General features: G+C 31.7%; 6 protein-coding genes and 1 pseudogene across 14 annotated transcripts in view; 6 read left to right on the forward strand and 1 right to left on the reverse strand.

The window, feature by feature from the left end:
- Positions 1,601 to 3,776, reverse strand: LOC102663069 (high mobility group B protein 9-like; annotated as a pseudogene).
- Positions 7,342 to 7,722, forward strand: LOC121172974 (secreted RxLR effector protein 161-like). Its single transcript, XM_041006211.1, has one exon. It carries the CDS (start codon positions 7,342 to 7,344, stop codon positions 7,720 to 7,722), a length of 381 nt encoding a protein of 126 aa, XP_040862145.1.
- A 3,382-nt stretch (positions 7,723 to 11,104) lies between these two features.
- LOC100800737 (putative pectinesterase 52) lies at positions 11,105 to 13,557 on the forward strand. The gene is made up of 6 exons (XM_014762751.2): positions 11,105 to 11,113; positions 11,905 to 12,065; positions 12,204 to 12,363; positions 12,605 to 12,820; positions 12,926 to 13,152; positions 13,392 to 13,557. The coding sequence occupies exons 1-6, from the start codon at positions 11,105 to 11,107 to the stop codon at positions 13,555 to 13,557; spliced, it is 939 nt and encodes a 312-aa protein (XP_014618237.2).
- A 5,000-nt stretch (positions 13,558 to 18,557) lies between these two features.
- LOC100783998 (solute carrier family 40 member 3, chloroplastic) lies at positions 18,558 to 24,138 on the forward strand. 2 transcript variants are annotated; one of them, XM_006589051.4, is made up of 13 exons: positions 18,558 to 19,025; positions 19,151 to 19,337; positions 19,443 to 19,506; positions 20,279 to 20,493; positions 20,581 to 20,757; positions 20,866 to 20,940; positions 21,109 to 21,210; positions 21,295 to 21,412; positions 21,497 to 21,643; positions 22,210 to 22,316; positions 22,478 to 22,591; positions 23,083 to 23,383; positions 23,849 to 24,138. In XM_006589051.4, exons 1-12 carry the CDS (start codon positions 18,889 to 18,891, stop codon positions 23,374 to 23,376), a joined length of 1,737 nt encoding a protein of 578 aa, XP_006589114.1. In that variant the 5' UTR covers positions 18,558 to 18,888; the 3' UTR covers positions 23,377 to 23,383; positions 23,849 to 24,138. The 2 variants fall into 2 exon arrangements, with proteins under 2 accessions (XP_006589114.1, XP_006589113.1); XM_006589050.4 differs by having other exon boundaries at positions 18,560 to 19,025; positions 19,151 to 19,364.
- A 4,172-nt stretch (positions 24,139 to 28,310) lies between these two features.
- On the forward strand, positions 28,311 to 33,448 carry LOC100801275 (acyl-CoA-binding domain-containing protein 4). Its single transcript, XM_014763167.3, has 9 exons — positions 28,311 to 28,949; positions 29,819 to 30,346; positions 30,483 to 30,548; positions 31,079 to 31,245; positions 31,511 to 31,667; positions 31,770 to 31,866; positions 32,134 to 32,489; positions 32,593 to 32,697; positions 32,957 to 33,448. Exons 1-9 carry the CDS (start codon positions 28,818 to 28,820, stop codon positions 33,242 to 33,244), a joined length of 1,896 nt encoding a protein of 631 aa, XP_014618653.1. The 5' UTR covers positions 28,311 to 28,817; the 3' UTR covers positions 33,245 to 33,448.
- A 24,288-nt stretch (positions 33,449 to 57,736) lies between these two features.
- On the forward strand, positions 57,737 to 62,926 carry LOC100784528 (RNA polymerase II-associated protein 3-like). 4 transcript variants are annotated; one of them, XM_006588371.3, is made up of 12 exons: positions 57,737 to 57,882; positions 57,978 to 58,055; positions 58,769 to 58,957; positions 59,095 to 59,219; positions 59,424 to 59,545; positions 59,635 to 59,717; positions 60,650 to 60,805; positions 60,944 to 61,087; positions 61,537 to 61,719; positions 61,880 to 61,974; positions 62,064 to 62,161; positions 62,451 to 62,834. In XM_006588371.3, the coding sequence occupies exons 1-12, from the start codon at positions 57,880 to 57,882 to the stop codon at positions 62,552 to 62,554; spliced, it is 1,380 nt and encodes a 459-aa protein (XP_006588434.1). In that variant the 5' UTR covers positions 57,737 to 57,879; the 3' UTR covers positions 62,555 to 62,834. The 4 variants fall into 4 exon arrangements, with proteins under 4 accessions (XP_006588434.1, NP_001242466.2, XP_006588435.1 ...); NM_001255537.2 differs by having other exon boundaries at positions 57,789 to 57,882; positions 58,784 to 58,957; positions 62,451 to 62,926; XM_006588372.4 differs by lacking the exon at positions 57,737 to 57,882 and having other exon boundaries at positions 57,977 to 58,059.
- Positions 62,927 to 66,098: 3,172 nt separating this feature from the next.
- The window catches only part of LOC100785587 (protein SEMI-ROLLED LEAF 2), a 9,509-nt gene continuing 4,163 nt past the window's right edge, over positions 66,099 to 71,444 (forward strand). For 2 of the 5 annotated variants that reach the window (XM_041005730.1, XM_041005731.1), the window contains exons 1-11: positions 66,099 to 66,224; positions 67,226 to 67,363; positions 68,036 to 68,110; positions 68,237 to 68,352; positions 68,536 to 68,650; positions 69,262 to 69,390; positions 69,577 to 69,624; positions 70,053 to 70,255; positions 70,386 to 70,582; positions 70,808 to 71,091; positions 71,192 to 71,338. In XM_041005730.1, the coding sequence (XP_040861664.1) occupies positions 66,222 to 66,224; positions 67,226 to 67,363; positions 68,036 to 68,110; positions 68,237 to 68,352; positions 68,536 to 68,650; positions 69,262 to 69,390; positions 69,577 to 69,624; positions 70,053 to 70,255; positions 70,386 to 70,582; positions 70,808 to 71,091; positions 71,192 to 71,338 (1,455 nt within the window). In that variant the 5' untranslated portion in view covers positions 66,099 to 66,221. Of the gene's footprint in view, positions 66,225 to 66,402; positions 66,424 to 66,458; positions 66,717 to 67,225; positions 67,364 to 68,035; positions 68,111 to 68,236; positions 68,353 to 68,535; positions 68,651 to 69,261; positions 69,391 to 69,576; positions 69,625 to 70,052; positions 70,256 to 70,385; positions 70,583 to 70,807; positions 71,092 to 71,191; positions 71,339 to 71,444 lie in introns of those variants that run through there. The other 3 variants (XM_041005732.1, XM_006589054.4, XM_003535995.5) reach the window with 3 other exon arrangements.

Raw genomic sequence — 71,444 nt, forward strand, 5'->3', positions numbered from 1 at the left:
AGTGCTCTATCACAATAAACAAGCAAGGAGCAGTTCTTAACAATATTAATTATCTTAAGGTGACATACTCAATACAAGTACACCTTGTCCAAGTGTACTGTGCTTGTGCTAATAAATAAATAACAAGCATGGCTACTTTTACTTGTTTGTATCAGTTTTCATCGTTTTGATCAGAGATTGATGATTAATTTACATTATGGTTTGAACGTCTAAGGATTACTAGAATTTTATTATTAAATGCCTAATGAGAAAAATTAAATATTTGCAAAAACTTCTCTGCTGTTTTTCTTTCCTACCTCTGCCTTCTTGATGGGAATAGGTCCATAGGCGGACCTATATTACTTTGAGGGTGTGCATTTGCATTTCCTCATTTTTTAAAATTTATCAAATTTGTAAATAAAATCTTATATTTTTATATTTTATTTTATTTATATTTATATAATTGAACCCATTGAATTTATTTTTTATAATTTACACCCACTGATATAGGGTTTTGAATCCGCCACTGAATAGGTCTATGGTCATATTATACTGTAGTTAGAAGAATGTATAGGGGACTTTTTGGACAACTTTGAATAAAAGAATTAAGTAACTTTCCAGGACTCTTATGCAAAAAATTTATCTAGTACTGTTTCCAAACAGATATGACGAAAGTACATGGTAAAAATACTTAATTAATTGTTGAACCAACTTATAACTGAAGCAAGAATTACTATTAGTATAAAAAAAGTACCATTTTTGTTTCTCATGTATACCATTGTCATATTCCTTATTATCATAATTTCGTTGGACATTTGCTATCTAATGGAAAACCTCTCCTGAAATGACTCGTATGCACAATTCTCTTTAGTTAATATTTCTACACTTGCACTAGTTTGTTCCACCAACTCAAAATTCCCTTCACACTAACCATGATTCATGATTAAGGAGGGATATCAATTCTGCAATCTCTTCCATCTGAAATCAATGAAAACCAGTCCTCGAACAGCATAAAAGACGACGAACCAGATTGTTTTCAGTTTTTGAAATTAAATTTGTATTAAAATATATCTTATTCGGCTTGGTAAATTGCTAATTCAGATATTGAGATTATATAAATTGTGGTTACTGCAGCTTAATCATAAAGAATAGTTTTTTTTTTTTTTTGCATGCATTGCCTTCAGCAATATTTTGCTTTTTAAGATGCCAAAAGGTTCATCTTGGAAGTTAGTACCAGCAATATTTATTGGCCACGAAATGTAAAAAGTATGAGTATTTCTGTAAGTTTTATTGCTGGAATTTCTGTCCATAACTATAACCATATCCCCATGTGTTAGTTATCCGGAATGGCCTGAAATAAATGAGTCCCATTAGTTGTCTTTGTATCCCAACAAAAAGTTAGTTTGCAATAGGAACTACACCAACATAACTACATAAGTTTGTGTTACCATACAAGCCTTTGAAGCATATATGTACATACTTTTCTAATGTCAAGAGAAGATGCTATGATCCAACTATTCCAAGCCCGTTTCAGCTGTTTCAAAACCATATATACATATATACATATATACATAGCAGCTTGGACTGAGTTACTAAAAGGAGAGAACTTATGGATGCATAGTCATGGCCTCTGAGCAAAAAATAACTTACCTATAACTAGACTAGTGGAGTTACTCGGATTCCCTAATTGGGAAAATCCAGTGAACAAAAAAGCATTCCAGTCCATTAGATATGAAGGATCTGTTGGTGCTTTTTCGGTCATTTTAAGAGCTAACCCAACAGTGGCTTTGTTGAAAAGGGAGTTATCTGTCTCAGGTTGTGAAGTTACAAGATAATCACCACTCAGACTATGCCACTTCTCCTCCCTGATGGTATCTTGGGTGATTTGCTGTTTATTGTGGTCATTCATTGCTTCCTTAATTTCTTCCTTTTTCTTCTTGCTTTCCTCCACATATGGCTGCATGAAAATAATTAGAAGTGGCAAACTGCAGGCAAACCCCATAGTGGCAAAAGAAAAAGAACAAGGATATATCTTTCAAGAATAGATCATTGATGTTATGTCAACTTCTATATACCTGTTTCTCAATTTCAGACATATTCCTCCATGTATCAATAGCCAAACGTAGGATTTTCTGGCCATCTAAGGCCTGACTACAAGTTTTCAATCTAGCACATTCATGCTTGAGGAATATCTGATATGCAGTCTTTCGTCCCGGCGGAGAACCTCAGCGTTTCTTCATTTCTTTGACATTTGAGGGTGGAGGTAAAAGCACAGGCTGTTCCACATACCCAGTCCCTGCTAGTGCTAAGTTAGAATCCAAAATATTGCAAAAGCACCTCTAAAGTCTCAAAAGACCACTACTAAATTACTGAAGAAAACTGATGAATATTGTCTCAGGACTTGGAAAGTTTTTTGCCAAGTAACAAACTTGTCATGTGGCAAGAGTAGTCCTTGGAGATCTCTGTGACCTTCATACCATCTTTAATATCCATTATATAAGGTAAACTAGCTGTTGAATTCCGCTTCTTCTGAAGTGGACCTTTAAAAACAGTGGACCTTTAAAAAAAACCCTTTTTAAGATTAAATAGAACATTTTCTAAGACCAAAATATAGCAAAAACATCATATAATGAAGCTGCTGAATTGTCTTGTGTTATGTCCAAGAAGTAAATGTAAACTATATAAGTAGAAACTGCCAAGAAACACTCCCATATATCGAACTTGTGTGCGTGAAGTGCCAGACTGAATCTATATCTGCTTAAAATAACCAAAAAATAATAGATCTCTTGGGCTATCCTTTGGTGCTGTTAGATCCAGCTTGCTTTGCAGGACGCCTGTAGAAGTACAATTTCTCAAACTGGTAGAGAATATGTGCATACAGCTTTTCAACTTGAGCACATAACTTCATACTATTCCCTTCCAATTTCAGGGCAAAGACTACTTCACCCCATTTCTTTTCTCGACCAACCTGAAAATTGGAAACATTAAATAGAAAATTCATAACACTATATTAAAATTCAATATCTGAGACAAATTCTTGCAATGATACATAAAACTATTTTAGCCTCTCTTGATTATAGAACCATAACTGATTTGGATGAATATTGAATAAAGTTGACAAGCACATTAAAGCTGCAATACATGCAAAAAAACAGCTAAAATCGTGTGAGGTCAATGTACCGGGTGATATCCTCCTCTTCTGGTCACCTCCAAGTAAAACAGGTACAAGTCCAGCAATGTTTCTCTGACATTGAAACTGCCAAGCAGAATTGGAAAATAGAGCATTATTCATAACTTTCATGTTCACAACATCACCTTTACTGGAAGTTATCTATTATATAATATAACACAAGAATTTTGGATTGAATTAACCAACGCAAACGACCCATGTACTTAAAAATAAGAGAAAGGACAACTGTAAGACAAAACATTTAATAACGTATTATGTATACTTTGTTTGAGACTAATTATAAAATAATGTGGTGATTGTTTGTTCGTGTGAACAATCATGAAAAGTCAGAAGTCAAAACTGGTCAAACAGGAAGCTCGAAGACAAAAAAGACTCGACTTTTCCTTGCATGCAAATTATGAGCAACCAAACAGAACAACTAGAAAGTAATTAGAGAGTATTTCAGCACCCCATCATCACGTTAAGGATAAAAAAAAACAAGAGCTAGCTAGCTAGCAAGCATGTTGTTGCGTGATAAAGAAAACTCACATGAGACTCAGTCCAGAAGACTCCAACAACTCGGCGAGTTTCAAGTAGAAACTCTCAGGAGTCATCATCACCGAGAGAACTGTTGATGTGTAAACAGAAGTTAGTGGTAGTATTTAATAAATAGAAGTTATGTGGAGTGGTTATGTGGAGTAGTTTTACATATATTGTAACTGCAGTAGTTTAATTTGAAGATTAAGAAAAAGAGCATTCTCTCTGAAAACTTGTATTCCATTGTTTTCTTTTAACAATTGGTATCAGAGCTCCATTGTAGAGGCTTGATATTGAGTGCATGTGAGGAAAACAGTAAGCGTGTGAGGAAAACAGTGAGTGTGAGTCAAGAAAAAAATTGCAGTTTTTTTTTCTTTCAAGTAGAAGTTAAGAAGAATGACACAAGGTGGGAGTAGCAGTTTTGTGCAGCCTGCAATTCCAAGGTTTGATGGTCAGTATGATCATTGGGCAATGTTGATGGAGAATTTTCTGTGCTCCAAAGAATATTGGGATCTCATTGAGAATGAGATATTGATGGTGGCACATGGAATAGAGCCTACGGAGGCACAATTCAAATTGATCAAGGAGCAAAAGTTGAAAGACTTAAAGGTAAAGAATTATCTTTTCTAGACAATAGATCGTGAAGTCCTTGAAACAATCCTCAAGAGGGACACGACAAAAAATATATGGGATTCAATGAAGCAAAAATTTCAAGGTTCAACCAGGGTCAAAAGGGCTCAACTACAAAGCTTTACGCAAAGATTTTGAGATTCTTCAAATGAAGGAAGGAGAGACAATGAATGCATATTTTTCTCGTACTCTAACCATAGCCAACAAAATGAAGGCTCATGGTGAAAGTATGAGTGAAACAATCATTACTGCAAAGATTTTGAGATCAATGGTCTCTAAATTTGATTATGTGGTATGCTTAATTCAAGAATCCAACAAGTTAGACATGATGAGTATTGATGAGTTGCAAAGTAGTCTTCTTGTTCATGAGCAGAGGATGAGAAGTCGTGGAGAAGAAGAGCAAGTTCTGAAGATCTCCCACGAAGACAAAGCAGGTAAAGGTAGAGCTAATGGTTCATCCAGAGAAGGTCGAGGCAGAAGAAGGGGAAGACAATCATTCAATAAAGCTGCTATTGAATGTTTCAAATGTCACAAGTTAGGACACTATCAATATGAATGTCCTGATTGGGAGAAAAATGCCAATTATGTTGAATTAGAAAAGGAAAAAAATGAAGAATTGTTATTAATGTCTTATGTTGAACTGGAGCAAGACAAAATGGAAGAAGTGTGGTTCCTTGACTCTGGTTACAGTAATCATATGACTGGAAACAAGGAGTGGTTCTCAGAACTGGATGAAAGCTTTAGCCAAACTGTAAAACTTGGCAATAACACCAGAATGGTTGTTGTGGGAAAATGTATCATTCGTATGCAAGTGAATGGATTTACTCAGGCAATTTCTGGTGTCTATTATGTTCCTGAACTTAAGAGTAATCTATTGAGCATAGGGCAACTTCAAGAAAAAGGCTTGACTATTTTGATTCAACATGGGAAGTGTAGGGTATATCATTCTGCGAAAGGATTAATTATGCAGACAGATATTAGTGGAAATAAAATGTTTTCTTTGTTGGCTACCATGATACCAAAAGCTTCTTCATGTTTCCAAATTGTATCAGAAAATGAATCTCATCTTTGGCATTGTCGGTTTGGTCACTTAGACTATAGCGGATTGAGGACACTTTTTGATAAGAAGATGGTAAATGGGTTGCCTTCGGTCAAGATTCCAAAAAAGATATGCATAGAATGTTTAACTGGAAAGCAACACAAAGACTTTATGCCTAAGAAGAGTTTATGGAGAGCATCAAACAAGCTATAACTTGTGCATGCAGACATATGCGGGCCTATTAAACCAAAATCAAACAGCAACAAGAGGTACATCCTAAGTTTTATTGATGATTTCACTCGTAAAACTTGGATTTATTTCTTACATGAAAAATCAAAAGTTTTTTCCATGTTTAGAAATTTTAAAGCTTGTGTTAAAAGGAGATTGGTGCATATATTGCTTCTTTGAGAATAGATAGAGGTGGTGAATTTACCTCAAATAAGTTTGTAGAATTTTGCACAAATCAAGGCATTAGTAGACAATTGATTGCCGCCTATACTCCTCAACAAAACAGAGTTGCAGAGAGGAAAAATAGAACAATAATGAACATGGTGCGTTCTATGTTAATTGAGAAGTTGGTTCCTAAAATGTTTTGGCCCGAAGCTGTAAAATGGAGTGTGCATATCCTCAATAGATGTCCTACTGTGGCTGTGTAGAACAAAACCCCAAAAGAAGCATGGAGCGATGTGAAGCCAATGGTTGATTACTTTCGAGTTTTTGGGTGTGTAGCTCATGCACATGTCCCAGACCAAAAAAGAAGCAAATTAGATTAAAAAAGCAAGAAGTGTGTTTTCTTGGGAGTAAGTGATGAATCAAAGGCATACAGATTATATGATCCAGTTTGCAAAAAAATCATCATTAGCAAGGATGTGATTTTTCAAGAAGATGAATGCTGGAATTGGAGCAAAAGCAATGAAGAATGCAAATCAGATGCTTTAAAGTGGAACGATGATGATGATGAGAATAACATGGAAGAGGGAATATAAAATAATAAAGAAGAAAGTAACATTGAAAGAGAAGGTAGTGATGTTGATACAAGAAACTCAAGTGAAATTGGTGTTTCTTCTAGTGAATCAACTGAAACTGATTCACCAATTCTGAATGAAGGGAGGGTAAGAGGACCACCATCTTGAGCAATAGATTATGTAACAGGTGAAGGTTTGCCAGATGAAGATGGTCTAAATGCTATGATAATGCTCACTGAAGATGACCCACTTACATTTGAACAAGTTGTCAAGAGTAAGAAGTGGAGGGATGCAATGATGGCAGAGATTGAGTCAATAGAAAAGAACAAGACTTGGGAGCTAACTATTCTACCAAAAGGGGTGAAGCCAATTGGAGTTAAGTGGGTTTTCAAGACCAAACTTAATGAGAAAGGAGAGGTAGACAAGTACAAAGCAAGGCTAGTGGCGAAGGGGTATGCACAACAGTATGGAGTTGTTATACTGAAGTTTTTGCTCCAGTTTCCAGACTTGACACCATTCGATTAATACTTGCTTTGGCAGCACAAAACAAATGGGATGTTTTTCAGCTAGATGTAAAGAGTGCATTTCTTCACGGTGAACTCAATGAAGAAATCTTTGTGCAACAACCATTGGGATATGAGAAGAAAGGTGAAGAAGGAAAAGTTTACAAGCTAAGAAAGGCATTATACGACTTGAAGCAAGCACCAAGGGCATGGTATAGCAAGATAGAGGCTTACTTTGTTCGAGAAGGCTTTGAAAGGTGTTTATGTGAACACACACTGTTCACAAAGTCGAAGGAAGTAGGTAAAATTTTAATAATAAGTCTTTATGTTGATGATTTAATATATACTGGAAATGATAAAAGTATGTATGATGATTTTAAGGATTCCATGATGTTGGAATTTGACATGACTGATTTGGGGAGGATGAGATACTTTCTCGGAACTGAAGTAGTATAAAGTTTAGATGGGATTTTTGTGTGTCAAAGAAAGTATGCTCATGAAATTTTAGGAAGGTTTGGAATGGATAAAAGCAATTCAGTGAAGAATCCTATTGTTCCAGGCACGAAATTGTCAAAGGATGAAGTTGGAACCAAAGTTGATGAAACTTTGTTCAAACAGGTAGTTGGCAATCTGATGTACTTGACTGCAACTCGACCTGATTTGATGTATGGAGTGAGTCTTATTAGTAGATTCATGTCTTGCCCAACTGAATCTCATTGGCTTGCAGCAAAAAGAATATTAAGGTATTTGAAAGGTACAACTGAGCTTGGAATTTTCTACAAAAAAGGTGGTTGCACAAATTTGGTGGCTTACACCAACAATGATTTTGTTGGTGATTTGGATGATCGCAGGAGCACTTCTGGCTTTGCATTCTTACTTGGTTCTGGAGCAGTTTCATAGTCTTCTAAAAAACAGCCTGTAGTGGCATTGTCTACTACTGAGGCTGAGTACATAGCTGCTGCGTTTTGTGCCTGTGAGTGTGTTTGGCTGAGAAGAGTTTTAGAGAAACTTGGTCATAAGGAGGAAAATAGTACTTTGATTCAATGTGGCAATAATTCTACTATACAACTATCAAAGAATTCTGTTTTTCATGGCAAAAGCAAACATATTGATATAAGGTTTGATTTTCTTAGAGATTTGACCAGAGACAAAATTGTGGAGTTGAGTTACTGTAATTCTCAAGAACATGTTGCAGACATGATGACAAAGCCTCTCAAGTTAGAACAATTCTTGAAATTACGGAATATGCTGGAAATGGTTGATGCGTCGGTGATAAACTAAATGTTTGTTTTTCTTTTTCATATAGTTCAAGGGAGGAAGTTAGTGGTAATTTCTTGTAAATAGAAGTTAGTGGTAATTTCTTGTAAATAGAAGTTAGTGGTAGTTTCTTGTAAATAGAAGTTATGTGGAGTAGTTATATGGAGTAGTTATGTAGAGTAGTTTTACATATATTGTAACTGCAGTAGTATACATATTGTAACTGTAGTATTTTAATGTGAAGATTAAGAAAAAGAACATTCTCTCTGAAAACTTGTATGTCATTGTTCTCTTTTAACTAGAACATTGTTCTACATGGGACTCGCCAGCACTTGCATTGGTGATGGAGACATTAACAAGGTTCATGAGTTGGGTCTCCGATGGCGATGGAAGTATCATCTTCCTCTCCTCTTTGGTCTCCATGTTTGAGGAAAGGACATAGAGACCTTATGCCTTTAATGTGCGAACATTTGCGATAGCTGCACAGTGCACACAAGTACGTGACGTTCCTTGTCTTGTTTGGTCGATAATTTTTTTAAAATAAAATTAGTGTCTCGTTTTAAGTAGGGGTGTGAAAAAGACTATTTAGAATAAAATCAGGTTTCTACGTCGGTTTTAATTTAATTGATTTTTTACTTGAATTAGTTTTAAAAAAGTATATTATTTAATAAAATTAATTTGGTTAACTAAGTTGTTTTTACAAAATGATGAACTTATTTTCAACGAGATAAAAATATATTTTTAAAATAATCTAAAAATCAGTTTAAAATTGGTTTCAATTCTTAGAATCTATTTAAAATTAGTTCAAAATCAATTTTCTAAAATTAGTCTGATTGTGAATCAATTTTCTAAACCAATTCGATAATTTAGATGTAAAACTGAAATCAGTTTAGTTTAGAAGGAATCAAATGGATGTAGTTAACGACACATACACGGAATATATGGAAGAATAAACTTAGATCTCGCATAATATACTCTTGGATAAAAACAATAAACTTTAAATGGAATCTATTAAACTTTAGACTAAGAATTAATCTCTTAACAAAATATGAAAGATGCCATTGAAGAGCAAAAACTCTAACTGAGAGTGATATTCCTCCAAATCCAATGAAAGATACTTGCAGTAGTCTGTAGTATAGACAAAAAGTTTAGAAACAAACTTGTTTAAAAAAAATAATATAGAACATATGAAAAACTAAACATTAAAACAGTACACAAGAAATCTACTTATATTTATAAACATTATTAATATTAATGTACTTATTATACGATGTAGAAGACTTTTTTATTTATATTTAAAATATAAAAGAATAATGTGATACTAAATGAAACTAATATTTAAAGTAAACTATTTTAAATCACAGCAAAACTACACATGTTAAAAATTATCTTAGTTTTAAATTTAGATAATAATATATAAATTTATTTCATTAAGGATTTATCTAGTAAATTATTTTCTTTAAGAATTTCTATTTTTAAATTAATTCAAAATATTTAAAATAATTACATGCATCTACAGATAACAAAAATATAAAAATTAATTATAAAAAAATAATTTATTGAAATTAAAAAAAAATCATTGAGAGTGAAACCAATCAAATAAAAAAAACATAGTAATTTTATAACATTTTAACGTAACATTTTCCTATGTATTGAATACATTTTTTTTTTACCAAAACAATTAAGTATATTACCCTGCAATGCAAAGGCTTAACATGATAAAAAAAAATCAAATTTTAAAATAAAATATTTTAAATTAAATTTATATATTTTAAAATACCTAAAAATATAGAACTATACTTCACTTGCATTTATAAACTTATTTCACATTTTCTCGTGTCTTTTTATAAATTTTATACAAAATACTAGAACTAATACAATTTGTCATCTAACTGTTTACTTAAAAAAGAATGATGTTAGTGTTTATTATGTACAATTTTTTGTTTAAAATTACATTTACTTTCATTGCTTTATTTTTTTAGTGAATTACATGCTATCTATATATAAAATAAATAAGTAAATATAATTTATAAGTATATTGGAATAGAAGTGTAAAGATAAAATCTCACATTTAAAAAAATAAACAAATTAAATAATATATAAATAAGAAAGATCCACAAATGTATTAAGCTTTTTTGGATTGAAGGTAATATCATATTCACTTTATATGATATACTTATAACCCATTATAAATATCTTTATGATGTTTTATCCGCTCAAATGCACAACAATAAGCTATATGGTGTAACTTTAAATAAATAGGTTACAATGGCTTCACCACCATTTACATTGTCTATTTTATCGCCTAAAATCTTGAATATGTATATCATCATAATGATAGTGATTAAGAAAAGTTTTTTAACTACTGCATTATGTTACTTCCTTTAGATCCTCGGCTACAATTTTGCTCTATTCCATTTATTCTAAATTTACAATTTTTCTATTTTAAATCTTTATGCTTCAAAGGACTCATTTTAGTCCTCTGCATTTAAAAAAAAAATTGATTATGATCTTGTTGTCAAATTTCCGTTAATATCGTCAGTGTTTTAATTTTTTAAATAATTAATTTAACATATTAACAACTACAAAAAAACGTCACTATGTGTAAATTAAATTTTATAATTATAATTAATTGTACAAGAAAGGGACTACATTGTGATTAGGGGTTGGAATAGGTTAGGTTAGACTTTAAAAGGTCTGAGTCTAGTCTACGATTAATTTTTGAGCCTGATTTATAGTCTATCAAAAACTTTTATTTTGACTTGACCTAGCCTTTTTAACCGCGCTTGTCCTGATAGCCTATTTAAAAGCTTTTTTCATATTAAATCTTTAATATTCTTAATTGTTTTTACCAAAAAGAAATAAACAACACAACTTCTATAATAGGCTAAACATAAAATGTTAATTACTTCTATCAAACAACTTGAAGGGACTACATTGTGATGGAGCTTATGGCGGACATACACAATAGAAACAAAGCTTTTTTTTTTTTTTCGACCAATTTAGCCCGGCTGACCAACTGGGCATGGACCAGGTTGGCCCGGTGAATCATAAAAAAAAATCAAAGATATAGTTGTCGCAACTCTCACCCTCTCAGGTATCTTTTTCTTCACCTTCGTTAGTTATATATATAGTATGCAAAAAATACTACTTTGTCAGCATACTAGTAAGACTTTATACGAGGAAACCATGGAACCAATTCAATAGAAAACGTGTAGAAATTGATCTGGGCATTAAAATGTTTTTCTTTTAAAGCATTAAGATGTTTCTAGTCAATAGTTAATTAGAAAATTCTATTACAAAAGTTTGTAAATATAACACTACGTCTATAATAGTTTTTTGAAAGAATTTATAGTTAATATTGATTAATTATTTCATTATATGATCGATGCTAACTGTTTATTTCGATTATTATACCATTAATGATAAAAATGTATGTGGAATAAATATAATTTGTTTTGACACATGTCGACAATTGTCTATTCAAAATTTGCAGTTTCCCTATTTTATATTTCTCTCAATCATAAAAAAAAAATTGTTGGTGGATTTATTTCCTTTTTTATTATGGAAATTCAAGATTTTTTCATCTCAAGATAATCATGCCTAAGTTGAATAGATAGTATAAATTCATACCAAAACCATTAAGTTAAGATGTTTAGGTAATGAGCTCTAATACTTCCATTTGCCTATATAATTATAACACGCATTAATCGATTGAGCCTATCAATCTTTATTTCGGCCAACAATTAATCATCTTTGAACATGAAGCTACTTCCTCGAGAAATAATTTTCTCTCTTATTTTGTTCATTATCTGTTCTTCTAAGGTTTGTAAAGCAATGGATTGTGGTGGCACACAAGTTTCACGTACCATCGTAGTCGATCAATCTGGCAAATCAGATTTTCATACCATTCAAGCTGCCATTGATTCAATAAAGACAAGCAACAATAAATGGGTGAAAATTCACATAAAGGCTGGCACATATACGTATGTTATATACTCCATTTTATTAAATTTATACCCAAATAAATTATTGTCTCTTTCTTAGCTTTTTTTTTTTTTTTTTGCGTGGTTACATTATATATATTGAAATATCTAGAGTGAAACTAATCATATTGTGTGCAGAGAGCAGATTCAAATTCCATATAACATGCCGTGCATCTTTTTGGAAGGCCAAGGAAAAGAAGTCACCACTGTTACATACAATGACCACCAAAAAACAGATATTAGTGCCACGTTCTCTTCATTTCCAGACAATGTTGTTGCATCGGGCATTACTTTTAAGGTATAGCAAGATATACATATGTTAAAAAACAATCTCATTATTTTTTTCACTAAAAAATGGAAATACTATTTAGTATGAAACCGATCTCTTTATATCTTTTTATTTCAAGAAATATATTACTTCATGTTTCAAATTTGTGAATAGATTAAAACACAACAGAAAAAAAATACTAGAACAACGACTCTAACAATCTAATAGTCACATCCATGTTGTCTTTTTTTTTTTCTTTTTTTCTTTTTAGAACTCGTTTGATACTGCGGCAATATTAAGTTATGATGGGAAACGAATCCCAGCATTGGCTGCAAGGATATATGGAGACAAATCTGCATTTTACAATTGTAGTTTCATCGGTTTTCAAGATACATTGTGGGATGTGGAAGGTCGTCACTACTACAAAAATTGTCTCATTGAAGGTGCTGTCGACTTCATATGGGGCAGTGGACAATCTTATTTTGTGGTATTTAACATGTACTAATAAATTAACATGGCCATGTCAAATTGTTTTGTTCTTTCTCATCAAATTAACTAACTAATTTCGAGCATTTACTTTAATTTAATGTAGGATTGTGTGCTCAATGTGACTTCTTCGGGTTCCATAACAGCACAAGGACGCAGTTCAAATAGCGACCCAAGTGGTTTTGTGTTCCAACGAGGTTCTGTGGTTGGTAGCGGGAGCGCGATATTAGGGAGAGCCTATGATCGTTGTTCTAGAGTTATATTTTATGACACAAACTTGGGATCTGTGGTTGACCCTCAAGGATGGAATGCTTGGCATTATACAAAACATGAGTACGATTGATTCCTTTAGCATAACTAGCAATTTTATGTCTTCAACTTTAAAATATATCATGATAATTAATGCATTTTGTGGCAACACAGGAGAATGTTTATTAACTATAAGAACTTAAAAAGATAAATTTTAAAATTATAAGGACTCAATAGTTAATTAAATATTTTTTATGTAACCATTTCATTTCATGTTAGTTTGTAACATTCTCAAGATTAACTAGTAAAACAAATTTATGCAGGGATTGCATTTACTACGCTGAGGTTGGATGTACGGGTGTAGGTGCTAATACTTCCAAACGCGTTCCTTGGAGAAAGAAATTGACAATCTCAGAATTCAGACAACAATTTTCGACGTCAGTGTTCATCGACCACGAAGGCTGGCTCTCAAAAATACCATTGAACTGAAGACATCTTTTTATTACTGTTTAGCCAACTTGTTTTGTGGATAAATATAAATATCGTGAAAAAGCTAGGATGGTGTTAATTTCAACATTATTTCGACTAAGCATGTAAATAATGTTTTATGTTAAAGTGTTTGAAAATTAAAGATTTAGAGCATAAGACTGTACAAGTTATTAATGATGTAAATTGTAGATAAGTCGTGAAAATTATTATAAATTATTAAGAAGAGTTACTAGTAGTTAGGAATCTTTATAAATACTTGTTTATTCATAGAGTACCTTCATAGTTTTCTTTTAAATTTGTTGTCATTTTCTCTAAACTTTCATCATCTTCTTTGGATCTCAATATTTTTTTCTTTTCTCTTTCCCAAAATTAATTACTTTTTTTTTAATTTTCTGTACCTTTCTATTCTCTCACTTTATTTTCTTCTACATTCTCTATTCTTAATTTGCTCTAATGATCAATTTGCACATTACTTTCTATTATATTCTTTATCGACAAAATTTTAACATATTAACCCATGATAAAAGACTCATTGAGATGGATAAAAGATTTTCAAAAGAAATATATATGTTTTCTACCTCAAATATCTATCTATGAGATTATATTTGTTTACAAAAACAAATACAAAATTTTCGTTTGGAGAATTAAGTTTTAGCTATGTAATTCTGTGTGGGTCTTCAAGGGAAAACTTGTATTATTTTTCAATTCTTTTTATTTTACATTATTTATGGGATTTTGAATCGAAATTGTTGGTTCGCCATATGTACATGTCAATGAAATTAAGAAATCATTTTCTTTCAAATTTTTTGTTACTTTAATTTTCTCCTCATGCTAGTATTTAAACAAATGTAGTAGTAGTTTTGTCAATTAAAGAAAATTTATTTGGAATATAGGTCATGCAGAAGATATGGGAAAGTTGTTGTTTATTTATTTAAAGAAGACAAAATAGATAACTTCATTCCTCTAAATGAAAAAAAAAAACAAAAAAAAACTCAACTTAAACTTATTATACAAAAGAGAAAAATCCATAACTATCAAAGGTGCCTGCACCATCGTCATAATTAAATACTACTAAAAAATGGGTTAGTGAACGGATAAACAATACAAAGTTTCAAGATTGTCTTATGGATTCTGGTGAAAATTATGTGTCCAAGATCCGTTATGCATAATCGTAGTTATAATGGGTTCACAGGTTGACCCAAAAGCAAAATTGAAAAGGATAAAAAGAAATATAGCCAACTTTACACTTTATCTGCAAAGAATGATACAAAAACATAGTACTTATATAAGTCAACTAGCTAAAGTCACATACTCTCCTGTTATAAATAAAAAATAAAATACATAATTTGGAGAGTGAGTTTCTGACTATTCCTCCTCTCAATTACACATTTTCAATATTTTTTTTCTTATTCTTAATCAGATGTTTATTTTAATTTTTACACACTACTTCCAACACTACTAGCTAAAAAATGTGACTTTTTTACTATTTAGGGATATTTTTTTCAATTTTTTAAATTGGGAATCATTTTTAAATAATTACCCAAAAAGGGATAAGTCGTAAAAGATATCACAATTTATGGGTTAGAAATTGTGAAACATGTTACGATCTCGTATTTTTTTTCAACTAAGTTGTAAAATTATCTACAACTTTAGTTAATTTTTTTTGCTTTTACGATATCAAAGTTGTAAAATAAAATTTTCATTTTGTGACTTTAAAGTTGTAAAACCTTTTTTTAAATGTTAAAGTTATTTGTTTTTTTTAAATAATAGTTTTTTATATTTTTTTACGGTTTTTAAAAAAAATCAATTATGAAAAATTTATTTATTTAATTGTCAAATAAATAATTTTAATTTTACTTATTACTATTTTTATTTAATATGGTTTTATTTTATATGTTGTTAATCTATTTTAATGTTTTTTTATTTAAAATTTAGATAATCTATTAATAAAAAATAGATACTAAAATTAAAAATAACATAATACATTAATATAAAATTAACAACACAAATTAGAGAAAAACATAAAAAATAGAAATTATATTAGACATGTACTTGTTTATATGAACAATTAGTACGATTATGTTTTTCACTTATACACAATTAACATTTCATAAGTCTATTTGAAATTGGTTCGTCCATTTCATTATATATTGAAGTTCATACTAAAATTAAAAATAACATAATATATTAATTTTAGTATGTATTTTTATTGATAGATTATCTGAATTTTAAATAAACAAAATATTTAAATAAAACAATATTAAAAATATTTAATATATTTTAAATAATAAAGCATTAAAATAAATTAATAACATATAAAATAAAATCATAAAAAAATATACATCATATTAAATAAAAACTATTAATAAATAAAATTAAAATTATTTATTTGACAATTAAATAAATATTTTTTTTATAATTTGGAAAAATTAGAAAAAAAACCATAAAAGATAAAAACTATTATTTTTTAAAAACGAAAAATAACTTTAACATTAAAAAAAATATTTTACAGCTTCAAAGTTGTAAAACCAAAAACAAAATAAAAAAAAAGTTTTTACAACTTTGAAGTCATAAAAGTAAAAAAAAAATTACTTATAACTTTAAAATCGTAAAAAAGAATTAACTAAAATCATAAATAATTTGACGACTTAAGCTAAAAAAAATACAAAATTTTTTAGATAATTATTTTAAAACGGTCCCAATTAAAAAAAAAAATACCCGTAAACAGTAAAAAAGCCAAAAAAAATGTCCCGATCAACCATCTCAAACTATGATTCTTTTTATTTTTGTTTGAATATGTGATTTTCTTATTTGTCTATCCCTTTTAATTCTTCATCTTTTATCTCTATCTTTAAATTTAATTTCAATAATATTTAAAATAAATTATTAATAATTAAAAATAACTCTATATTACAATTTAGGTTAGCTGTTATAAATCTAAAATAAAATTTATATATTTAAAAATATTTATTTATTATAAATTTTAATTATAATATTTATACTATATACATATAAAAATGTCTCCCAAAAGAAATGTTTACAAGTGACATCTTCAAGAGTTCTAATCCATAATTTTTTTTGAATTTCTTAAAAGAAAATTCATTTGATATTAAAATGTCTAAATTTATATATATAATAATTGTAATGTAATTATAAATATTATAGTTATAATAATGAAAGTGATTAGCAATTATTTATAATAATTGTACATGTATTATAATTTTTTGTACTACGTATTATACTTATTGTTAATATTATTAATAAATCAATTATTCATTAACATATGGAATTAAAAAAAAACTCATTGCATACATAATAATTTATGCATTATTATTTGCATGTAAAATAATTTTACGACATGGAAAAGAAATATTTATATTCTGATTAAGCATAATTTTACAATCAATTTTATAGGTAATCATGAGAATTATTACATCCATTTTTAATTCAAATAAAGTTAGAAAATAAAAAGGCAACCAAGGAAAGATAAATGTTAAAAGTAAATAATTCTATTTTTTTTAATTGAAAAATACATAATTGTATGATAAAATATGCTATTATAAATTGTCATATGAACTGAAGGTAGCCATAATTAATTTATATTTATTTTTTCCTGGATAAAAAACTATGTGTATCTACCAACTCATTGTAATTCAATAAATTAAAAAATATTTTAAATATTCAACATGAAGTACTCAATTCTTCTTTTTTAAAACATTTAATTAGTTTAAAGTAATTAGGAGTAATATATATTTTAATTAGGATTAATTACTAACGTTAGTATATTTTTTATTCAAAATTACAATGTATTCAAATTAAGATAAAATATAAATATTTCATTGACTAAACATAAATTTAAGTCTTATTCGTTCAAAAATAAATTTAATTCTTAATTTTATTACGCAATAATAATTAATAACTCAAAAATCATTATGTTTATGATACATTATTGATATTTAGAACAAAAATATTAATTTTAGTTTATAATTCCTAATTCAAAATTTTAAAAATTCTCATATGTTAAAAGTTTAAAATATTTTATATCATTTTTCAGAAAAATTAACATATATATTGTGAACGACAGACTCGCTTGAATTAAAGTTTAAATTTAAAAATGTCACTTTAAAAATATATATTTTTTAATTTTTTATTATAGCTAACAACTTTCAGTTTAGATTGTCTGGAGTGTTTTTTTTTCCAATAATCATTTAATAGAGAAGTTAAACATATATATATATATATATATATATATATATATATATATATATATATATATATATATATATATATATATATATATATATTTATCTAAAATATATGATATAAAAATATTTAGAAACAAACTTTACCCGTGCATGACAGGGTCACCACACTCTAGTAATTTATATATATTAAAATTCTTTATTGTAAATTTTAATATATCCCAAAATACTAATAGAATAAAGCCTATCTACAGATTCAATTCACTCATAGTCAACAAGAAATATCAAGTCAATACGTCACTCATAGTCAACAAGAAATATCAAGGGGTACTAGAAGATTTAGATGAATTGATTGAATAAATTATATGAGTTATTATAAATCTGTACCTATTTTATTTTCTATTAGAGAGATAAAAAAAAATAAAAATCAAGGGCTTATCAAGGAGGGTCCAAATCACTTGAACCAAAAAACAGAGTTTGCTTCACTGTCACCACTTTTCCCAATTGGCCCGATTGAGGCCCATGAAAACGATGGGCTTCAAGGTCTATCCGTTGTTTGTCTGGGCTCATCCAAAACGTTAGAAAGTGACTGGGCCGCCTCGAAGCACCAGTGTTAGTTTGTGGAATCCTACATCGCTACATGGCACATTTAACAGCGGAAGTCAAATCATCATTGTCATGAATCAAAATCAAAGTCCAAACCAAACACGAAAAAGGACGTGCTACGCGATAAAACGACACTGCCACGTGGCTGCACAAAAATTCTCTTACGTAATGGTTTCACAAAACACAAGTAGTAGAGAAAAAAAATGGCCACACAAACAACACTAGTTGCGCACTCCGCCGAAGCACACACGACGAAATTTCAGGCTAAGGCTGCACGCTTCTTTCCACATTACAGATAAGGCGCTTGCGAAATATCCCCAACGAAATTTTAATCTCATCGCGATTCCGCAAAAGAAAAGAAAAGAGTGTGTGGTGTCGGGGATGAACATACATTGAGGCAAAAGTGTTTCTTTTCTTTTCTTTTCTTTTCTGCGCAGTTATTATTATTTTAGGACTGCAACTGCATGAGTTGGACAAAACCGAGCAAGATTGGTAGCTTGAAGTTCTACAAGCTTCAGCAACTATGGCTATTGCTACGGCCACCCTCTCTCTCCATTTCGCCAAAATTCCCATTCGTCAAACGCATTCATCTTCTCCAATACGCCATCGCATCCCTTCTGGTCGACGGTTGAATCTCTATTACCCTCGCACTTCCCACAGGTTAGTTTTTTTTTTTTTTTTTGTTCCTCGTTAAATGAAATTAAAATTTCGAACTTGGATTCTGGGTTAAACGTTAATTGTTAACGGTTTTTGTTTGTTATCTCTTTCTGCTTTTTTGGTTACAGATTTGCGTGTTTTGGTTCCAAGTGTTCACTGACAGACACTGATGTGCATTTGGTTCATGTTACCACGGATGAGGATGAGGCTCAGGGAAGAGGGGTGGTTGAGCCTCACTGCCCGGTGCCATTTGTTAAACTCAATACTGATATTCTCGAGACTGAGTCTTTGAACTTGCTCGCAGAAGCCACATTTGTAGATACTCTCTTGACTGCATTGCCTGTAGGTTTTTTATACCAAGTTTTGGGGGTTGTTAAGTATTGCTCACAGTTTCTCATCTTCCTATGGTGTGTTCTGCAGGTTTTGTCCGAGGAGGAGCAGCACGCCCTATCTGCTACTCCGGCTCACCCGGCTGGTTTACACGGTGGGATGTTTTCTAACATTTTTATTTGAGTTATGACAATGTTGTCCTAGTTCTATTATTACTAAGTCTTGTATTGACTTTAATTTCTTAGAATTTAGACTTAGGGTCTAACTCAATTCCACAAAACCAGCTTGTACAATGAGGATTGCCCAAGCTTTATAAGCTCTAGTTCGGTCTTATCTATAGTTGATGTGTGTTGCAACCCCTAAGAGCTGACATCCTGACGGCTGCACACTAAGACACTTTACTCAGCCTTTCAGCCCCTTTGTAGGTAGTCCTTTTCGATGCATTGGCAACCGACTATGCAATTAAAGTGGGCTAGGGGTAATGGTAATTAAGGTGGCTTTCCTACACTTAAGAGTTTTCTTTTATTAGGGTGGGTGGGAGTTAAAATGAATATGTAAAAGATTGAATACAGGCCTGAGTCAAAATTCCCTTGTTTACTATTGGAATGGAAAGCATTAAAAACTGTCTTTTGCATGGTTGGTATCAATTGATATTGATATGGCTTTTCTTTTATTTAATATGGCTTCATCGATCACTTTCTTTAACCTCAAAAGTGCTCTTACAAGCCTGGCATTGCAATCCAGTAAATACAGTTTATTATAGCTGTTATCTTCTTTGAGTTGATCAAAATCAAGCTTGTCTAAAAATTGTTTGATGCTTATCTTGTCCAATTATTTTATTCTGTGTCTTTTGCCATCTACATTATTGATGACTGTGATGTTGAATCATCTAAGCTTCTCTTAACTTGAAGATTATATATTTTCAGCTTTTTATGCTAGTTGCTTAACTGCAAATGTAGTGGAGCAGCTTTGGAATTTTGCTTGGCCTTCTGCCATTGCCTTGATTCATCCAAGCCTTTTGCCAGTTGCTGTAATGAGTTTCTTCACCAAAGTGGCTATAATTGTTGGCGGTCCCTTGGTTGGCAAACTTATGGACCATTTTCCAAGAGTGTCTGCATATAATTGCTTAACCATTGTTCAGGCAAGTTGTTTGATAATCTATACAAACTATAAATTCAAGCAAGATATAGCTCTTTTCCTAAAAGTGATCATTCTTTCTAATTTCCAGGCAGCAGCTCAGTTGCTATCTGCAGCGATGATTATTCGTGCCCATTCTGTCCAACCTACTTCATTTTCTACACTGCTTCTGCGTCCCTGGTTTGTCATATTGGTTTCAGCTGGGGCTATTGAGAGGCTTTGTGGAGTAGCTTTGGGGGTTGCAAATGAGCGTGATTGGGTTGTGCTGGTATTGTCATTCAGAGCTTCGTCTGTTCCCTTGACATGTGATTTGTAAATTGAAAAACTTGTGTTAAAATTAAATCTTGTTCTGATCCCTAGTGGCTTCTTTCCGCAGCTGGCAGGAGTGAATAGGCCTATTGCATTAGCACAGGCAAATGCTGTTCTAAATCGAATTGATCTCCTGTGTGAGGTAATTTTATTTTTTTAATATTTGCTATATGTTGATTAGCTAGCTTATACATTTTCATGTTTACTGAGCTTGCAACCATTCCAGTTGAGTGAAATATTCAGGAATTGTCTTATGAAATATCAATTATGTTAACTCTATCTTGGAAACTTATGAAATGTTTGTCTGCAGATAGCCGGGGCGATGCTGTTTGGATTCCTTCTTTCTAAATTTCATCCTGTAATCTGCTTAAAAGTTGCTTCTGGGTTAATGATGGGGCTTCTGCCTGTTACAGTAATTTCTCTGCCTTTCTTCTTGATCTATTACTTCCATAATTTGGAAGCTGAATTCATTTTTAATCTCCGTTGTTATTTGCAGATTGTTTTCAATTATTTAACCAACAAGCTTTCCACCGGTGTTCTTGACCGACCTAAACCTTCACAAACCTGTTGCAGAACATTTAATGAAGATTCTGCATTAGATGCCAGCAGTATAGGTATATTATTCTTTCTTTTGAGAATTATCTTTGTCTGGATATCTTAAGTATACTTACTTCCAGTTGCATCTACTGGCAAACCAGTGTTTAAAGGTCTGGAAGCCATCAAGCTCGGCTGGAAGGAGTATCTGGGTCAGCCTGTTCTCCCTGCTAGTCTTGCATGGGTGCTCCTCTGCTTTAACATTGTTCTCACGCCAGGCAGTTTGCTGACAGCATTTTTAACACAGCGTGGTATGTGAATATTTCCTCCGTAGTAGTGTAGTACCTTTTTATCTTGGGAAATTTCTTTCACTTATAACGCGTATTTTGTTGCATAAAGAATATAGTGAAGCACCTGATTTCAAGTTTTTGAAAAACTTCCATCAATCATAAACTCATAATTGGTAGGGTTATCTATTTTCTTAATCGACAACCCTTTCATACTTTATTAGCTTGGACTAACATGTTCTCTTTGGTTACTCTTTTCAGTTATTACATTTGGCATCTATCATAAATGTTTAATTGATGTCTTTTAATACTGTTAATGTTTAACTGAGTGCTGTAATAAATGGTCAGAATTCAGAAAGACAGAAAGGAAAATGTACTAATGCAGCAGGTTTTGATGTAGGTTCATCGTGGTAGTCTCCAAAACTGTTTTGCCCATTAATCATTCTATTCCATATTTAGACCAATAATCATTGACATTCTGTAATTTCTTTTATCTTTACTTTTCCTTGGTTTTTACGGGGTGGGGATTAATTTTTTTTGGTATTTGTGCTAGGTCAAAAATTTATTTATTTTTTTCAATTTTTCTGCAGGCTTACATCCGTCAATCATAGGAGGATTCAGTGGAATGTGTGCTTTAATGGGTGTTGCTGCAACATTTGTGTCTTCAACTCTGGTCAAGCAATTTGGCATTTTAAAGGTTTCTTCTCTATCCTTTAATGTTTTATAATAATAATAATTATTATTATTATTATTTTGATGAGCAAAAAAAAATGTTTTGTTATTTTTAAATTTTGCACACTGGAAACTTTGAGCCCTTATTTTTTATCAATTTGTTGAGAAGTTTTCTCTCTTTACCAGGCTGGGGCAGTTGGGTTGGTATTTCAAGCGTTACTTCTCAGCATGGCTGTTGCTGTATATTGGAGTGGAACAATTTCTCATCAGAGCCCTCTTCTTACTTTCCTATTTCTGATTGTAAGTCGCTAAAGTACTGTCACTTATAACATTGATGTTGAAGTTTATAAGTTAGAGTGGCCCAAAGCCCGTGTCCGAGTCCGTGCTTCATAGGGTTGATCCGACACTGATTCAAGTTCAGCTTACACTGAATTAGTGAGCTAAACTGTGACATGGAATGTTCAAGGTGGTTGGTTCTAAGGATGCTTTTTTAAACACTGATTATATCTTTTAAATTCTTATTTTCAGTACAATGTGCATTTCTTAGCAAACAAGACATAGCTTGAATTGTGTTGAAAAAAGTTGCAACAGGTCATTGAATATTTGTTGTTAAAATAGAAAAAGTTGGTACGAGTCCACAAGAGAGGAAAGGCTCTTAAGATGTCCCAAATTGCAACGTTTTATTCATTTTATGAAAATTTCAAACTTTGGATTTTTGACGTGAAACTAACTTTTGTCAAATTTGTTCACACTGAATTTTTGCACATAAACTGCTCTGCTTTTGTGTGCAGATTCTGTCACGGTTAGGACACATGTCATATGATGTTGTAGGGGCTCAGATTCTCCAGACAGGAATCCCATCATCCAAAGCAAATCTCATTGGGACGACAGAGATTGCTGTTGCTAGTTTGGCGGAGTCTATAATGCTGGGTGTTGCAATAATTGCAAACGATCCTTCTCATTTTGGATGTTTAGCACTGTTGTCTCTTCTATCAGTAGTTGGTGCTGCCTGGATGTTCTGTAGATGGCTGTTGAATCCAACAGATGAACAAAAAAACCTTTTTTCTTATGATCCTCAGTTTTGATATTTATGTAAGTATCCCTGGACATAAACTACTGGCACTTGTCTAATTGTTTTCTTATGTTATATAGAAGAAAAAGTTTGGTGGGGGGCGGGGTGATATTTTGCCCTTAGGGTGTATTCGTTTGCAGAGAATGAGTGAAAAGGGGAGAAATGAACAGAAAATAACGTGGGACTCATACTTTTACATTCTACTTGAATTCAAAACTTTCATCTTTATTTTTTTTTTTCAATTTCTTTTCACCCTAACGAATGGATCCTTAGTCCGAGATTTACTCATGTAAAAGTGGGATATAACTGATTCTGTCTGCTGTTAACCATTGTGGCTAAATTTGAGGTTTTGATAGTGTTCTTTAGGCGTATAACTAAGTCTTCAATAAATTGGTTGATGTAGACAGCAAGGGATCCAGTTTATGGAATCTCTTAGCAGTGGTTTGACAATATTTTTATCTAACCATTAACTTCTGTCAATGCAGTTGTTCATTAATTGCCTTAGTGCAAACTGCAAAGGCAGTTCGATGTAAACAAGAATCAAAATATAGCATGGTGGGTGATTATCCACTTAATACAGGAGCTTGGGGCGTTTTCTTCTCACCTGGCCAATGATATTCATTGTGTGGACAAAATAGATGGCTTTACCTGTAATTCTGTAAATGTGTAGCATGCCATCATATTTATATTATTAGTGTACATGACAAATAATTAGCTAGTTGCCTACGTCCAACACGTACAAACGTTTTGTAAAGCATTTTATTCATTGTTAAAATTCTTTCCCGGGATTTAAAATATCAGCAGATTTGTTCCGGTGATTGTGATAGGAGGATCAATGATTCTTAGTAAAATATTAATTTGAAATATTTTAATTGGAAGTCGTTAACTTCATATTTTGATCTCTTAAAAAATAGCATATTCTTTTTTTGTTAGAATTTATTTTGATTATATTTGAAAATAAAATTGCATTGTAAGGTAATTACAATTAGAGGAAACTAGACTGAGAAAAACTATCACTAAATTTATAAGAATGGTTTTTCTACGGTCATGATTTACAATAAAATATTGTGATGTTTAATTTATTAATTCACTTAATGAGAAAAGGATTGGTTGTGATTTAAATATTAAAATATTTTTTAATTTATTTTTTCTTTTTTTTTGTTTGAAATATTTCTTCAATTCATGTTTAAAAGACATTAATTTAGAAAATTTATGCATTCTGCATACATATATAGAAAATGTTATATATATTGATGGTGTAAACTATCTAATGATAAATTATCATATATGAAAATTTCTTAATTTTTATAATAATTATCTTAAAAATGATATCAATGATAATTTTGTATGAGTCGATATAAATTTTTTTACACAGACAAATAGTTATTAAATTTTATTTTAAAAGATAATAAATTTATCGTTACTTTAATTAAATTAAATGGTAATGTAAATGTTTTTTTTATATTTTTAATCCTTTTTATTATAGTTAATGTATGATTTTGGTATTTAATGGTTTGTTTGAGTGATATTTTCTTGGGTAGGTTCTTAAGTAAATTCAATCGCTCATTTTTTTATTAATAAAGTCTCATATGATACTACCCTCATGTATAAATTCAAATAGATGAAGGATATATGTAAACTATCATTAATAGAAAATAAATAGGAAAGAGATATATAACGTGTAGTCAAAATATTGCACTATCCTCATGTCTAAATATCAATAAAATAGATGAAGGGTATCATATAAAGTAATCCATTTCTCCTCTCTCTGTCCTCGTTTTCACTCACTTTTCCTTCTTAGCTAACAAACAAAATGTTAATTTGTTTAAAAACTTGAAAATTTGAAATTACATATTGTTAAAATTGAAAGGGAAAAATATAATAGTTAAAATAAAATGGAGCGTAAATAGACATACCCTTAGTGGAAGGTGAATAACCAAGTAATCCAACGTTGCAGACTTTGATATACTTTTCACCATCACCTACAGTCTGAATTTTTTTCCTTCCAAGCAAACCCATTAGTGTTTTCCTAATGGCCTAGATTCTCCAGGGAAGAAGATATCTGTTCATAAAGTGTGACCTGCATAGCAAGTCCATTTAGTTACATTTTCGCTTTTGCAATAGTTATCTCAATCAGATTTCTTTTACTATATTTTTCTGTGTCTTTCTTTTGCTTTTCTTGGAAAGTTGATAGTCCATGTTTACAATTATTGAGAACGAAAAAGGTGCATTCCAGTGTTCACTATTCACTTGTAGTATTAAATAAATAAAAACTATATAAATGAATGCAATATTTCAAACTCTTTTCCCTGGAAATGATTGACATACATACACGCGTCTGTGAACTATTCTAGGGTGCATAAAGACTAATGACTTGATGGGTGCATAATTATCAAAAATAAAATTAAGTAGTTCCTTTATAACAAATAAAAACTATTAAAAATAGCTGTTTTTTTTTGTATAAAATGATATATATATAAAAAAAATGTGAAGCTTAAATGGGCTTTGTACGTTAATGACCATATGGCCCAAAGTTGTGTAGGCATGAGAGGTTTTCAATTTGTTATTTTGAGATGAAAAGAAAAAGAAAGGAAATAGGGTTATGATGTGTTGTGCCGTGTTGACGCCGTTACGTATGTTGTATGTATGTGGTACGATTATTATTGATGATTGGTGAGTTGCCGTCAGAAACAAGAATATGGCATCAGTGAACGGCACGTATCCGTCACGCTGGGCCCCTTCTTCCAAGAATGGAATCATGTTCACGTACTACACCAATAGTACTACGGTCAACTCATGGCATTTTTTTTTTCGCTGGAAATCGTGCAAATTAAGTTTTATCTATAAAATATCACTACTAAGTAAGTAATGCTTTGTTCAGTGTTTTTTTTTTTTACAGGAATGCTTTGTTCATTTAGATTAAGTAACATTGTTTATACAAAATGTTCTATGTTTACTCCAATGAAAAATGTCTAAAATCCACTGGTTTTAAGTATTATATGCATTCTGAGTTAGAAAAATGTATTATATGCATTCAAACTCTCAAGTTACTATGAATATAATAAAATTTTCAAGTATTAATATGCATTCTGAGTAATTAAATAAATAAATAAGTGCATAAATAAATAAATACTAAAACAGTCTGGGAGTTTGCTGAGCTCAAGTTACTATGTGTATATGACATTGACTCCCGTGTGGAATGGCAAGCAAAGACAGGGCACTCGTAAATTTGAATCTTATTGGTAATGCTCTCGTGTTTGTAGCATCGCGTGTATTCTACGTTTTTTATTCTCTCACTGCTATTACTCTTTCTTTCTTTCTTTTTTTCTCTCAAAAATTGGTAGACATCTTAAACCTAGTTCATAAGAGAAAGAAATTGATCTTTCAAAAAAAGAGAGAGAAATAAAAAAAAATGTTAATGAGGTGATGAGAGTAGAAAAATATTCACAACAACACATTACACTTTATTAAATTACTTAAAAGTAGAAAATTCTTATTAAAAATATTATTAATATATTTCTTAATTAATATACTTTTAGATGACTTGTTGATAGAGGTCTTTTTTTTTTCCTTTTCATCAATCATGTCGAGTGAAATAATAACTAATTTGCTTATTTCCGGTTAATTATATGCATACATATAGTCTTTATTTTAATGAAACATATATATAGTATATTCATGCCTCCTAATTAATCAATTACCATATTTGATTACTTTAACCAAACCCTTTTGCCAACACACTACCATCTTATTTCAGTATGTTAATTGTATAGTTTCTTGTTGGTGATTGAACAACGATAAGGTAACATCAAAGAGATTAAAACACTGTATTTACACACACACACATATATATATAATATGGTTCTAAATTTTTTTATAACATTATTTGTTTTACTCTGCCTCTTTCAGTCTCATGTGTTTTTCTATCTTCTCTTTTTAGATGTATCTTTTTGTACAAAATTTATGTTCAAATAAAATTTCTCATAAGTTAGGGTTCCAATATAATAAAATGATCGATGACATGGAAGAACCAAATATTGATTTGAGTGAGAATTTTTTGTCTTATAAAATCAGATTAAAAAGTTAAAAACCCTGGACCTTTTAGTGGTAAACAACACCATTCCATTTCCCAAAACTAAAGAATTTCCACAAAACAAAGCACCTCACTTTCCCAAAGAACCTTGAAAATGGACATTTCTAGATCTACATCCCACATGGGACTTGGATGAACGAGAGAGATCATGAAACAGAAAAAAAATGCCCAAACCTTCCATCAATCCCTATATATCACATTATTTATGAAAAATAACGTGATGTTTGTTTAGGAAACCGAGTGAAGAGTGCTTTCCCAATTCCCTGTCTGTGTCTAACCTTGCTATATTATCATGTGTCAAAGGACCTCAAACCCAAAACAGCTTCCTCATCATTCCCAACAACTCAATAATGCCCCCACACTCCATCACTTTCAAGTTGATAAAGTATGAAAAGCAAGAAACCTACATTAAAAACAAAAAAATATTGAAGTTATTATATAGTACACTTAATTTAAATAAATAAGCTACCACTACTCCATTATAGTAGTAGTATTTATTTATCTGATCTCGATTCTAAGAAGAAGAAAAAAATATTTCATGTACTTATTAAAAAAATTAATTAATTTTATTAAACTGTGTTATTTTTAATTAAAAAATAAATATTTTTTAGATTATTTTTTATTAAAATTTGATATTAAACATAAAAAATATTAAGTTTTATTATATAAAAGATATTTTAAAAATAATTTCATTACATGATTTAATGAATAATTGAGATTTATTTATATTTAAAAAAAATATTATTTATGTTCGAGACCCAGAAAGAAGAAGTATTTGAAATAGTCTCTCTTTCCCTTCAACAGTCACATTCCATGATATTACACCACTAGTTAATAATAATGTTCATCAAGCTTATACAACCAATTAAGCACAGCGCATGTATGTTTCTAGTGTCTGAGTATATGTTTATATCATGCATGCTGGTTCCATTACGTCAATGTGAAACAATCAGCTTTCTTCATTTATTTATTTCACTGTTGTAGGTTACCAGACTACATGTATGCGAGTGATGTAACCCTTTACAAGTAGTAGTAGCAGTATTGTTTTAATGTGAAGAAGGGTGAGAGAAAGAAAAAAAAATAATGTTTCTTTTCACAACAACCATCTGTTGCTGTTGGTTGCCAGTGATTTGGACTTGAAAGCGCCCATCTTTTCATGTCCATTTGACATTGATAGTTGATACATCACTTGGCTAGTTGATGTCTTCTTCTTTTGACTCTCTCTTTCTCTCTGCTACCTCCTCCTCTCCCTCCTGTTTCTTCATCGTTGTCAAGCACTGTGTTTAAGTCTTACTTAAAAGTTTAAACTTATTACTCATTCACCACTCACACAGAAAGAGAGCAACTCATAGATACAAGAAATGGGGTCTCTGGTTGCTGAAACAGCCATGAAGAAACCAATGTGGTTGTATCCAAAGGTTTTGGGTTTTAATCCTTCTGAAAGATGGGGACACTCTGCTTGCTTCTCTGGGGGGCTTATGTATGTCTTTGGGGTAAGAATGATGAAATTAATTTCTTTTTTTTTATTGAAAATTAAAATGATATTTTTTTTCTTTTTTATATTGTAGTTCCTAGTAATAACTTTTGAGTAGTTTATGGTGCTTGTTAATGGGTTGGCCTCATTTATGGTGTCTGAATTTCTCATTAGTCTTTACTTTTTTGGTGCTCTGGCTTGTGTTGTAATGTCTTCTTCATTACTGGGAGTTTACATTTTTGTGATGTGCCCATTAATTTCACAAGCTCCTCCTTGTACTTCTTTCTTGCCTTCCCTGATTTATTATGGCTATCTTTGGTTAATAACAAAAACACTTTCTTCTCTGAATTTTAGTTTTTTCCTCATTTCTCTTGCTGCATATATTTCTTGGTGACAATTTGACTGAATTCATTTTTCTTTCTCTAATTAGTGAGACAATATATACCCGCTTGGGAGACGATCAACTTTCTGCTTTCTTGATATAGCTACATACACATTTCGTTTTTCCTCCTCCTTACGTTATGTTTCTCAATTTATAATATAAAACATGCACTAAAAAAAAGTGCTTCCATGTCTTTTTAATCTTAGAAGTGAGAACCTCTTAATTAATTAATGATATGATTAGACTTATCTTCACTCTCTTGTCTTTTAGATGAATAACTTAGTCATTTACAAAACTTACATTTTATCTTGTTAAGCACAATTAAACCTTGGAGATTATTAGTGATGGAGGTCTAGCGCAATTGATTGAGTAGGGTTTGTGAGTTATCGTAAATCTACTCATATTGTTTTCTATTTCTATGGATTAAAAAAAACTTGAAGATTATCATTTATCAATCTAGCTAGTTTGCTTTAAATTTGTTTTCAATTAACATAATGTTTCTTCAGGGCTGTTGTGGGGGGCTACATTTCGGAGATGTTCTGTGTTTGGACCTTGAAAAAATGGATTGGAGCAAGCTTGCCACCACAGGTGAAAAGCCAGGCCCTAGAGATAGCCACAGTGCTGTTCTTGTAGGGCACAAAATGATAGTTTTTGGTGGCACAAATGGGTTGAAGAAGGTGAATGACACTCATATATTGGACCTTGTTACCAAGGAGTGGTTTCGTCCAAAATGTGAAGGGACTCCTCCTTCTCCAAGGGAAAGTCACACTGCAACCCTAGTTGGGGATGAAAGACTAGTGATTTTTGGTGGCAGTGGAGAAGGTGAGGCAAACTATTTGAATGATTTGCATGTTCTAGACCTTCGAACCATGAGGTGGACTTCTCCTACGGTCAAAGGTGATTTTCCTGTGCCTAGGGACAGTCACAGCACTCTTGCAATTGGGAACAAGCTTATTATGTATGGTGGAGACTGTGGTGATCAGTATCAGGGTGATGTTAATGTTCTTGACATGGATACGATGAGTTGGTCAAGGGTATGGTTTTTTTTTCTCTTGTTGTTTCTATAGTTTGTTTGTTTGTATGCAACTGAAACACCAAGGATCATGTTTTCAAGTTTTCGCCTGCATGGGACTTAAACAATCAATGGCTTTCCTTGCAATTTGATGACAGTTGAGAATTCAAGGTTCTTCCCCAGGAGTCAGGGCAGGCCATGCGGCTGTGAATATTGGAACCAAGGCAAGTTCTTTTCAGATGCAACATTTTTTTTCTTTTTCTGTTATGACGATCTTCAATTTCTTTGCAACTTGGTTTTTACTTAATATATGGTACTATTTGAAACTTAACCTCGAATGCAAGTTCTTGGAGGTTCTAATTTCTAAGGTTTAAGAATTGGTTCTTACTTAGAGGAGTTTGACATGGCTTCTAATTGTAACAAGTTCTTATTAAAATAAAATAAAATTATGAAATAAATGTTTATTTTAATAAAATAAACATTAAAATAATTAATTTTTTATTTTTTTAATATGTTTGTCATTAAAAAAACAATTTTCTGTTTATTTTAAAAAATAAATCTATCTACTTATTTTTTTTAAAAAATTAAGATTAAACAAACTAATCCAATACATGAGACTAGTTTTAAGTTCTTAAATGATTGCAATATAGGAGTAGGAAATATTAAATTTTTTAAATAGTGACATAGTAAAGTCCAAAACCTGCACTATTTAAGATTCTCTAAGAAGATGAAAATTTTCATGATTAATTTACAGATCTACATCATTGGAGGGGTAGGAGATAAACGTTATTATAATGACATATGGGTCTTTGATATCTGCACTTGTTCGTGGACTCAGCTTGATATTCGTGGTCAACAACCACAGGGTCGGTTTTCTCACACAGCTGTTGTTGCAGACATGGATATTGCCATATATGGCGGGTTGGTTGGTTCCCATTTACTACAATTTATTAGTTAATAAATGTGACTATGACAATTCCTATTTTGTTTTCTACAGTATTTCCTTCTGCATATCAGATTTTCTTTTCGATATCTTTATTTATTTATTTATTGGTAATTTATTTATCAGTAAATGTTAATAGAAAAGATCGAACTCATGACTTTTGTTTCTTTTCTTCTTTTTTAAGTATCCAACCAACTTCATATCTCCTTTCTTTTTGATATCTTTGTTTTTGACTTGTAGCAGGTGTGGGGAAGATGAGCGTCCTTTGAACGAATTGTTAGTGTTGCAGCTTGGAGCAGAGCATCCAAATGGGCGTTACAACATTTCCATGTGCAAAGTTTTTGGAACTTGTTGGAACCATGAAAAGAGGACCATACCTGGAGGAGCAGATACCAACTCGGTACAAAAGCTCGTGTAGCAATGTTGTTATAAGTTCTTGTTGATGTGATAATTTATTTCTTTTTCAAAAGAAGAACTAATTAACAATGTTGTTTTAAAGCAGACAACTCCACGCAATGGGAATAATAATATGGAAGTCTTGGGTAAATGGGCTTATGAAGTTGTATCGGATAAAGTGAACCCTTGTCACTTTGATTCTGGTGGGTTAAGACTTTTTTAACCTCACTTCACTTCTAGGAGAAATTGTTATATAGTCATGGACCATCACGTATTCATGGTCTCAATCAATCTCTACTGACATGTAATGTTTTTCAACTTATGAGAAAGAATTAATAGCATTTCACTGTGTCATTGTGGAGAATGATTGAAATCATGATGGTCTCGGACCATGTAATAATCTCTTCACGTTTACGTGCAACCTGAGAGAATCATGGATTTATTGACCAAAAAATTGTGATTCTATGCAGGCACATCACAACAGAAGAGGAGGAGAATTGCTATTGCAAAGGTGTGGGATGTTGAATCAGAACAAGAAGAACATTCTCTTTCACTGTCCCAGCATTCATCTCCATCTCAATCTGATCAAGAACAGACCCCAGGTCAAAAATCAAATGTTTCTGTCATGGATGCTCAGAGTTATCATTGGTTCAAACAGATCAATAAAAGTCCAAGCTATTGCCAGCTTGACAATATCCCAAGTAATAACACAGCTTTGAAGAATATCACACAACGAAGTGTTCATCTCATAGAAAATCAACCAAAACAAGAACATTATCTTCATGTTGATGAGGATCGAAAAGGAGCTCGACATACTCAACACCTGGTGGATCCTTTGCTTTCAAATTTTGGAATTTCACTCTGCTGAAATATTTTTTCTCTTATTATTGTTAGTTAATCGTTTTTTCATTTTGGATTTTGCATCCTAGATTGGTGCTGAAGTTCGGGGGAAAGTTGATGGAGCCTTTGATTCAGGTTTACTCATGACTGCAGCTGTGAATGGAAGAGTTTTCAGAGGAGTATTATTTGCACCAGTAAGCTTTTGAACCGTAGTTCCCTAAAATACTTTGGACAAATTACTATAGGGTGCAAGACTACCATGATCCTAACCAATTTTTTTTAGGTGACACATAACTGAGTCTTATTAACTCTTTTAAATTGAAAATCTTAATTACATGTTACGTGAAAATTGGACGAGATCATGAACATTTGATAGTGTCAGACTATATAATAATTTCTCGACGATTTGATTATAGTGCGAGCGATGTAACAGAAAAATGTATGTATGATCAGGGAGCAGGAGTATTCTCCACAAGTGTTGAGCCAAAGTGTTCTGTATCATGTTCATTTCCCTCCACTCAACCATTTATGAACTCAAATCATCATGTGAGGGATTCTCAGCAAGTAGCAAATTGTTCGCGTGCAGAGCCCTGCCACGGCATAAGCCAACCTGTGCTAGCTCAGCCAACACCAATCATGAGAGGCACTACTGTGTCTTTAGCCAAAGAGCATAAAGTGAGGAGTGACCTTCAAGGGTTGGTTTTGACACTTGGAGGGCCTGCAAGTGGAAACCATGCTTGATCCTTAGGTGACTTGTTGGAAATTAAGGTTAATAAGGTTCATGTAAATTTTGGAAATAATCCTTTGTACTGCAATGGTTATGCATTTGAGGGATTAACCATGGGTTGTGTAATACTAGTATTTGGTAACTTAGATCTATATTTGATTATGTATTAGCGGGAAGAGTAATGTTATATTTTTCTATAAAATCTTCCTGATACTTTAACGTGTTTAATGTTTTTAAAATTTTAAACAGTATTTATTATTCACTTTATCTAAAAGTATATATGTATGAAGATTGAGGATTGATAAAAGATTTTATAAAATTCAGAGCTATTCTTTTTATATTCAAAATGGCCAAGAAACTATTAGGTAGTTTAGGATTATTATATTTTTTACTAATTTTTATGTTATATTTAATTGAATGTTATTATTTTTTCTTGCATGTTGAAAAAATTAAGTACATGTTACATTGAAGTCGGTTGAAAATTTGAAATCATAGACGATGATGATCAAGAATTACGTAATAATTTATACTTGAAAAGAGCTAATAACATATTTGGGTGATTATCATAAAAAAAAAATCACTTGAAATCAGAATGCTGACAAACTTTGAGTCAAACAATAATAAGGGAAAAAATAATTCTTTTCTCTAAACAGCTTTTTTTTTTTTAGAATTCTCTAAACTTAGCTACTAGTGAAATAATTCACTCTTTTATAATTATAAACATCCAGGGACGGATCCACTTATGGTTTAGTGGGGTAATGGTCCCCACTAAATTTATTTATTTTATTTATAGTAATAAAAAATTATTCCTATCTGAAAAAAATAGATATTATTCTTATAAGATAATTTTTTTAAAATATGTATCAAAAATATAAGAAATAACAAAGACAGAATAAATTGATATTAATTTTATTATTTTATCCTTTTAACTTTTAGATTTAATTATTATTTTATTCCTCTAATTTTTTTTTAGGTTCAGTTTGATCTCTTTAATTTTAAAATATTCAATTAGATCCTGTAGTTTTTAGAATGAATTCAATTTGATCTCCTTTTTCTTTCACCATGTCTGAATGTTTTCAAAAAAAGAGACCAAATTAAATTCAATTTAAAAAAAAAGAACCTAATTGGAAATTTTAAAAATAAAAGAATTAAAATGAATCTAATATATATAAATTAAGTGATCAAATTAAACCTAAAAAATAGAGGATCAAAATAATAACTTAGTTTAAAATGTTCCAACTCCTCTTATAGACCTCAACACAGCACAATAAATCATTTACTAATTTATGCTATATGTTTTCATTTGAGTGATTTTATCATAATTCTTAAATAAAGCAAGAAATGGATTAAAAAAGTTTGTCATTTAAGATATTTTTATGTAATTAATTTTGAGAAGAATAAAATGTATAATCCCATGAGAAAAAATAATAGTTGATTATTATTTAGTTACATACATAGATATATATTTATTTACAATATTTACAATGAAATAATCACATAGTATTTTCAATGAAAAATTAATAAAAGATTATTGTAATTTTAAGAAATTCAAATATTTTGAATTATTCTTTTTAATGACATCATATATTTTGTATAATCTTACAATATTTTTATTTTATAAAAATATTATAAATTATTTGTTGTTGTGAGTAAGAAAAATTTCTGGATGCATGAGTGTAAGCATCTCATGATAAGTTAAAATAGGTACGCATAATTCAAATATCAAGAATCAAGATCATTACTTTACCGAATTCTGATTAGTATGTTGGTGTCTCTGCAAGTATGTCTCCCCTCATCTCCAATGCACGAAAAAGACAACATTGACTAAACCCAAAGGAAGCATCTTGCAAACCCATTGAACCAATCCTTCATATCTTTATATGTATTTTTATTCTTACATAATTAAGTGTACATCTCACTGTGTCTCTTTTAATTTTAAAAATAAATAAAATTATTTATACTTTCTTGTCTTTAGAATTTCATGCAATGGATTGGGTAATTATTTTATAGTTACTGGGGGGAAATCACTATAAACGACAAAATAGTGAAATACCATGAGTCAATAGGCTAAAATTGACACAGGCACAGTTTGAATATTTGAGTATTCATTAATTAGCCATATACTATGGTACGAACTCGCCTTTATTTGCTGCAACATAAAACTCATGTTTACAAGGACATTTACAGTAACATTCACTCGCTTCTACACGTACAAACTCGACAGAGTTGGTATAAAAATTTTAAATTAATTTTTTCGACATAATTATTGTTAAAAAAAATATCATTTAGATTTATAAAAATTACTTTTTTCAATGAATTATTGATCTAAACATATCAATATTTTTCAGTATAAATTTAATCATTTGATTGTTGTTTATCTTTTATATAATCTTATTTGCATTGTTCAATCATGGACCTACGATCATGAATTGACAATTCTATAAAAAGCTTAATAAAATGATAAGATAAAGATATACGAATGATTGCTATATCATGTCTCTAGCAGGATTCTTTATGTAAAGGCTAGTTTGGAGTGTGGATAATGCATAGACATTCCTTGTGCTCGAATTCAACTTGTTTTGGTTGTGTATCTATCTCTTCATTTGTGAGAAGTGAAGTGAACCTCCTTTACATCCTGTCTCTAGGGGGCCTTGAGTTTGCTTTGGTATCCTTGGAAGTAGCTTTACTTCTTTGATCTTTGTTTCTCAAAGTTTGAGGCAAAAAAATATCATGGTACTACTAGCTTGAATCAAAATAAGTGCTCTCCTTCACTTCAACTATTTTTTCATGTGATCTTGCCTATCGGTGGGGCCGGCCCTAACCTAAAGCAAGTGATGATATTTTACAAAATAGTAAAGAAGTTATATTAATTAGTTAGTAATATTTAAAGTAATTATGTGGGGGGGGGGGGGGGGGGAAGTTAGGTTATCTTTTGAATAAATTTGAAAAAAGAAAAACATGTGGGGGCTTAACAGTTGATAATTGGCACATGCTTCTACTTGCTTGGTAAAGAAAAATAAAGTGTGTCAACTTAAACAGTGAGCAGCACGTAGTGGTGCAAAGGAGGAAATTAGGTAAAAAAAACATACATGATACATGCACACCACATATAAACATATCACATTCACATATATATTGCACATGCTCTGGTTGATTGATTCTGTGTTCTAAATTTCATTTGTTACCGAAGATGAAGATAGTATAAAAAAATAGTGAGAGTATGAGACGTAAGAGAGGACAAAAAAAAACAGTAGTTACGAAATGATATTAGTGGTAAATGGTAACGCATTGATTTGATTCTGAGTTGTATGGAAACAGTGCAGACAGAGTCGTGGTACGAAGGGTGGGGATTAGTGGGCCTCGCAGTTACAGTTTCACACAACAGAAATTTCCCCCGTGCATTCCGCGCGATGCTGCCTTTGTGTCTTCTAACGAGGCTCCAAACCCAATCTAATATAAATTCAATTCTAATTTTGTTTCTTATAGTAAAATATGCTATTTTGATTATCTAATTTCATTTTTTTTCTCAGTGTTAAGGGAGCTAGAGAGTCTAATCTCCTAATACGAAAATTAATCCAACTTCTAACTATATGTTTAATAGTCATAATTATTTTTCAACCATATAATATATACCGTGTTAATTGATATCATTTTATATATCACTACAAAATAATGTATTTTGTTTTAAAAATATTATACTTCATTTTTTAAATACTATATAATATAAAGGTAACCATGCATATATTTTGATAATAAAATCTTATCAACAAAATCGATAGATATATGATGACCCAACAAATACTAAATGTCATCTAATTAAAAATATCACTCAAAATTATTATTTTTAATGTGATACACTTTCAAGTAAAATAATTATAATTATAATTAATTTAGACATACATATTAACTATCAATATATAAAAAAGATATTGAGATAATTAATGTATTTATATAAAATATAGTGTAGTTGCATCATAAATTTGTAATAATAATTGAAAATGTGTTGATAAAGGACGTGATTAAGAAGAAACTTAAAAAATAAGTACTTAAACTTAATAAAAAAAATACTAAAATATAACTTTTCATTGGTAAACAATGATCAAACCGAAATTCAAATTTACGATGTCATATGTACTCTTTCAATCTCATTATTAGGTCAATCCTATAGTATAGTGGACTAAAATACAACTGCACCTATGACTATTTGTAAACTTGCAATGTTAATCGAAATAATAACTGAAATAATACCTCAAAAAAAGAAATTGAAATAAATAAATGACTATTTTGATCAATAAATATGTAATTCAATGATGATTAATTTAGTCTATGAGAGAATAAAAATTAATAATAGTCCTATAAATTTAACGACATAAACTGTCAAACTTTTTATGCATTCATATACTAAATTATCAATTTATATATTCGTGGACTAAAATAATCCTTTCCTCCAATTGAAATAGAAACATATTACATGAATAATCATTTCCTCCAATTGAAATAGAAACGTATTACATGAGTCACGCTGGGTCGTCGTTGTTTCCAGTCAGATATGCTAGACTCGTTCTCGTGGAAAGATTTCTAAATATAGTGTAAAATAAAGTTTTACACGGCAGTTTTACGTAATTTAAAAATCAGTTTTCTAGAAATCGATTTCTAAAGTACGGTTTTGTTAGGAATTGATTTTTAAATTAGATTTTAAAAAATAAACAGTTTCAAAATTGAAACTGATTTTTTTAAAAAAAGATTAACCATTTTTTGTTTTAATTTTACTTATATATATATATATATATATTAATTTATAAAAATATATAATTTATCTAGAATAGTATTTTTTTTTAAAAAAACCAATTAATTCTTAAATGAAGCTCAACCTAGCTAAAAAATATTGTATTTAAATTTAATTAAATATTTATCTTCTTATGAGTACTTAAATATAATTTATCTATTTAAAAAAAAAACTCCTTAAATGAAATTAAGTTTATCTAAATTGAAGAAGATCAAGAAAGAAGAAGAAGACTTAGATAAATAAAGTCCAGGTAAACATTATAATCCTTTGGAATTAACACGATTAAAATAGAAAATCTTAACAAAAAAAAGTAACAACAGAATCTCAATGATGAATTACAAGTTTATTCAAAAAAAAGTAACAACAAATAGTTTGTGCAATGATTACACAAATTTATCACATATCAAAACAATTATCTCATCAACTCTTCTTGGTTTCCTTAGTTTACGTAGCAGGACAAGGATTTCACATCAGAACGCCCAAAGGTTACATTCAACTCAATCAGACATTTGGCACTAAATAATTCTGAATAGATGAAAAATATTTTTCTCACATCATTGTCGCATTTGAGCTTCATATAGTTGTATTCAACAAAACCATCAACTATGTAGATTGGTTGACGGTAAAAAATATTTATTAAAATCCTGGAACCTCCATTACCATAAAAAATTATTTTCCTTAAGGCAGCAAGCAACATGTCATCACTTATTGTGATAACTTTAGGATCAGTGAGGCTTTCAAACACTATCCCTTCATCTGATAGAATAATGTCAACATCACAATACATAAGACCGAATACGCTCTCTGTGTTTTAAGTAATAAGGTGAATATCAGACAAAAGTATTGAGTTGCATCAAATCTCTATTGAATGATCTACTGTTCTTTCATGACTCATAGCAACGACTGAGACAGCACTAATAATATAAACAATTTAGATCAAGTCTTAATTAATTACGTTTGGTTTGCGTAATTAAAAAAAAAGTAGTGTTTAGTCAAATTGTTTAGTAGAAAGCATTGTCCAATCACATTGTCTCAAAACAAGCAATGTGAGGTCAAATCATATAGGTAAAAACAACATGGGATTAAATCATCTCGAAGAAATGAATGTCTATTCAATTCTTATAAAAAAAAAATTACACTGCTCAGTCAATTAATGCATATGATTGAGCATATGGTTGTAGTCCTTCCTCATGCATGCAAGCAATGACTGGTGGACTTTGTTGTGGAGGATATTGTTTAGTTTCCATGTCTGAAGCTAAACTAGATGTGGCGGCAACGTTTGGATAAGTTTTAAACCGTGTTAGGAAAATTTTTGGAAGAAATGACTCAAACCCTCTATAAGGCATCCAATGGAACTAAAAAATAACTTGTGTTAGTAATTTTAAAAATAATGTAATTGATCTTTGAATAAATAAAACAAAAAACAAATGGTTCAACCTCCTCGTTATGCATGTTGTCGAATCTTGACCTATAGCCTATCACATCACCGCATGGGGTTCCAGACAATCGTAGCCCTCTATCGCCCCATCTAGTGAAATGTAATATGTTAGTGTTAAATACATTACCAAAAATGGACTTTGTTTGAGTCAGAAATTTTCAAGATTTTGAATACAACCATAGCTTGGATCACAAAGAAGTGGGGACTCTTTTTGAAGGAATGTGTATTCTAACAAAACAAGAAGTACAACATGTTTTGCAACCATATCCTGTGAGCAAAGGAGCTAACTACAAGACACAACTATCGAATCCAACAAACCTATTTGTCATTTGTGATGATGATAGTCGTGCTTGGAGGTGCAGGACATCATACATCCTTGCAAGTATGCAATTAGAAATAAGAAAGTTCTGTAAACCTCATACATGTTCAAGTCCATCAATCTCACGATATCATGCAAAGTTGTTGTATTTTCCCATCAGTAAAAGCATCCACAACTAGATTGAAAATGATCCATCAACTTTAATGCCAGTTTGGATAGCACACATCAAAAGTACTAAAGGCTGCACCACCACGTACCACAAATTATGGTTGGCAAAGCAAAAGACCATTGTAAACATCCTACGACAACTGGAAAAAATTGTACTATGATTTACTGAGATTGTTGCAAGCTATGTAGCAATTTCTTCCTGGTATGGTAGTGGAGAAGGAAACACTGTCAATGTCACCACAAGAAGGTCAAACAATAAAGGGTTTCGTCTTTTTTGGAGTTTCAAACCGTGTATCGATGGGTTTCAATATTGCAAACCTATGGTTAAGGTCGATGGAACATCGTTGTACAATAAGTACAAGGGGACCCTCCTTGTGAAAGTTACACAAGATGACAACAATAAAATCCTTCGAATTGCCTTTGCTGTTGTCGATAGTGAAACAACGGGAGCATGACTCTTCTTCCTTCAAAATTTAAAAATACATGTCACCTAACAACATGGTCTATGTTTGATTTCAGATAGGCACGAGTCAATTAAAAGTGTCTACTCAAGACGTGATCGTGGGTGGACGACATGGAATTTTTTGCATGTGTTCTGCATTCGATACATTGCACAAAATTACATGAGGAGGTTCAACAACAATGTCATTAAAAAACTAATTATCAATATGGGTGCGTGTCAAACTTATTTCTCTTCATATTAAATATTACTTCATTTTGTATTGTTCATAATATTGAAATTGTATGTTTGTAATATTCAACATATGCAAGGACAGAACCTACATTCAATCACTACTACAACATTCTAAGGGATGAAGCAGATGGTCATTGGGCAATTAATTAGCTCAATGAGATTTCGCAAGAAAAATGGACTCTCACATGAGATGGCGGCTGATGATGGGGACACAATATCACCAATCTTACTGAGTCAATTAATTCGATACTCAAGAAATCAAAAAATATGTCAATATATGCATTAGTAAAATCAACATATCTAAGGTGTAATGCATTGTTCAACAAAAGAGGGAAAGAAGTCGCAACAATGCTTGCATCTAGCCAAGTTTATACGCAAGTACTAAACAAGGTCATTGAAGACGCACAGAAAAGGCAAGCACTCACTATTCTAGAGTTTAATCTATGCGACACATAGTTCTTGGTTCAGGAGACAATAAACTTGAGAGAGGTTCAACCCTCTCGAGATTTCATGGTCACACTGAATGAAAGGTGGTGTGACTGTGACAAATTCCAGAAATTGCATATGTCTTGTTTTCATGTTGTTTCTGCTTGTAAGCATGCTTACCGTGAGTACAGGAACTACATTCATTTTGTGTATACATTAGAAAATGTCTCCAACATATACAGAGGATTGTTTAGAGAATTGCACAACGAAGCGTATTGACCACCGTGTCACGAACCAATGATTTGTCCCGACCCAGACAAGAAAAAAAATTCCAAGGGTTGTCATGTCTCCTCTCGTATCCACACCAAAATGGACATCCGAGAATCAGGTCAACCAAAGCAATGTTCTGTGTGTCGTATCTCAGACCATTCAAAGAAAAATTGCCCCAACCATGTAGGCTGAAGCCAACAACATTAAATTGATGTCATATTCTTTGTATTTTAAAATTTTTGTTGTATTTTTCTCATTTAAATATTTTGTTCTATTTTTGGTAATTTTAAAATATTTTGTAATTTAAATATTTTAGTTCAATTCAACTTGTTGCTATATTTTTTTATCTTCCTTTGCTCACTTAGTTTTCTAACTAAAACAAAATAAAATTAATATTTCAAAATAAAATAAAATATATTTTATCATTGCTGGAGATTAAAATATTATACTAAACCTACAAAGAAAGTTAAAAAAGAGACAAAAATATAAATATGATAAGTGATATCATTTGATAGGAAAAATATGTAATGAGTATTTACAATGTTATTATTAGACATCTAGGGAGACAGAAAAAAAATTAAAAAAAAAATATAAGTTTGATAATATTTATGATATGATAAGAAAAGAAACATGTAAAAAAATTAAATATTTTAATAAGTATGTAAAAAATGTAAGAAGAATTGAGTTTGCTCTATTATTTGTTATAGATTTTATTTATAAGTTTGATTTAATCTATTTAAAAGTTGAATTTGGTCTATTAATCTATTTAAAGATCTATTTTATATTAAAGTTTTTATATAAGTCTAATTTTTCTTTATATTGGACAATCGACTCATAAATCATTGAGAAAAAAATCTATGTAAAATAAACTATAGTTTATAAAAATAAAATTATGTAGTAGAAGTATCATCTTAAAATTGTTTTTTTAACAACACTTTCTTTTAAATTAACTTTATTTGACTTTAGTAAAATATTTTAAAATAAATCTATTTAATAATTGAAATCTAAATAAATCTATATATAAGAATAGTCCATCGAAAAGTCTAAAATGGACATCCTATATTATTGACATGTCGCTTGAACAGGGGCAATTTGGACTTTTCACCAGCCTATTCCATTATCAAATTGAATGACACATGACTTTCTCTTTTCACTTTACTCACTCCTTCTCTTCCTCTCCTTTTCCTTTTTCTCTTATCTTTCTCTTTCTTCCTAAACCCTAAACTCCCTCGCCATGGCACACGTACCCCTATCCTGTGCCCCGTGCCTCCTCTACTCCCTATATGTTTTGTGTTGTGTGTTTTTTTTCCTTCTTAAAAAAATCTTCTTTTCGCTCTCAACAATCTTCTTCTTTCTCTTTTTCTTTTTTCTCTTATCTTTCTCTTTCTTCATGTGAGTATCCTCTGCTTTATGTTTTACGATTGGGTTGTTGTGGTGCAAGGCATTGTCGGAGGTAGAAGTGGAACAACGAACATTATTGGATTTCCAGCCACATTGTCGGAGTGACGATGAGCGGTTGGTTTCGTGGTATGGACACACATTCAATGAGACAAGACACTCTTTGTTTTTTAACTACCACAGTTGGAAACCAAAATGATTATGGTTTCTCACTTTCTTTCTTATTTCATTTTGCAACTTCTTAAGGATTTTATGTTTGGTAAAGCTTTTTTAGATTAACTCTTTTTTTTAATTATTCTAATCTTTTTTTGTAACTTTTGGTTGATTTTTTTTCTAACTTCTGATGGACTTGACGTTTAGTAGAGCTTATTTAGCTTAAGTAATTTTTTTGGTATTTTTTGTTGATGTTTTTCTTGGAATGTATCGTTGGATTTTTGTGAATGTATTGTTGAATTTTTGGTATCTTTGTCTTTGAAAGAGTTTCTGTTGGTGTTTGTCTGGAAGAAAGTATGTTTTTTTTTTGTTTTGAATGGTTATGTTTTTCTCTGAGAGAAAACTTAGTTTTTTCTCTAGATCTTTTACAACATGGTGTTTTTTTTAGGTTTTCCGTCTATGCAGCTAAACCACAAAGATTTGTCATTTCTTTCTTTCTTTCTTTCTTTCTTGGTTTTAACTTAAACACTGCTCAAGTTAAGAAGATGTATGAATTATGAAGAGTTATTTTTACATGAAAAGGGATACAATATATATTGAAGATTAATTATTTTTTTCTGTTGAGAAGCAAAGTATGAATTGAATATTCAACTGGGTTAGGAAAGGAAGAAACGAAATGGTACTACTGTCGCCTTCCTCAATCAATAAGTACCTATTTCTCTATCATGCCTCGAACTAAACTAAAGCTATTAAATGACTGAATTTAAACTACTAAGTTGAAACTATTGAAATTAAATTGTCCGAAATGCAAGAAATTAAAATGAAAAATAAATAAATGAAAACAAAACAAAATAAATAAAGACAATTAAAGAAAATTAAAGAAAAATCCTTATCAAAATGGGCCTTAATCCTGTGTGGGCCCTGGATCCCAAGCTTCCTAAACAATAGTGATGTCCGCAACGTAGTCATCATTAGCTCTAGTCTCTACAACATCATCATTACCAGTACCAAAGGTATCACCCCCCTACAGAAAGAAACTGGACTCCTGGCCAGACAACTTGCACAAGCATTTGGTTGCTTCTTATCACTCTACTCATGCAAGACATTCCTATAGTTTTCTTAGCCTCCTAGAGCTAAGGCAAGCACACATTATCTTTGAAATAAATTGAACATAACTATTCTAAGAAATAACAGAAAAACACACAATGTAATTAATTAAAAAAAAAGATAGAGTAAGAAATCTTGGGTTGCCTCCCAGTAAGCGCTTTTTTAACACCAATAGCTTGACGGGACAAATGCCTTCAAGGTGGCATGAAGATCACATAGAACACATCTTCCTTGCATTTTCGCCTCTTAGCTAGAGACTCCATGAAACTCATGTATCCTAGAAACGCCTTCCACATCATTGCAAGAGAAGTGTTGGTGATCAAGGAGAGAATGACACTTAAAGATTTATCACGTTCTCCATGTCTTTCTTCCTTGCCAATCAGTTGATGAGGAAGAGTATTGACTTCGAGAATACTTTCTTATTGAATTTCTACTTGTGAGCACTTCTCTCATTGTTGTTGTGTTCTCTCTTCACTTTTTTCATCATATTTTTCTCTTGAATCATGCTCTTCTACAAGACTTTCCTCATGAACTTCAACCTCTACAAAGTTTTCTTCCTTTGTGACCAAAAAAGGTAATTCAGCCACTTCTTTTGCTAGCTTACCAACTTGAATTTCCAGATTTTGAAATGCATGTTGATTAGCTTCAGATGTTTCCATGAATTGCATCAACACGTTCTCAAGATTAGAAATTCTTTCTTCTTCATATTGATTGTAAGGTTGTAACTCTTGCTCCCAACAACAATTTTCCATGGAGTAACTCTCGCCAACCTGAATCTCTAGATTTTGAATTGAGTTTTGATTGGCTTTGAAGCTAGCTTGGGATGTTTCCATGAATTGCATCAACATATTCTCCATATGAGAAAGTCTTTTTTCTTCATATTGATGTTGAAACTCAAAGTATGCGTAAGTCTCACAAGAAAACGTTTGTGGACTGGTACTTTTATTCAATGCAAAGAATGGCTTATATAAGCATTACAAAATCTCATAAACAAACTAACTGACACGACACACTAAGTGGCAATAAAATATGAGTAAATAAAGCAACTAATAAAAGACCCATTCAGCCCTATAATATAGAAGCATTATTGACACGTAAATAACTAGCATTCCCTCCCTTAAGCTTTAGCTTATTTCAGTAACTTTAACTACACCAAGCATGTGTCTGAACTTCTCAAATTGATCGAGCTTCACAACTTTAGTCATCACGTTAGCCACTTGTTAATTAGTATTGCAGTATTTCAGTTGAACTACTTGATTATTCACCAGATCTCTGAGAAAGTGAAATCTCATTGCAATATGCTTACTTCTTCCATGGAGAACAGGATTCTTGGATAGTTGAATTGTAGACTTGTTGTCACATAAAATTTCGGTGGCTCCTTTTTCTCCTAACCCAAGATGCTCTAGAATTCTTCTAAGCCAAATGCATTGACATGCACAAGATGCTGCAACAATGTATTCAGCCTCAGTAGTAGATAAACTAACTATAGGCTGCTTTTTCGAAGCCCATGATACAGCTGCAGTTCCCATCATAAATATTGATCCAGAGGTGCTTCTTCTATCATCTAAGTCTCCTGCATAGTTGCTATCACTGTAGGCTGAGAGACCTGTTTTCTTTCCTTTTTGATAGAAAAGATCATGCTCAATAGTGCCTTTTAAATACCTGGAAATTCGTTTTGTGGCAACCCAATGTGACTCCTTTGGATTAGTCATGTATATGCTGATTAGACTTACCCCAAACATCAAGTCTAGCCGTGTGACTGTCAAATACATGAGGCTACCAACAGCTTGTTTAAACTTTGTAGCATCTACTGAAGATCCTTCATCATCCTTGGGCAATGTAGTTCCTGGTACAATGGGATTTTGAACAGAGTTACACTCTATCATGTTGAACCGAGCTAGCACCTCACGTGCGTACTGTCTTTGACAGATGAAAATTCCTGCCTCATTCTGTATTACTTCTATTGCCAGAAAATGCCTCATTTTACCCAAATCGATCATGTCGAATTCCAGCTGCATTGAACTTTTGAACTCTTCACATATATCTTTGCAATTTCCAGTAAAAATCAGATCATCAACATAGAGACTAACAATCAAAACATTATCATGAACCTTTTTCGTGAACAAGGTGTGTTCACTAGAGCAACGTACAAACTTTTCTCTGGCAAAGTAGGCTTCTATCTTACTGTACCAGGTTTGTGGAGCCTGCATAAGTCCATAGAGAGCTTTCCTGAGTCTGTATACATGATTTTCTCTGCCTTTCTTGATGAATCCAACAGGTTGTTGAACGTACACCTCTTCTTGAAGTTCGCCATGTAAGAAGGCGCTTTTGACATCAAGTTGAAATACTTCGCATGAACGTTGAGTTGCCACAGCTAACAACACTCTTATTGTGTCAAGTCTAGCCACAAGAGCAAATACCTTTGTGTAGTTGATTCCATACTGTTGGGCATAGCCTTTGACCACTATCCTGGCTTTATACTTCTCTATCTGGCCATGTTCATTGAATTTGGTCTTGAAGATCCATTTTACGCCAATGGGTTTAACACCGTCTGGAATATTTACAAGTTCCCACGTCTTGTTCTTTTCAATTGCTTTCATCTCAGCATTCATTGCTTCTCTTTAGTGCTGACTTGTGTAAGCTTCTTCAAAGTATTGGGGGTCTCCAGAATCAGTTATCATCATTGCTCTCAAGTGCTGACTTGTGTAAGCTTCTTAAAAGGATTGGGGGTCTACAAAATCGGTTATCATCATTGCCAGTAAGCTCTCCTCTTCTACAGATAGGTTGGTCTCATAGTCAGACATCCATAATGGTTGTCTCCGGGTCCTGGTTGCCTTTCCTTCAATTGGAGAATCAGCGGGTGCTGAATTTAAAGTTGGCTCGAGTGTTACTGGTTGATCACGACTGACTGTTATTTGTTGGGATGCAGATTCTACAGTTTCAATTTCCTCAACATCTTTGTCTCCCCAATCAAGAGCAGGAGTTGTACCTCCATCTACATGCGCATCCCAATTCCAGCTTTTGTCTTCTTCAAACACCACATCTCTGCTTACAATGACTTTCTTTGTAATAGGATCATAGAGCTTGTAAGCTTTTGTCTCATCACTTACGCCCAAGAGAATACATTGTTGGCTCTTTGCATCTAGTTTGCTTCTCTTTTGATCTGGAATATGAACATGTGCGACACATCCAAATGTGCAGAAGTAATCAACACGCGGCTTCACTCCACTCCACACCCCTTCTGGAGTCCCTTGATCTATTGCAGAGGTTGGACTTTGATTTTGAACATGAACACACCATCGCACTACCTCAGGCCAGAAGGATTTTGAAACCTGCTTGTCATGAAGCACTGCTCTAACTGCGTTCATGATGGTGCGATTCTTACGCTCTGCAACTCCATTTTGTTGAGGAGTGTAGGCAGCTTTCAATTGCCAAGAGATACAGTGTTGATTACAGAAGTTTGAAAACTCCTTGGAATTGAATTCACCACCTCGGTCAGTTCTTAAGCACACAATGTGGGTGCCAGCTTCTTTTTCAACACATGCTTTGAAGCTCTTGAATGCATTGAACGTTTTGGATTTTGCATGCAAAAAGTAAATCCACATTTTACGAGAATGATCATCAACAAAACTCAGGATGTACCTTTTATTGCTGTGTGAAGCTAGCGAAATGGGACCACATATATCAGCATGAATTATTGGAGTTTCATTGATGCTCTCCATGAACTTTGCTTTGGTATGACATCTCTATGTTGTTTCCCCACGAGACAAATAGTACATATAGTATTGGGAGTTTGCAGAAAAGGTAGACCAATCACCATTTGCTTATTTGCGAGTGTGCTAAGTCCCTTAAAATTGAGATGTCCAAATCGTTTATGCCACAACAGAGTTGCCTTATCTAAATCATCTTCAGCTTGGAAGCACTGAGGATGTTAGGAAGTCATTGAGGTTGATACATAATACATCCTATTTCCTCTCATGTTAGTATGAATGATCAATCCTCTATCTGGATGAAATATCTTACATGTGTCATTTTGGATTAAGATAGCTAAACCTTTTTCTTGAAGTTGTCCCAAACTTAAGAGATTGGTCTTAAGCTCTGGAACGTAGTAAACATCAGATATAACATGAGTTACATCATTGATTTGAACCTGAATACTTCCTCTGGCTACAACATTCAGTGTTGTGTCATTTCCAAGTTTCACATTCTTATTGAGCCCTTCTTCATGTATTTCTGTGAACCACTGCTTATTACCAGTCATATGATGACTGCACCCAGAATCTAGAAACCAGTCTTCCCTTTGGACAGATTGTGTCATTTCTTCATATGCCACCAACAGAGTCTCATTTTCTGCCTCTGTTGCATCCTCAAATTTTGCATAATGAACCTGCTTCTCCACTCCAGGACATTCGTACTGAAAATGTACTAGTTTGTGAAATTGGAAACATTCAACAAGCGCCTTATCGAAAGGTTGTCTCCCACGTCCTCTTCCTCGTCCACGACTTCCTCTACCGCGACCATGACTTGCTCCCGAACGATCATCATGAGTGACTTTCAGCACTTGTTCATCAGGTTGAAAACTCTGCATTCTTTGCTCATGAACAAGCAAGCTGCCATGTAGTTCATCAAGGCTTAGGGTGCTCAAGTCGTTGGCTTCCTCAATGGAGTACACACCACATAGTTGAAATTTGGGGTTAAAGATATAAGTATCTTGCTGACCACTGTGCTCGAGTCTACTATTTCACCATTTGCTTTCATTTTGTTGACTACGCTGAGTGTACGTCCCAGGTAGGTATCAATCTTCTCACCATCTTTCATGGTCAGCAATTTGAACTCTCGTCGTAGTGCTTGAAGTTGAGCACATTTGACTCATGTTGAGCCTTGGTATTTCTGCTGCATGGACCTCCATATCGCTTGTGATGTGCTTTTGTCTAGAATTGTTTCAAGAATCTCTCTTTCAATAGCCTGAAACAAGTAGTTCTTTACTTTCATATCCTTTAGATTCGCCTCAGCAGCACTCCTCTTCTGTGCCTCAGTGGGCGTGGCTCCCAACGTTGGTATGCCATCTTCTACTAGTTGCCACATTTCCTTACTGTGCAGAAAATTTTCCATGGTCATGGACCAGAAATCATAGGGGCCATCATATCTTGGAATGACCGATTGAACAAACTTTTCTGATGTAGACATCCTTACTCTCACACTTCTCACTTAGGTTGCCCACACTCTATACCAGATTGCTCTTCACACTTGATCTGGATATTTTCTCTCCACACACGTATCTCATTCACTTACTGGATCAGGCCCCTTACGGAGCTCTAATACCAATTGTTGAAAGTCTCACAAAAAAACATTTGTGGACTGGTACTTTTATTCAATGCAAAGAATGGCTTATATAAGCCTTACAAACTCTCAGCAAACAAACTAACTGACACGACATGCTAAGTGGCACTAAAATAGGAGTAAATAAAGCAACTAATAAAAGACCCATTCAGCCCTATAATATAGGAGCATTATTGACACGTAAATAACTAACAATTGATTGTAAAGGTGTAACTCTTGTTCCCACCAAGAATTTTCCATGGAGTAGAGATGACAATTATTATTGAAATGCCCTCCTCCATAAAAATCACAATTTACTGATGGTGAGTGAATGACGCCTAATTGTATACTTTCAACATGCTCAAACCACCTCTTTAAAATATCTTTCATTGATCAAATTCTTCTGAGGTTCTACCTTGCAAGCATAGACTCACAAGAGAAAGATACTTCTTTTTTTTTATCATTTAAATTTGAAAAACTAAGTAAGAATACAATTAAAAATAGAATATCCAAAATACCAAGTACAAAGAACAAAGTTCTCGGTAACGACGCCAAAAAGTTGTTGATAAATTGGCAAGTGCATCAATTTGTCCCAAATAGTAAAATTAAAATGAAAGTTCGAGTATCGTATCCATAGAGACTTTGTTTGTACTTAGGTAGATGGATTTTTAATTAAGAAAAAGATTTGGAAAAGGTAGTAGAAAATAGTAAATTAAATTGCTGAAATTAAATCAAACAAGAAAAAGAATTGAACATGAATTAATTAAGGACAAAAAAGATGAGAAAATCCAATATTATTGTAGAAGGAAATTCAGAAAATGAGAATGTTAGAAACTTAACCTATTTGATGTAATGTTAATAATTTTTCTCTATTTATAATTATTCTAATTTACACCTACATCTATTAATATACTCTAACTTTGGTACCGCATGAAAGAGCCTAATTTATCTATTTTTTCTTTCAAATCCTTTTGCAAAGCTAAAATAGTAAATTGCATTTAGAATAGAGATGTATAACTGGATAAAAAAATATGAACATATCCATAGTGATGACTTTATTTAGATACAATTTCCTAATTCTATTAGAAAATAATGTTTTCCAACGCTACCTCTAAAACTTACCATGCAAATGGGTGATCAAACCACAAGCAATAATATTAAGCACAAGAAAGGATAATGCAAAAGTAATATTATTAAATACATAGGAAGAGAAATTACATCAAATGTAGTTGGCTGCCAAGTTCCCAACGAAGGGGGTTTAGTCTCTCATTGTTATGGAGACTTTACAATTGCAAGATGAAAATATTTAGTAAAGGGGAAAAGATAAGAAAGGGAATGGAGGGAATGATTGACTTCCCATGTTTGCTTCTCCTTCTTCTAGTCTTTTTTCTTCTATAAGGAATTATATTCTGTTGGAATTTCTGTGTGTCTTTTCCTTCTTCTCTTTTCTTCTTTTATAGGTGCAGAGAGGCTTCTTGCACTAAGCCCTCATTTACTTTCCTTAATTAGTCATGCTTTCCTTAATTAGCCTCGTTTTTCTCAATTAGTCTTCTTTTCTTAATTAACCCTGTTTTCCTGAATTAGTCTTCTTTCCTTAATTAACCCTGTTTTCCTCAATTAGCTTTCTTTCTTTAATTAACTCTGCTTTCCTTAATTAGCTTGCTTTCCTGGGCTTTATTTTATTCACTAAACATCATAAATTCATCACTTTTAGTATTCTCTGTACAAAAACTTAAATGATGTTAATTTAACAATTATTTCCTCAAAAAGGAAAAATTACAAATTCTTATATAATTTAACTTCAAAATATACTCAGAATTAGTAGTTATCATTTGTGCAACTATGAGACTAGAGAAATGCTAGCAAGTAGCAATGGATTCTTTAACATACTCTTTTAAACACACTCATTATTGGTTGGAATTTAGTAGAAATCGTAAATTTTGTGTGGCTCCCACTACTCCCGCTCATGATTTGTGTTTTCTAATAAATTTTAACTTTGTTAAAGAGAGTGAATTTCTAACACTCCTCATGAAACTATTCTATGTTTTATGAATTTAAGCAATGCTTAAATTCCTTGACTAATTAAAGTCATTGGAATAATGTCTCCATGTTCTCATTATTAAAAGGATATAGGTATTAATTCCATGTGTTGCTATAGTAGAAAACTATTTAATGAAAACTAGGTGGTAAAGTGATTTGTTCATGCATTTAAAGATTTTTGCTATTATGCCAATAAAATCTTCTTGGCTTGCCTCCTTTTTACCTAAGCAATGAAAAGCTTTTCCTGGTTTTGCTTTTCATTTGCTGAGGTAAGCATGTTATCCTTGATAATTTGATGTCTTGGTAGAAGAATGGTTCATTTGTCAACTTTATAACTCATTCAAGAACTGTTTTGCAGGGGCTATTAGCGTGGGCTTTGATTGTTTGGTGTTGTAGCTTATTTTTCAGTTCGGTTGACAAAATTGGCAGTGTTCTTATCCATCTTTTGCCTGGTATATTATACTTTATTTTTCAGTAGTCCTATTTCTTTTTTACAGAATAATAAAAATTTGGAAGATCTTGCTCTTTTATGGTCACTATAGACGCATGCTTTCCATTGTCAAATATTGGAAATATTTGCCCCACACACATATAGGGATTTTGCTTCTTAAATTTGATTGGAAAAATATGGATCTTTTTGGTTGCTAGAATATGATACAGTGTTCATTCTTATTTGTTAGATAGCTTATTTTAGAAATTTATTTTATAAAATAGGAATTGATGCTTAGCTTATGAACATTGTGCTCCAAAATTCATTTTCAACCTTTTTCTCTTTGTTTTTTTTTTTACATAATAATTATTCAAGGAATACTTCAACCCAACAATAATTGCCTTTTTTTTGTCTTTTTTCAAACTATGGTGCTCGAGGTATGGGGTTGCTTTGCTTCTTTAGAATCACTTTCTCTTTATAGACAATGTTAATGCAATAAAAAAAATACATCTAGGTACAAAGTTTTTAACCCAATTTTTCTTTTCCTTTTTCTTTTTGTTGACAAACAAAGGAATAACATAAATCTCAAGTTTTTTTTTTGAAAGATAGAAGAGATATGAAATTAATAAAAAAAAAATATTTCACTATGATTGGGATGATCCTCTTCGTTGAGATGCTATGGAATGAAAGATACTAGAGTTAATATGGGATTTTGGAGGAAGGAAGAAAAGAAGGTTTTGATAGATTAGAGCATAAAAGAGTAGAATTTGATAGGTAGGTGAAGAAGCCAAATATGGCAACACTAAAGATGTAGACAGGAAGCACCCCAAGGAAAAAATGACAAAACAATTGACAAGAAAAAAATAATGATACACTTCTGCAGAAGAACAAGGAAGTTGGTTGTGCTGAAAGATACTATTTTGGAAAACTGATGAAACTGAATTGCATTAGTTATTAGTCAAACAGAATCAAGATGGGGAAACACCCCTTTTCATTGTTGTTGAATATGGTTTACATTGATGTAGTTAGGTAGATGATTCAGTATTATGATAAAATTATACTATCGCTAATAACTCGGTTTAATAATTTGGTTACAACTAGGGGTGGAAATGAGCCAAGCCAAACTTTACTAGGCTTCAGCTCGGCTTGAGTTGAATATGCAAAGTTTGAACTTAGCTCATTACCTGTCATAGACTTTTTTTAAAGGCTCGGCTCGGCTTACATAAAAGTCTGGCTTGGTCTACGAGCCTATTTGAAAGTCTGCTTAAAGACGTCTTCAACCAATTAATTGTTTTAAAACCTAGTAAAATACTAACTAAAAAAAGAAACTTATAAAATTTCGTATAAGTAATGTACAAATCCAAAAATAATTGATAAACAAAATCATATTGAATTCAAATTATTTAAATACAAAGTATATCAAAAGAAGATGAAAAAAAAGAGCATAATATTAAAAAATATATGGATTATAGATGATTTGTACTAATATAACCAAATAAAAATATTTAAATTATCTGAAGATATCTTTACAAAACATTCTTTTCTTTGGAAATATTAATCTGGTTGCATTATCCTTTTAACTTGAGTCTTTTTCTTTTTGAAAATTTTTCACATGTAAGTGAACTCTCTAAGCACTTTATGTACTTCATCCTGTCATTCATAATATCATAAAAATAGTATAGACAATAGTTGTTATTATTATTATTATTATTATTATTATTATTACTTAAACAAGTCGGTTTATCAAGCTTAACAAGTTTTTTTTTTATAGTTTGACTTTGGTCTTTTTATCTAAAAAAGTTTTTTAAAAAGCTTGAACTTCGCCCCTTTATAGTAAATAATCGAATCTTAAATAGTCTGAGCCATAGGCCCTTGACAAGCGGCTCGGCTCATTTCCATCCCTAGTTACAACATTGAACTAATTCAATTACAATAATATTTTCTACATTGTTCTCTATATTTTTAGAGCTACACTCAGATAATAGGATTAATTCATTTAGTTTTAGAAAAAAGTAGACCATTTTCATATTCTTTCTCCCATGTTTTTTTTTCCACTTATTCATTTATTTATTTTTGCTTTTATGTGTTCCAACTATTTTTTAAAAATTTAAACAACCAAATAAGAAAAAAAAAACCTCACGACCCATGCGTATGCAGAGGTCCCAAAATAAAATATAAAATTAAATTAAATTCAAAAATAAATATATTTTAGAATAAAACTATTTAAAAAAATGCGTTATAAAATTGGTTTTTGATTTCATAAAGTTGATATGAAAAAAAAACAAACATTATAAAATCGATTCCGAGAAACTGATTTCGTAAGACATGTTATAAAAAAAATAAAAGCTTACGAATCGATTTCTAAACAAAGTCAAAAAAATATAATTGTTCACATTCTTTTAATATAAACAGTAAAATGTATCAATGTAAATAATTTTTCAGTTATATTTTTTCATAATAATTATTTTTTTTATTTTTTTACGTAAAAAAGTCGATGTATGGATCACTAAAAAGGTCAAAATTCTTGTTGAGCTGCTAGATGTCTGTCTCTTGTGATGTTTTTTTAAACTAAAAATTTAAGATAATGATTGAATTCTCCAAAAAAACATTTGTTTCAAAAAAAAAGTTACTAGAAATAAATCATGTTCAAAACATAAGAATTTGAGTATTTATAAGATTTTAGTCGTCGCTTGGCGCAGGAGTTGTATTTGATTTGATATACCTACCATACTTGACTTTGAAGAATCTCGATGATATTATTGAGAAACATCAATCATCATTAGAATATTTTTGTTTTTTGTTTTTTATTTTTTGGGCATATTTGGATATTCTTTAAAAAAAATTAACAGAAAAAATAACTTTTAAAACAACCACTACGTTCAATAAAACGGTCTTGCAAACACAACCTCACCTAAGTAATCGGTAATAATTTTCATGTAAATTGGTAAAGAATTTTGGAGGTATGGACAGATGAAAGACATTGTTCATTTTGATTAAGCATCTCAAACGTGAAGTAAATAATAACAAATTCAATATATTTAAAATCTAAAAAATGATGAATATTTTATCATTAGAACTTTATTATTAAGAAATAAAGAAGATTGATACTGGTAGTGGGCATTGAGTGAAGGAAAGGAGAGAGTGATGGGTGATTGATTGATTGAATGTGTGAGTGTTGGATTCATTTTAAGATTGAGTGGGTGAATGAAGAGCATAAAAAGGTGAAAGGGCTCTGAGAAGTGAGGTGTGAAAATTAAAAAGAGTGACATGAATAAACTCATGACTTGAATTGAAAGGAAAACACAGTGGTAATCATGTTGACAACACTAATATACGTGTTTTATACAGAGAGAGAGAGAGAGAGTCACAGGCTAAAGATCTAATCTTGCTCCCGTCATCCACGATGCCGTGAGGACTTCATCTCATTTTTCAGTCCCTTCTAATGTCACTGTGAATGAATCGTGGTAGGACTTGGGATTGTCATCAACGGTTGTTAAATTCAAGCTTATTCACGGGCCTAAACCCATATAACTCATGCTTTCAAGCCCAATCCCAACGCCTCAATTTCTTCTTCTATGTTTTTTTTCTTTTAAATAATCATTTTGTCTCGTAACGTATATTTTGCTGTATATTTTGCTGACAAATAATGTCTGAAAGATAAAAATACAAAATTTAGTTCTTGAAAGTATAAAAAATGCAACAAATATATTCGTCCGTTAACTTCCGTCGATCACCATTAATAAAAGAGCTTACATGACACGGAGAGACAAATTTATCATTGAAATGATGGCTAACGTAGCATATTTGTTATAATATTTTTTTGACTTTTTGTCTTTCTATTTCGCTGACAAATGCATCCCTGAAAAATGAAAATGTAAAATTTAGTCCCCGAAATTATAAAAAAAATGCGACAAATATATCTAGATGTTAATAATGAATTGTATAAGAGATAAGCTAGGGAAAAGGAGATTAAAAAAACAATAAAATACAACTTAAGATTTGAACTCTTATACTTTGATTATCTATCTATTTATCCATCTATCAAATTGTTAATTATTTTTGTAATTAATCAATATAACTACTTATTTTCCAAAATAAAATAAATTTCTTTAGTTTTATGATATAAAAAAATTGAGTTACCATTTAAAAATGAAAGTCTTTTATTTCTTGAAATTTTTTGTTTCTTCAATTAATTATTAATTTTTATTACGTACTCTGCAGTATGTCAAATGAAATGCAAGGTCGTTGTAGCTCCTAAATTAAGGAGAGATACAACTCTACGTCCTAAAGGCAAATAATAAACATCTATATTACTTTTTTTTTTGTTTTGTTTTGAAGTTAACCTTTATATTAGTTTGAACATTTTTGTATTTTTTATTTAAATTTACTTGAGTTCTTTATTTGTTATTAACTGTTTTCATTTCATTGATATTATGTATAATAAATGTTGTTTTGAGCGGAAGCACATAAGATTTATCCAAGGAATTCTTTCATATTTGAGGTATATATATACGTTTTATTGATTAAGGAAAAAAACTTATAATTCTACTTTAACTTTATCTAGTTTAAATTTTGTGAAAAATAGTTAATTAAATTCTTTTTTTAAAATAAATAAATAAATAAATTTGATCCCGCAGTCGATTGTGTTTTTTCTACTCAAAACTCTCGAGATATTATTTTTAATCTAAATATAAGGAAACTTAAGTTGGAATTGGGATATGGAATAATTTTAAAGATTAAAAGTGAGAATTTTGATAAAATTATAAGATATAAGATAAAGTTTTTTTTAACAGATTAAGGTTTGATATGGAAATCAAAATAATAAAAATATATATTAAAAGACAATTTAAAAATATATATTACATATGTACTAAACGAGTAGGAGCAATAAATTACAAACACATAATAATAATAATAATAATAATAATAATTAGTCACAATCTATTATTAACGTCTGAATATATTTTATTGCACTTTTTTATGCCCTCGGAAACTAAATTTTGTATTTTCATATTTTAGAAATGCATTTGTCAATGAAATGGGAAGATGAAAAGTAAAAAAAAAAACCATTATGACAAATATGCCGACAATCCATGTTCGCAATTATGTCAATAACAAATTTGTCTCTCCGTGCCACACGTAAGCTATTTTATTAATGGTGACAGATAGAAGTTAACAGTCGAATCTATTTGTTGCACATTTAGGGACTAAATTTTACATTTTATCTTTTAGGAATGCATTTGTCAGCAAATTACATATTGAGGGACAAAAATGACTCTTTATCCTTTTTTTTTAGATCAAAACTGAAATACATTAAGCTTTGACAATAAACCGACTTAGGATTTTAAGTATTATTTTGCTATTGGATAAAATTATTTTTTAATCACAAATTTTACTTTACAACATGTAGATTATGAAAATTAAAATTACAAATAATAGAAGTGAAAAATAAGTTTTAGTTCATATATTACAGAAGGCAAATTTAAAATATATCATTCATTTTTATAATTATAAACTTTATAATTATAAAAGATGTAAAAAATTATTCATAGTTAATAATTAAAGTAAATCCATGTCAAATGACACATATAAAGCGTAATAATTTTATTTATATTTAAAATTCAACAAAAAAATCATTCATAGAAGAATATTTAAATATAAATGAATATAATATTTAAAATTGTTTCAATCAAATTGGAAAACTTGACTGCTGAGCTATAGTGAGATTTTTTTTTTTCAATTATATTTTTTCTCTATAAAATTTAAATCTAAGACCTTATTTAAGAGGATCGAGTTGAGTATCATTCGAACCGAATATGATAAATTATGAATATAATAAGTAACATAATTAAATTATATAGTATGGGATTCATTTATTATTTGGGTCTCACCAGTCACCAACACTTAGCCCACTACCGTTCGGCACTAAAAAGTTTGGGCTCATGGGCTGGCCCATACTTATCAATCGCAACTCGCGAAAGTTCCTTTCTTTTGTAAAGTCGCCCCTTCCCACTTCGTCTCCGTTGCAGAAGTAGTGTTTCACTGTTTCTTGCTGCTTGTGCTCTATGTGGGTCGCGTGAAGGGAACTTCATCAGCACAGGATGGTATAGTCGGTTTCCTCACGATGCCGTTTTAGCACTTTGCTTCTAATTTCAACTTTTTTTTAAACGACGTCTTTTCTTTTGTCGCATTTTAACAGGATTTCCAGGGATTCCTAAACGACTTGCAGGATTGGGAACTTTCTAGAAAGGATAAAACACGAGCACAAAAGGAAAATGTTGGTAATTTTATCTTAACCTTCAAAATTTCCAATCATCGTCCAACTGCGAACGTTTCAGTTTACTTCAACAGCCATTAAGATTAGCCTCTATATGTTTCACAGTTTATTATTATTATTATTATTATTATTATTATTATTATTATTATTATTATTATTTTGTTTTCGTGGGTGGAATATGGATGCAGCATTAACAAGTAACAACTAAGACTTTACCTTGTTTGACTAATTCGTCCACTTTTCAAATGGTTTTATTGTATTTAGTGATACTTTTTGGTCATTTGTGTGGATTTTCTTCTTTATATAAGGAGGTTAGTTAATGTGTTACAGCTTGTTTCTTACCTATTATAGTACAAAGGAGGAAATGTAAACTTTGTGAATATGCTGTTTGAAAACAATAGACATTTATGATGGGAAATGAGAAATTTTATAGTGCTAGAACGATAGGTTCATGTAACTAGGCTGAAATTTGCACTGTTCACTCATATGAAGCAAGAGGTTTATGGCATATTATTTGTTTGTGGAATTCTGGAAGCATGATTTCTTTGCAAGTTTCTTCTATTAATTTCCATGCATCCTTGTACTAAAATGGGGCAATGACGTGGGAAATGACTCCTTGATTTTGCATATCCTAAATATGTTTGTTCTTGTGTATGTATGTATGAATTAATTAATACATTTTTGATGTGATATTCTGACCACAATTCAAAAAGGCTTCATCTTCACAGCTTACTGGATCCGTGGGTGTGGAGAAGGCATCAAAAGGAGATACCATTTCTTTTGATCGTGCAAGAAATTCTCCAGGACAGTATGATTTGTCAAGAATTAATGATCCTTTCAATCGTGTGCATAGTAGTTTTGTTCCTGAAGATGTTCCTGATGCTGTTTCTGAGAAAGATCTGGTAGGTTTTTTCTCCCCCTCTGTTTTGGTCTCCGGGTGACAGAGTAGAGGGAGATTGATCTGTTAGGATATTATAATATATTGATTTTAGTGTTGTCCTGTATGATGTTGATACTGCAATCCATCTCTATATTCCAGGGTAATGAGTTTTTCAAGCAGAAAAAGTTTAAGGAAGCTAGAGACTGCTATTCAAGGAGCATTGCCTTATCACCAACAGCTGTCGCATATGCAAATAGGGCAATGGCCAATATCAAGCTCAGAAGGCAAGCTTATGTTTAGAATTCTGGCTAGCTCATCAAAATATTCACAAAATGTTGGATTTTATCATTAGTGGGATTTTAAATACAAGAAAGTATTTTTTTTCCATTTACTGTCAATTGTTATATGGTCTATCACCTGACTTTCTCTTAAAGTAATATTCTTTTCTGAAGGTGATATGTTTTTTTCTCACCTATTTTTGTCAGTAGATTCCAAGAGGCTGAGGATGACTGCACAGAGGCCTTAAATCTTGATGATCGTTACATAAAAGCATACTCACGAAGAGCAACGGCTAGAAAAGAACTTGGAAAAATTAAAGAATCGATGGACGGTGTGTTAAAATCCAAGCAATATACTTGTCCATTATCCTAATATTAAAACATCCTGATTTGTTGACTCTCTCATTTGCTTAAATCGCAGATGCTGCATTTGCCTTGAGGTTGGAACCAAACAATCAAGAAATCAAGAAACAGTATGCTGATGCTAAGTCTTTGTATGAGAAAGTAAGCACATGAATATTTCCAGTATTGTTTGTTACTATCACAAAGTATATTAAATAGCGAAGTAGACAAAATAGTATTGTTATATCTCCAGTATGACAAAAAGACATAATTTTAATAACTTACTATTTTTCATGAACAATACACTAAGGAATGCCTATATCGGGTTACAAGGAATTATTAGGGTTGAACTTATGGTACATAACCAATAACCAATTTCCACACTGGCACCTAAAGCAAAGTAGATTAAATAATAGTAGATGTAGCATAAAATCAAATGAATTGATTCCTTGAAGTTCTGGAATGTTAGGGCCTTTGATTTAGTAAAATCAGGACAGAGTAAAGAATTATGATGTTACTATGTTAGCAAGACTTTAGAGATGCGATGAAGGGATAATATACTTCACAGTAGTGATTTGGGAATATAGATTCAAAAACAGAAAATGATAAGAATGTAGAGGATGGAGTCTTATCGAAAAGAAAATACTGCTGCTTGAAAATCTAAGAGTATTGTTATAACTGTTTTCCTTGACTGACAAACCATTGATGGAAAATGGTATATTTTGAAGTCTGCTGTTTGTGAGGAAATGTTATTGCCGGTTAATGTGGTCAGTACCAGACATTTTTATTGATAGACCTGCAGATTAAAACACTTTTTGGATGGGTCCAATAAGTAGAAGACCTTACAAGTTTGTACCTGTAGACCTAAGACAACTAGAGCCTAATTGTAACTAGAATGGAAACATGAAGGTAGCAAGGGAAAGTTAGTTATATAGAGAGAGTATAGATGAGAGACAATGCCCTTTATTTCATGACCTAGCTTTGCAGCACTATGCCGTTGATAAACTATTATGGTTTTGTGTCTACTCCCCCCCTAGGTTCTCTGTTGCATAGATTAATGTTTTTCTTTCCTTTTTTAAATCTCTGTCGTCCAGGATATTCTTCAGAAAGCCTCAGGGGCTCTGAGAAGCACTGTTCAGGGAACTCAAAAATCTCAAAAGTCAGAGGAAAAAATTAATGGAGGCAGCATCCAACCCATTTCACATAGTACTCAAAAGTCTGGACTAGCTGAAGTTAATCATCATAAAAAGGTACAGAGAAGTAGAGTTTTCATTAATATCACATTTCTAGATATATTGTTATGCTTATGGTTGAGGGTGTTGAACACTACTTTGGTGTTTTTCATGTTAATGTAGTCCACCCTAAAGTTTGGCTATGCTTTTTGACAGGATAATGAACAGCAAATACTTGTTAAAGAATCACTCTTAACAGAGGATGTTGATAGCAGAGAAACAAAAGCCAGAAGCAGGCCTCAATCACAAGGAGGCGATGGCTCTAAAGAAGGTTTGAGTGCAAGCAACAGTTTGGAGCAGGTTAAATATCTTGAATTCCTTCCCTCTTTGTCAAGTAATCTGGTTCCAGTGCATATTTTAGTCCTGTTAGAAGCAATAATTTATTTCTTCTTATCTTTAAAAACGCAGAAATATTTTTTATGTTCTTCACAAGTTCTTATTTAAATATGAATTATCCACATTATATTCTTTTGGAGCTTTGTTAAAAACACCTCTCTGTAATTTTACTATATTTTTATTCTCAGTAAGTAGTAGAAATAATAAAATAAAATTTAGGCTTTTGGGTCTTTTAAATGCTATATTCAAGCATTGTATACTTTCAATTGATATTTTGGTTTTACCTCTACAAAATTTTTGCAGGTATATTTACTTTTTTTTTGTACTGCAATTTTGATGTTAGTAATTGTGCATAACTGCATATTCCTATTTGTATTCCCATTTTACATGTTTTTTTTTTTTTTTCTTAACAGAGAAATCACAGCATTACTAAGCTGGAAATGAAAGCATCTGTGCAACAGCTTGCTTCTCGTGCTGCTTCTAGAGTCGTGGCTGAAGCTGCCAAAAATGTAACCCCTCCAACTACAGCTTATCAGTTTGAGGTCTCCTGGAGAGCATTTTCAGGTGATCTTGCTCTGCAGGCTCGTCTATTAAAGGTGTTCAACTTTTTTTGGTTCATTTTTAATTTGACTATATTGTCAGTTTCTAGCATATTTGTCATTGATTCGAGCAAGAGATGCCATTTTATGCTTAAATTTCTGGCGTTGGGTGCTCTGCTTCATGTTATAATGAACATCTTTTCTTTTTGTATGTTAGGCTATATCTCCCCATGAATTACCGAAAATATTCAAAAATGCCTTATCTTCTGCCATACTAATTGAGATCATCAAGTGTCTTGCATCTTTTTTCACGTAAGTGGTCATCTCCAAAAGTAAATATTATTTTATTGTTTTCGCTTCTGTTTGAGCTTTAATCATGATAGTGAATTTGCTCTATGCAGGGAGGACATGGATCTGGTTGTCAGTTATTTGGAGCATTTGACCAAGGTACCAAGATTTGACGTGATTGTAATGTGCCTTTCATCAACAAATAAGGATGGTAAGTATTTTTAATAATAATCAAATTCTAAGTGTTTCTGTTCGCCATGCCTTTTGAAATCTCTTGAAAGTTTAAAGGTCTCAGGTCTCCGAAGATAAACACATAAAGGTAGAAGTAAGAGGAAAAAGATAAGTAGGTAGGAGGAATAGGGGTCTCCAATTTAGAGCATGAGATGCTTAATCAATTGAAATGAAAGGTTCCTTTACGGTGGTGCTTGCTATTTAAAGCTTATGGTTATCATTGCCAGGTTTGCCAATCTGATTGATTAAGTTGGTTACATTTTGTGCAGACATACGCAAGATCTGGGATGAAGTGTTCAGTAGTGAGGCAACACCAATTGAGTATGCAGAGATTCTGGACAACCTCCGATCAAAGTTCGGCCTTGGACAGTGAAATCTTCACCTGTATGTTTGAATGTTTTTTTTTCCTCTGTGGATCCTCGCCCTTCCGCAACTATCTTCACTTGTAAATTGTTATGCTATTGAATGTTTGAGCATTATTGACGCTCAAGTTGATCCATCTTTAAGCGATTAGCTAAAAGTGGAAGGAAAAAAAAACAAAAGGCTCATGTGTAATGCTTGAGGCTGAGGTTCCAGTACGTTTTAATGTTTTTTTCCCTTAAGGATTTGGGTCTTGTCAAATGAGGAAAAGTAAAGGAAATAATTTTAGTTGATAACGAGAAAATCAACCGATGAAATTTTATTACATTTGTAATTTACTATAATTTTGTATATGCACGTAATATTGACTACTAATTTTTCCATCAATGACTGCTATAAGTGCTATTGCTTATTTTACTCTCTTTTTTAAGGGTATATTTGGTTTAAAAGAGAGAAATAGAAAAGAGAAAAATAAGAGAAATTTTTTAATTTTGGCGTGTAAGAAGTGTGGATCCCACAAAATATAGTACAATATTTTTTGGTATATTATTTTCTTTCTTTAAAACAAACAAAGCCTAAAAGTGAGTTGCTTCAGAAGAGTCGAATCTTTCCTTCTTTTTGTGAATTCAACCTATTTCGTCTCTTCTGCTGGGGCCTATACATAGAGTATGCTCAAACTGTGGTTAATTAATTCACTTGAGAATTCGGATGACATGGATGCTTGTGTTGCACGGACTGTGCTGATGGATAGTAGAATTATAAAAAGAGCTCGTCCCACTCATGATCGAAGGACAGTTTTCAAATTGCTGTCTTACGAGTGGGACCATTTGGTAGATAGAACTTAGAAGGCCATGTTACAAGTGGCTGGCTCAATTTTCTTATTTTCATCAAAATTATTTAGTCTAGATTTCGTGTTTGTTTGGTTACTTTGGGGCCCAATGTCTAAAGTCATTCGAAGTCCACAACCATCAATCCATGAAATTGTGAGTGATGAAATCATCCCATATGGGTGTCAGCCTTTGGTGAGTAGATTCATGATTAAGTAATCCGAACTAGGATCTCGTTGGACCCCATGGTAGTTTGTTTAACCAGTTAGTCAGCAAAAGCTTTTGAGTTTGAGCCCCCTTGAGTCCTTGACCAATAAACTTTCTTCTTGGACATATGGGTTAAATGACTTGTTTTGTAAATTTTAAAACCTCATTTAAACATGCATGATTAAAACATTCTTTTCCCTTAAGCAACTCAACGCATGCTATGTGCAAGATTATTGTCGCGTGTTATATGGTACTAATATTATTTTCAACTTTAATCATCTTATTTGCTCTGTATATTTATAAGATCAGAATAATTATTCATCATGACGGTAATTATGTACTATGATTACTGATTAGTTCTGAATTTAATGAAGTGGCTGCTGTTAGAAAGTGTTGTGTTCATAAATTAATACTACTAGCAGAGAATATAAAAGAATACTTTTTCAATTAAAATATCTTTGTTGGATCAGCAATTATAGACATTAAATCAATTTAAGCATTAAATAGTGGGTTTTGTACTTATGGTCGTTTGATTGAAGACCATGGCGCATCTTTTTTAATATTACCAGTAGTATGGATAAATAAAGAGTACCGAGACAATATTCCAAAGTTAAAATTTTCAATTTCAATAACTAGTATTCATAAAAGCAAAGGGATCTAGCCCTGTTAGAATATGATACGTGGGTATTATAAATATTTTAATATTGTCTTTGATTTCAATAAATAAAAATATTATTATTCATAAATTTGCTTCATTAATAAATAGTCTTTAATCCTCAAATCAATATCAGTCAAATAAATACTATTTTTGTTCTTTTTATAAGCAACAACTGAAGTTTATTTTACGCTACACTTGTTGTTTATAAAGAGAGTATGAGATTGTAGATTAAAAAAGACATTTGATTGTAAATAAAATCATCATAACATTTAAACTGGTAATAACATATTTAAAAAGAAAAAAAACTATTAGAGAGAAAAATAAATAATACTTGAATATTTGTTTAAAAAAGGAAAAAGTACAATTATCTTTGTAAAGAAGACTATAAAAAGAGAAAGGCTTAATACTCAAATGTTTCGGTTGCTTCATCAATATTTTGTTAAATATTTAACAAATTTTTGTCGAGACCGCACTAAATAATATGGCATGGCAATGATACAAAGTGTTTCCTAACACACAGGTTGACGTGACTTGCGTTTTTTATTCTTATAGTATTACAATTGGGAAGTAACATATTAGTTTTTTTTTTTTTTTACATCATTATCTAATTTCATGTAAACATTTAATAGAAAATCAATGGAGAAACTAAAATTACACAAACAATATTAGAAGGATATAATTTGCTCAATTAGAACCTATGAGATCAAAATAAGGAAAAATATATTTAAGCTTCAGAGAAATAATATAATAAGGAAATAATGTCATTACTTCAAAATCATACTATAAAGAATTGTCCTAATATTTAAATATCACAGATAATAATTTTTTAAAATTAAAAAAAGTTAGAGGGACCGCGGTCCCTAACCCTAGGAGTAAGTCTGTTCCAGTCAATGACTTATAGTTTCGGTAACTTTTTTTTTTTTTACAAATCCACAAATTTAATGATTCAATCCATTAATGTAATATTTTAATTTTATTTATTATTCTTCATAATTTTTAGAGTATTTTAATATTTTTTAGATTAATCCATTCCATCATTAATGAAACTCCGTTGGATTCGGATTTGTTAGGAAGAATATTTTTCTTCTTCATAGATTTGATAGAAAGAATATACAAACTAATCCAACTAAAATCAAAATATTTTAATTCAATTAAATGACGGATTTAGCCAAATCTCATCCAATTTGGTCCGTGTACACTCCTAAAACTAACGAAATAAATGAATAGTCCATGTGCATCGTAGTGCGGTCTGTGGATGCCATCGCCATTTTCCAAAATAAGTCAAAAGAGTTTTGTGTTTGCCATCGTGGCTGGTTGTAATAAAAAAAAAAGACACATTGCATTTAGAGACCATTGGACGGAGAGGGAAAAAAATAAAATAAAATTGAATTCAGATAAAAATTTAAAATTAAAATAAAATATAAAATATATGAGTTTCATATTATTTCAGTGTTTATTTTTTTTCTAATTTTTATGCTTTTTTCACGCAAACAAACACACCCTTATACAATTACATCAGGGGTACGGTATTGCTCTCGTTTGGCCCTTTTCGGTTTCTATATTATTTATTTCCATGATCGTATTGAAATCAAAATTGCCCCTTGAAGTCCCCACATTTCAATTCATGTGGGCAGAACATTTTCCAAGCTCCAACATGTGCACTGATTTTTTATATATACCCATAGATCCGTTGTCTGGTATCACCATTACTCGGATTTATTTTCTAATCTTTATAACGAAATGATTAAAAGTAACACGATCTTTTTAATTACCTTCAATAAAATTGTTATTTTTTACTTAACGAATAAAAAATTTGTTAGCATTTGACCATTTGTGATAATTATTAATTACAGATATTTCATTGAGTCTTAATGTTAAATTTTAGTACTATAATTACACCGCATTGATTAGGATTTGTTTTCATAATTATAGATATTCAATAACTTTGCGCGTGTTGTCCACTTACCACGGCACTAACATTCCCAGAAATGGTGAGTTCAAAATAAAGTTTCATCATTCAAACTTTCATTATTCACAGGCAGTACTGATTTTTTTTTGTTTGTAACATCAGTTTCCACAAGCGTGAAGTTGGAGTTTTTTCAATTTTTTTCCAACAACGATCAAAATTTCAGTTTTGTAATGTTATGTGTCTTGCAAGTTCTGACACGGTTTGAAACCGCAGTGGCATAGGTACACTTTTTACAGCAAAAGAAAAGAAAAAAAGAAAAAAGGAAAATGAATTTGTGTTCCACCTGACACAATCACGTGATCTCCCACACCCAACATAGTCTCACCTTGTCTCGAGTTTTGACTCACGCGCCATCTTTGTTTTGTTTTTGTATTCTCTTTCCCTGTTCTGTTCTGTTCCTTTTTTTGCTGCTATTCGCTGTCGTTGATTGTTACTATTCACACACTTGCCCTCACTCACTCTGTGTAAGGCTCCGTTCACCTTTCCCTCCCAGATTTTCTTCCATAGGGGCTAGGTATTGTTCTTGTCTTTCTTCTCTTTCACTTTTTTTTTTTGTTTTCGGTATTCTCTAGAATTATTAGTGTTTGTTTGTCACCTTTGATTCTGGTTGTTAATTGTTATCACTAGGAAAAAATTTGGTGTGGTTGGTCTCTTTCTTTACAGTGTGTGGTTGATTCTGCTTTGTTTATTCCTTTCTTGGTGGTTTGGTTTTCTCTTGTTTGTGTTTTTCATTTTGAAATTTGAAAAGCTGGACATGTTTTTATTGTAGCTGTTTATTCTGTGAATGTTTTCGTTTTCGGTTTCAATGTGCTTCCATTTTGGCTTTCGGATGTTACTGAGTCTGTCCTTTGGATCCTGGCTTTGTTGTTGCATTCTTATTTGTCTTTGTTTGACTTTCTTTTTTGGTTGACTAATTAGGGCTTTTTGGTTTTTTGCTGGTTGATTTCGAGTTTCTTTGTTGGATATTTTGGCTTGGTTTGTTCTAAATTTGACTACATTTTGGTTTCGTTTTTGGAATTGCAGGAAATGGGTGTCATCTCTCGGAAGATCTTCCCAGCATGTGGGAACATGTGTGTTTGCTGTCCTGCTTTGAGGTCAAGATCACGCCAGCCGGTCAAACGATACAGAAAACTGCTTGCTGATATTTTCCCCAAGTCCCCTGTACGTGTCTTGTCTCCCTTTTTCATTGAAAATTGAAATAGTTTTTTTTTTATTTTTAAATCAGCATGAAAATGGAAATATTAACCTCATTCAACTCTTTTGTTTACCACCATTGCAGCTGTTTTAGCTAATGAATCTTTTTTTCTCCAGTATGACCTCTTAGAAAAAAAATTTGTTGTGGAAATCTAGCATTTGTAGTGCCATAATGCCATTATTTGGACATTGGAAGGAGAAAAATAATTTCCTTTTTCTGAAGAGAAAAAAGGGAAACTTCTTGTTACTTCTGTGCATTGCTATGGGTTTATTGTTTGGTCAAAACTTATATACAGTTCCTTAGGTTCTTTTGGTGCTTTTCTGCAATTAGAATTGAAGTTTCACCGCCATAATCTACGTAATAAACTTCTGCATTAAAGTCAACATAAATTACTCAGTTGAAACTCCAATTTTGATTGAAGAAAAGCAACTAAGGAACTGTATCTAAGTTTCATCCTTATTGTTTTCAGTTATCCCTTGTTCTCAATGGAAAGAAAAATTCTGATTCTCGTAAACCGAGCAAGCTTGTTGGTGAATCAATATACTTGATTATATGGCTATATCTTTTCACTTTACACTCATTTGTACATGAAGTAGAACCCCATGCCCAGTTTTCATGTTTTAATTTATTCTTCTCAGGACGAGCCTCCAAGTGAAAGAAAGATTATCAAATTATGTGAATATGCTGCAAAAAACCCTTTCCGGATTCCAAAGGTATTTTATTATTTTATTTTGTTTCTGTATTGTTAGTTTCTTTTTTAGACAAAGAAGAGGAAATCAGATATGCTTGAATTAGTTGGATCCGTTGTTGAAGTTCACTATTTCCGCCCTTTCTGATAGATAGCAAAATATCTTGAAGAAAGGTGCTACAAAGAACTCAGATCTGAGCACATCAAACTGGTCAATATTATAGCGGAATCCTTCAACAAGTTGCTTTCCATTTGTAAGGTGCAGATGTAAGTTTCTCTTGATTAATTAGCATATGTTTCCATGTTCTGTTGGTGGTGCACTGATATCAAACAATTGATATGTTTTGGATTCTTTCCATTATTTCATTATGATTATGATATTGATCTCCACTGGCTAGTTTTTATGTGATTTATCTTCTAAGTTTTTTATCTACCTCTTACATATTCCAGAGCGTATTTTGCTGTTGATGTGCTTAATGTAATTTTGGAGCTCTTGAGCTATTCTAAGGATGAGACCATTCAGACACTTGGTTGCCAGTGCTTATCAAGGTTCATCTACTGTCAGGTGAATTATACAATCCAGAAACCCTAAGATATCTAGTGGCTGCTTGCATTTGTGGCTTATGCATGATTGTAATTGAGTTAAATCAATGTTCTCTTGGATTTTTGTACTTGGGAACAGAAAAAAACTGCACACAATGTCTGTATACAACCAAAATTGAGTGTATATAATAGTATTCTAGTAATTTTCAAAACAGAGTTATTTGATAATTGTTAAGATGTCCCACATAAGTTAGTAATATGGTTGGAATACTCCTAATAAGACTTAGTCAGTCCTGTTCCCTTGAGCTAATTTTTAGGATTTAGTTGAGCTCAACCCCCATTTCTAATATGGTATCTAAACCTATTCAGTCTTAATGTTGGGTGCTCTAGATGTCCAATCTTGGGTGGGGGGGGGGGGGGGTGTATTAAGATGTCACTTGAGCTAGCTTTTGCAAGTGAGTTAGGCCTGGTCTGTTTTTAATGATAACTATAGGTCCTTCCTTGGGTATTACATTCAGTCTTTCAAAAATGATTAATTGATTGGTTTTTCTCCTACTACTTTCTTTGAACTTATAAATCAGCTGATGTCAATTTGCCATGCATATTCATTCTATTGACACAATGAAAAAACAGGTGGATGCTACTTATACTCATAGCATTGAAAAGTTGGTGCGGAAAGTATGCATGCTATCACAGGAACATGGTGAAGCACGTGAAAAGCGCTGCTTGAGGGCATCAAGCTTGCAATGCCTTTCAGCAATGGTAATCGGTGCCTCATTTTGATGTCCTTTTTGCTTATGATGTTTTACATTTAAGTTCATAGAGTTCTGATTGCTTTCCAATGTTTATTTTCACGTAAAATTTCATGGTTGCAGTGAGTTTTACTGTCGTTTCAGAGTCTTTTAGGAGTTAGGGCATTGCTTATTTGACTTCTTTTTTTCTTGGCAGGTTTGGTTTATGGCTGAATTTTCACACATTTTTGTAGATTTTGATGAGGTATGTTATAAAATTAAAGATGCTCCCCATTGAAATCATTGTAGCCTTTAATTCAAGCTTCCTTACATCTACAATTGTAAATGGTTCCCCGACTTTGAATCATTATTGTTGGACTTGACATATCTCTGATAATACTGAGGTGAAAATATGATGGAATAATATTTTAGATGGAAAATATATCTGGGACTTTAAATCATCCAAGGTTTTGTGATGCTTTCAGTTTCATGTCTAATAAGTAATAACCTATTTGTCATGAAAGTTTGGTGTTTGCACTAATGGGAAAGTAGGAATTAAACCCAACAAGCCTGTAGCTACAATTATACTGTATTTTCTTTGATCAATAAATGCTTTAAAAATTTGCATAGTGAATTTGGTTGCCCTATTCTGTCTGATATCATCACTAATTTGTTAATTCATTCAAAATGTAGATTGTACATTCCGCTTTAGATAACTTTGATTGGAGTAGACAAAATGAAGAAGCTGATGCCAGGGAAGAGGCACATCATAATTGGGTGGATGAGGTTATCCGGTGTGAAGGTCGGGGTGGTTCAGTTATTGGTAATGACAATCGCTCTAGTTGCTTGATCATCCAGCCACGACCTGAAGTAAAGGATCCTTCCCTTTTAACCAGGTATATGTTATTCAAGAGTTTATAAAACAGTGTAGGCCATTTATTAGCTGCTGTATTTGTGTAATCAGTCTGTTGCATTGCTTTTAATCACCATTTGGCCCCCCTTTTAATTTATTTTTTATTATTATAGAGAAGAAATTGAAAATCCAGAAATATGGGCTCAGATATGTATTCAAAGAATGGTTGAATTAGCCAAGGAAAGCACAACTATGCGTCGTGTGCTGGATCCAATGTTTGTCTACTTTGACTCTAGACAACATTGGGCTCCTCAGAAAGGGTTAGCAATGATAGTTTTATCAAGGATGGCCTACTTCATGGAGAACTCAGGTATTATTCTCTCTTACCACTTTTGGCTCAATTACTTTTCAGAAATAAATCATCCAGTGGATGTATTGTCAAATTTCATGTTTTACCTTTAATGATGTGGATTTGATGATTTTGAAAATTTTAACAGCCATGACCTATGGACAATACTATACTAGGGTATTTTGTGAAATCTTCAATTCGTGTTCCATAATCATGTTTTTCTTTCTTCTTGCCTTTTCTGTACAGGAAATCAGCGCTTAATTCTAGCTTCTGTGATACATCATCTGGACCACAAAAATGTCATGAATGATCCTCAACTTAAGACCTGTGTTGTTCAGGTTGCCACATCTTTAGCTATGCAAATAAGATCAGGGAGTGGCTTGGCAGAGATTGTTTTTGTTGGTGTCCTTTGCAGACATCTTAGGAAAAGCCTTCAAGCCTCCAGTGAATTTGTTGGAGAGCAAGAGTTGAACTTAAATATCTCACTTCAAAATTCCATTGACGACTGCTTACAAGAAATTGCCAATGGGGTAGGCTCACGAATGCAGCCCTTGCCCTCAGAATACTATTAATTGGATCATTGCATTTGATCAGCTACTAAACTACTTTTTCCCTTTGTTGGTTGTCTAGGTAATTGATGCCCAGCCACTTTTTGACTTGATGGCGATAACCCTAGAAAATATTCCATCTGGTGTTGTTGGTAGAGCAACCATTGGATCTCTGATCATCCTTGCTCGTGCACTCACTTTAGCATTAAGCCGCCTACATTCACAGCAGGTGAGAGGAGCTTGTTGAGTGTTTAAAGCAAAATGTTCCCTGCAAGCTGGAATATCTAGTAACATAGTTTACAAAATATGATTATATTATCATCTATACTAAAAGT

This window comes from Glycine max, chromosome 10 (assembly GCF_000004515.6).
Source record: "Glycine max cultivar Williams 82 chromosome 10, Glycine_max_v4.0, whole genome shotgun sequence".
NCBI classification, from domain to species: Eukaryota; Viridiplantae; Streptophyta; class Magnoliopsida; order Fabales; family Fabaceae; genus Glycine; species Glycine max.

Bases quoted from the DNA above. Each gene is read 5' to 3' on its own strand.
- LOC121172974 (XM_041006211.1), top strand. From the start codon at position 7,342: ATGGATAAAAGCAATTCAGTGAAGAATCCTATTGTTCCAGGCACGAAA.
- LOC100801275 (XM_014763167.3), top strand. From the start codon at position 28,818: ATGGGGTCTCTGGTTGCTGAAACAGCCATGAAGAAACCAATGTGGTTG. The intron at 30,549-31,078 runs GCAAGTTCTTTT...ATTAATTTACAG, and splicing joins CTGTGAATATTGGAACCAAG to ATCTACATCATTGGAGGGGT. The intron at 31,867-32,133 runs GTGGGTTAAGAC...GATTCTATGCAG, and splicing joins CCCTTGTCACTTTGATTCTG to GCACATCACAACAGAAGAGG.
- LOC100783998 (XM_006589050.4), top strand. From the start codon at position 18,889: ATGGCTATTGCTACGGCCACCCTCTCTCTCCATTTCGCCAAAATTCCC. The intron at 20,941-21,108 runs GTAATTTTATTT...GTTTGTCTGCAG, and splicing joins GAATTGATCTCCTGTGTGAG to ATAGCCGGGGCGATGCTGTT. The intron at 21,211-21,294 runs GTAATTTCTCTG...TGTTATTTGCAG, and splicing joins TGGGGCTTCTGCCTGTTACA to ATTGTTTTCAATTATTTAAC.
- LOC100784528 (XM_006588371.3), top strand. The intron at 58,056-58,768 runs GTTGGTAATTTT...CAATTCAAAAAG, and splicing joins CACGAGCACAAAAGGAAAAT to GCTTCATCTTCACAGCTTAC. The intron at 61,088-61,536 runs GTTAAATATCTT...TTTTCTTAACAG, and splicing joins CAAGCAACAGTTTGGAGCAG to AGAAATCACAGCATTACTAA.
- LOC100800737 (XM_014762751.2), top strand. The intron at 12,821-12,925 runs GTATTTAACATG...AATTTAATGTAG, and splicing joins GTGGACAATCTTATTTTGTG to GATTGTGTGCTCAATGTGAC. The intron at 13,153-13,391 runs GTACGATTGATT...AAATTTATGCAG, and splicing joins TGGCATTATACAAAACATGA to GGATTGCATTTACTACGCTG.